Raw genomic sequence first — 69,935 nt, forward strand, 5'->3', positions numbered from 1 at the left:
ATACTTTAAAACTTAACAAAGAATGCAATAATTTCAAATGTAATCCCAGAAAAGCAAAAAGTAATAAGAGGCAAAGTAAAGGAAAATATATGGATAAATAGAAATTCTTCTATGTGAAATAAAACAATATTTTGTTGGGTTTTTAAATTTAATAGAATTTAAAATACATGACAAGGGAACACTTGGGTGGCTCAATCAGTTAAGTGGCTGCCTTTGGCTCAGGTCATGATCCTAGGGTCCTGGAATTGAGTCCCACATCAGGCTCCTTACTCAGCAGGGAGCCTGCTTCTCCCTCTGCCTGTTGCTCTCACTGCTTGTACTCTCGCTGACAAATAAATAAATAAAATCTTTAAAAAATAAAATAGATGACAAAAATTGCCCAAAAATCAGGAGTTGGGTAAATGAAATTAATGTTCTTTTTTTTTTTAAAGATTTTATTTATTTATATGACAGAGAGAGATCACAAGTAGGCAGAGAGGCAGGCAGAGAGAGGAAGGAAGCAGGCTCCCTGCTAAGCAGAGAGCTCGATATGGGGCTCGATCCCAGGACCCTGGGATCATGACCTGAGCCGAAGGCAGAGGCTTTAACCCACCGAGCCACCCAGGCACCCCAGAAATTAATGTTCTAAAGTCCTTGAATTTTCCAAAAATTAGAAAAAGTATTAATTGTAGTACATTCTAGTAAAATGAATATTTTATAATGATAAAGTAAGCTACAGAGTAATAAAATTTGCCAATACATATATCTGACATAGGAATCATATCTAAAATGTAGAAAAACCTGAAAATGACACAAATAGTCTACCTTTTAAATAATTAACATAATGTATTATTTGTTTCAGGGGTATAGGTCTGTGATTCATCAATCTTACACAATACACAGCACTCACCACAGCACATTGCCCAATTTTAAATTGGGTAAAAGACTTGAACAAGTGGCATATAGACATATGAAAAAGTGCTAAACTCTTTTTGTCATCCAGGAAATGCAAATTAAATCTACAATGTGATATCCCTACATATGCATCAGAATGTATAACATCACAAAAAGACTTTCATGTAGTTTTCCATAGTGGCTGTACCATTTTACATCCCCATGGTGTACACGAATTCTAATTTCTCCATATCCCATCAACACTTGTTATCTTTTGTTAATATCCATCCTAACTGGTGTGGAGTGTATATCTCATAGTGATTTTGTTTTGCATTTCTCTGACTAGTGATGTTAAGCACATTTTCATATATCTATTGGCTATTTGTATGTCTTCTATTGAGAAATGCCTACTCAAGTCTTTTGCCTTTTTTTTAATTGGGCTTTTTTCTTTAATTAAAGAGTTGTAGGAGTTTTGCAGGGAGGGGGACTATATAAAGAGTTCCTTATATATATTTTGCAGGGGGGAGGTTAACACCTTATAATATACATGGTTTTCAAATATTTTCTTCCATTTTTAGGTTGCCTTTCCATTGTGCTTTTCCCCCTTATTATGAAAAAGCTTTTGTTTAATGTAGTCTCACTTGTCTACTTTTGCTTTTGTTTTGTTTTATTTTTGCTGTCCAGTCCAAATAGCCATGAAATCATTGCCAAGACTAGCATCATGCAATTTTTCCCTAGAAGTTTTACAGTTCCAGGTCTTATATTTAAAGAATCAATCCATTTTGAGCTGGTTTTTGTGTTTGTTGTGAGATAGGACTTTATTTTTATACTTCTACATGAGGATATCTAATTTTTCCAATACTGTTTGTTGAAGACATTATGTTTTTCCCATTGTATATTCTTGACACCACTGTTGAAGATTATTTGCCTATATATGTGTGGGTTTATTTTCAGGCTCTCTAGTATGCTCTTTTAGTTTATGAGTCTTTTTATGCCAGTATCATATTAACTTCAGCTTCTTTGTATTATATTTTGAAATCAGGAAGTGTGATGCCTTCAGCTTTTTTCTTTTTCAAGGTTGGTTTGGCTATTCTGGGTCTTTTACTGTTCTACATAAATTTTAGGATTATTTTTCTATTTCTGTATAAAATGCCACTGTAGTTTGGATGAGAATAGCACTGAATATGTAGATTGCTTTGGTAGTATGGTCATTTTATTTATTTATTTATTTATTTATTTATTTTTAAAGATTTTATTTATTTATTTGACAGAGATCACAAGTAGGCAGAGAGGCAGGCAGAAGAGAGAGGGAGCTTGATCCCAGGACCCTAGGATCATGACCTGAGCCAAAGGCAGAGGCTTTAACCCATTGAGCCACCTAGGTGCCCAAGAATGGTCATTTTAATAATATTAAGCCTTCCAATCTATGAACACAAAGTGTCTTTTCACTTTTTTATGTTTTCTTTTTTTAAAAAACAGATTTTATTTATTCATTTGAGAGAGAAAGAGAGTGTGTGTGTGCATGTGCGAGAGAGCACAAGTGGTGGAATGGGAGAAGCAGGCTGCCCATCCAGCAGGGAGCCTGATGTGGGGCTTGATCCATGACCTGAGCTGAAGGCAAATGCTTAACCGACTGAGTCACCCAGGTGCCCATGTTTTCTTTAATTGGTTCCTTTAGTGTGTTATTTTCAGTATACAAATAATTCACCTCCTAAATATTTTATTGTTTTTGGTGCTAATGTAACTGAGAACATTTACCTAATTTCCTTTTTGGATAATACATTGGTAGTGTGTGGAAATGCAACTTATTTTTTAAACAGATTTTATTTATTTATTTGAGAGAGAGAGAAAGAGAGTGCAAGCAGAGGAAGAGGGAGAAGCAGGATACCCAATGAGCAGAGAGCCCAATGCAGGGCTCAATCTTAGGATCCCTGGATCATATCTGAGATGAAGGCAGATGCCTAACCAACTGAGCCACCCAGGTGCCCCTGCAAATAACTTTTATAAGGTGATTTTTAAATTTTTCTTTTTAAAGAATTATTTATTTGAGAGAGAAAGCATGTGCAGGAAGGACAGAGGAAAGGGGGAGAGAATCTCAAGCAGATTCCATGCTGAATGTGGAGCCTAACAGGGGTCTTGATCTCATAACGGTGAGATAATGACCTGAGCTCAAACCAAGAGTATATGGTGATTTTTATATCCTGCAACTTTCCTAGATGTATTTATTCGTTCCAACAAATATGTGTGTGCATGCATGTGTGTGTAATCATTAGGGTTTTATATATATGATCATATGTGATCATATAATCTGCCATGTTTATTGTAGCATGATTCACAAGAATCATGATTTAGAAATAGCCCAAATTACCATCAGCAGATGAATGAATAAATACAATGTGGAAGATGCATACAATACAATGTTATTCAGCCTTAAAAAAAAGAAGGATATACTACCATTTGTGACATCATGCATAGATGAGAAAACATGCATTTTTCAAGCATTTGATAAGAAGTGCGTATTATCTATACCTCTACATTTTTATCAAAATCCATTTCTCATTTTAAATGTCCTTTCATCTAAGTAACAATTGCTTTCAAGCAAAAGCTAAAGTGCCAGTTCATGCATTTCTGGGCTTACAAATTTAACTGGGTAAGAAATGATTGCATTATCTAGTTCTAATTGCTTATAAGTGGCCTATCATGTGATAGGCCAGTTGCACAACCAGAGGCATGTTCTTACTCTGATTTGTTTTACTCAGATCAATCATCACATTTTCTTTACAGCATCTGGCTTGCCTAGATAATTCCTAGGAATTTCTGGAATACAAAATCCAAGGTCAAAACTTGTCCCGGACATCCAGGCAAACATGGATCCCTGGAGCCTGAACCAGGAGGGAGCAGAGAAATTTTCAGGCTTAGGTGGTAGGTCTGGGGAAGTCTGAGGTGAGGGATAAGAGGGGCTGCAGATAGAAACGAGTGGAAGGTGACCGACCATCACCACAGCCCTCTTACCTGCAGTGGTCCCCTCACGATGATTATCCTCAGGGCAGACACCGAAGACAGCCCAGTTTGGGGCTTTCATGAGGTTCTATGTGAGGAACAGGAGATATCATATCACCATGGAAAACATTATGCCTGGAAATAAGCCAGTCACAGAAGAACAAATGCTGCATGATTCCACTTACATGAAAAAATCTATGTTAGCCCATCGTTAACAACAAGGTGCTATGCACTTAAAAACTTGTTAAGAAGGTAGATCTTATGCTATGTTCTCTTACCAACAAGAACAACAACCAAAGCAAGGGGACACAAGAAATATTTTAGTGGTGATGTATATGTTTATTATCCTGTTTGTGGTGATGGTATCATGTATATGCATACATCTAAACTCATTAAGATTTCTGTATTAAATATATGCAACTTTTTGTGTATTCAATTTGTCTCAATAAAATTGAAAACAAAAAAAGAGGATGAGCACAAAACAAAAATGAGAATATCAAATGTTGGCAAAGATGTAGAGCAACTGGAATTTTCGTTCACTGCTAGTGAGCTGTAAATTGGTAAACCAAAACAAAACACTATTTGGCAGGTTCTACTAATAGTGAATACAAGCATATCCTGTGGCACAGTAATACTATTTTTAGGGATATACCAAAATGAAATGTGTAACTATGTGCATCAACAGAGATCTACAAGAATATTCATAATACTATCACTTGTGGCCACCCCAACTTCAAACAACTTCACCTCAAGCAATATTAGAATAAATAGAGAAACTTTGGAAGTGTATACAAAAATGAAAACAAATAACTACATTCTTTAATATGAATCAATATTATAGACATAGTACTGAGCTAAAAGAGTCACACAAGAGCACATACTACCTCTGTCCATATACAAAGGTTCAGGCAGGCAAAACTAATTTTGGTAATAAAATTCAAAACAGTAACTATTTCTGTCTAGGAGTGCAATGACTAGAACAAGTATGAGGAGAGATTCTATGTTCCTGGTAAATTTTCAAAATCTTGATCTAGGAGATGCTTACACAAGTTCATTCACTTTCCTACCAAGACATACACTCATGATTGCTGCACTTCTTTTGCATACGTGTTAGCCCTCAAAAATTTTTTCACACTGATCAATTCATAAATTTTTTAAAATTATATATTTTTTTCCATTTTAGCAAGGGTGCATGTATTAAAGGTAGGAATGTAAATTGTAACAGCTACTCAAAGGAGCAAATGAAAGAATCTACTATGAAGATTTAAAATCTGCTATGAAGAATCTACTCTGAAAATTCTCTATCCAGCACATTGACTTGCTAGTATTTCTATCCTGGAGAACACTTGGATACAGGTACAAAAAGGAGTAGCATTTATATATGTATATATGTATGTATGTATGTATGTATGTATGTATGTATTTTCAGCATGCATTTATGTTCAATGTAGCAATGCTTCTGATAGAAAAACAAAAAAGAGATTTAGCACATATCCAATAGTAAGGAAATAATAAATTGTATCTATTGGTTCCGAGGACTGCCATGAAGTATCTTAAAAGAATGAGGTAGATCTATATAGAGATACGGAAAAATGTCAAGAATATAATGTTGATTGGAAAAAAAAAAGGCTACACATATGGAAATGCACAGGAACTAAAAGTCATCATATAGGGACTGGGTTTGTAATGAGTGCGTGAAAAGGATTTTAGCCTCTTTGTAACGTTTACATTTACTATTATGTATAATTTAAAATTAACCATAGCACTTAGAACGTCTACTTTGAAAGGCTATCCATCCAGAAAGTAACAGTGGTTCCCTCCAATAGGCGAACTGAATGCCTAAGAAACTGGAAGCGGAAGAATTTTCACTCTATGACTTTCTACACCTTTAAATATTTGATCTATATATCATCTATTGGTAAAAAGATCTATTAAAACTTAAGGGTAATTTGAATTAAAACAATCGTTAAAAGGCGCCCCATATCGTTGGAAAACAAATATATGTGACTACTATTATCAGAGTGTGTTAATTATGCGACAGGAGAACAGAGAAAGGGTCTCCTAAATAAGTCTGGGGGCTTTGAGGAGAATTCAAACTGGAGGTGACGCTTCAATAGAGAAATGGAAGGTCCTACTTTCTCATTCCTGGAGAGCACAGTGGGAGGTGCCAGGGGCCCTGAAATCCAGGCCATGACTATTTTCCACGAACTGGAACCTAAATCTCCACCACGAGACTGCAGGAAAGCGAAAGAAGCAAAATCTTCCACAAGAGGGAAGCGGCCCATTCAGGAAACACTGTGGGACAACACTCGGTCAAGCCCAACCCGCTCGAGGCTCTCAAAACGAATTCACACCCTCCCCTCGGGCCAAGCCAGCCCGCCCTCTCTCGGCTTCTCGTGTCGCTTACTGGGCAGCAAATGATCGACAGACCCTTGCACCAATCGCTGGCTCTGTTACGGGGGGCACGCAGGCCCCAGCCCAGTCTTTGGTCCCTCCGGCGAGATGAGCCTCTGTGCGTCGACGTCAGCGTGTTGACGTCACGGGCCGGGTACTCGAAGAGGGCAGGGGGTGGCTGGCTGCCGGCGGTGGGCTGCGCGTCCGCTGCGAGGCTTGGTGCCCGGGCCCGCCCCGCCAAGCCCCGCCCCTCCGCCCGCTTCGGGCGCAACCACGGAACTGCTGTCCCCGGGCCAGCCTGGGGCGGCCGGCCCGAAACCACCCGATAAGGTAGGCTGGGTTTCTCGTCACCCTATTTGATAGATGGGAAAACTGAGTCACCCGGGATCAAATGACTTGCCCGGGGCTCACGGTAGACCCGTGAATGGAGGCCAGAGCCGGAGCGTCGGGTGTTTGCGGAGCGCTGCGCGGTCCTTGGGGAGGAGGAGGGGCTAGGCAGGCTGTGTTTATAAAGGATGCAAAAGTGAAGTTGCAGAATGCTGAACCCCACCTCGTTCCAGCGCTTAGGCTGGGATGCTGGGACGGGATGCAGGTAGTGAGGTCTGCATTCCTTCCCCCGCGGACCTCGAGGAGCCCTCGGTGGGGTCCCGCCCCGTGCTGGCGCCATGGGCCCTCCGGAGTTAACCACTAGCGGTGACTAGGGTGATGCTGGGTTATACAGACAAGGTCGATTTGGGGCCTCTTTTACTCATTAAGAAAATCTGTGTTCAAAACAAAACAAAATTGAAAAATCAAAGCCCAAGTTATGAGTGTTGTGGCCCTAATTTCATTTCACTGCCTTGCCCACTCATAGTATCCGACCATATTTTGAAATCAAAGTAGCATGCTTATTTTTGTTTAGGATTTTCTAGAAAGAGGTTTTTCTTTTTTTTTTTTCCTCTTTTGTTCAAATATGGGTTAACATTGTGGAACTTTTCTTACCCTTCCATTAATGTGCCAGTTATTCACCATGTCATTTGTCTTCTATTTCACAGATGGAATCACTGAATTCATCACTTGACTCAGTAATAGTTTGGATAAGTTTAGCAAGGTAACAAAGTAACAGGTCTAATCTCTCAAATATACTGGAATTAGTTCAGTTTGTGTACCTCAGAATCTTTGTTGAGAAAGGTTCTGAAAGATAATTCCCATCTCTGTACCATCTACCCATCTACTCTTTCTAAAAGCAGGATCTCAAAAAATAAAACTTTTACTACCTTTGCTTTATGCATACATTCATGCCCTTAAAGTGAAAATGTGTGGTGTACAATATATACATACATATATAATGTTTTCTTTAAAAATTCATTCTCTATAAATCTTGGTAAAACATTGAACTTTTAAGTCTGCATGATTGCGTAAAACTGCATTAAAGAAGTGAAATTGAAGTCACTTTGGGGGACTTTTCCTTACTTATGTTCACAGGATGGCAATTTCAATCATTTCAGTTTATTCTTTGAGCAAATTTATCAGATGAGTACCTCATCTGTGCCACATTTTGGTTTGAGGTGTTGGAGATTGAAAAGTTTACTTAGGGTTCCATTTTGGTGGAGACAATAAACATGTAAAGAAAAATGACTATTTTAGATAATGATAAATGATAGAAAAAAATAGTTCAAGATAAGGGGATAGAGTGTGACTGGAATATGGGGGAGTAAGAGGGATTTTAGATATGGTGACAAGAGAAGGCTTCCTTGAGGAAGTGACAGTTTGATGAGACCTGTGTTTAGAATGAGTCAGCCATGGGAAGATCTGGTGGAAGTTTCCAGGCAGACACTGCAGTGCAAAGGAGCTAAAGGAAAAATGGGCTTAGCGTGTACCAGGGGTAGAAGAGAAGCCATGTGGAATGGATTGAACCTTGGAGAGAGTGAGGTGGGGGGAGATGACACTTGAGGTGGGCTTGAGCTGCGTCGTCTGAACCCAGTGCAGTCAGGCAAAAGGCATAGGATTTGTGTGTTGCCAAACCCCTCTTTATTTAATGATGCTCATAGACTCTAGCCAGCTCTCTGTTTTATTTTGGTTATGAAATCATTGCAGCAATTTGTTATATATATATTTTTCACCAGTAGTCTTCTCTCTTAATGAAAATATGTCGTCTTCCCTTGAGCACAGTGTCTCATGCTATTTTTTTCCCGTTCATTATTATGTGCAGGACTCTCAGCCTCTGCTTGTCTTCAGCTCCCTGCTTTAATCTTTCCTTCCTATGAGGCCTCCAGTCTTTATGTGGGGTCGCCCTTTGGAAAGGACTGGCCGTCACTCCCTGCTCTTGTCCAAGCTGAGTTCTAGGAAACTGCATGGTCAAGTGGATTACCATTTTTCATCAGAGCTTTTAACTAACCAGAGAGTTAATGTCTGCCTTTATTTAGTGCCTACACTGTGCCAGGAGCATTACATACATTCTTTCCTTCCAACATATTGCAAAGGTAAATATTAATCCTTCTTGATCAGAAGGGAAGCTTATACTTCAGCCATCCAGCTAGTACTGAATGAGCATAGATTAGAACGTTCCAGTTAGCCTAACCCCAAAGCCTAATCCATGTTACTCTACCTCACTGCTTACCTGAATACATAACTACAGCTCCATATCTCTATTATTTGAAGTTATATATTTTTTGAAGTTATATATATATTTTTAAAATTTATTTATTTATTTTCAGCGTAACAGTACTCATTGTTCTTGCACCACACCCAGTGCTCCATGCAATACGTGCCCTCCCTATTACCCTCTACCTGGTTCCCCAACCTCTCATACCCCGCCCCTTCAAAACCCTCAGGTTGTTTTTCAGAGTCCACAGTCTCTCATGGTTCATCTCCCCTTCCAATTTCCCTCAACTCCCTTCTCCTCTCCATCTCCCCATGTCCTCCATGTTCTTTGTTATGCTCCACAAATAAGTGAGACCATATGATACTTGACTCTCTCTGCTTGACTTATTTCACTCAGCATAATCTCTTCCAGTCCCGCCCATGTTGCTACAAATGTTGGGTATTTATCCTTTCTGATGGAGGCATAATACTCCATCGTGTATATGGACCACATTGAAGTTATATTTTTTGAAATGGCATTTTAGAGATCATGATTTAGTCCTCTCATTTTATAAAGATTTTACTTATTTATTTGAGAGAGAGACAGAGCGCTGGAGTAAGGGGCGGGGCAGAAAGAGAGGGAGAAACAGGCTTCCTGCTGAGCAGAGAGCCTGATGCTGGGCTTGATTCCAGGACCCTGAGAATCATCACCCCAGCCTAAGGCAGACGCATAACCGAATGAGCCACCCAAGTGCACCCAGTCCTTTCATTTTAAAGGTCAAGCTGTAGAAGCCCAGATTTTCAAGGCATAACTGGTACCAAATTCTCACCTTACTGATTCTCAGCCTAGTACTTTTTTCTATTATATGTCATAAAGGTTCCATCACAGTGGGTTTCTACGTATATGAAAATATAATCTCTCTCTCTCTCTCTGTTTTTCTTGGCTTTGATTCAGCAGAACCTCTTTCCTGTTTCAGTTAAGGGTCCGACTTCTGTGGTTACCAAGGGATTCCTTGAGAGGAACTCAAATCTTTGGGTTGTAAATGGTCACAAGTAAAAATCATTGTTGCCTGTGTTTATGGTGCTAGATAATATAATAGCAGTTCCAGCTTTTGAGTATTAAAGATTAGAAAAGGCCCAGAGAGCCTAGCCAGGGATGCATGTGGTACTGGGCTAAGAAACCTGGTCCGTATCCCCGACTGGAGACGGCGGAGGCTTGCACCAGATGTCATGGGTTCTACTGAGCTATTTTACTTGCTTTGCTTGTTCTGGATCTGGATCTTGCAGGTACCTGTTGTGATGACTCCCCATCACAGACCCCCTGCCAGCCTGCAGGATATTCCTGCGCAGGCACTGGGGTAGTACTGGGTTTGGTTGACTCTTTAGTTTATTTTACTTTATTTATTTTTTTGTTTGTTTGTTTATTTACAGCATAACAGTGTTCATTGTTTTGGCATCACACCCAGTGCTCCATGCAGTACGTGCCCTCCCTATTACCCACCACCTGGTTCCTCAACCTCCCACCCCCCCCCCCCCCGCCCCTTCGAAACCCTCTGGTTGTTTTTCAGAGTCCATAGTCTCTCATGGTTCATCTCCCCTTCCAGTTTCCCTCAACTCCCTCTCCTCTCCATCTCCCCATGTCCTCCATGTTATTTGTTATGCTCCACAAATAAGTGAGACCATATGATACTTGACTCTCTCTGCTTGACTTATTTCACTCAGCATAATTTCTTCCAGTCCCAACATGTTGCTACAAAAGTTGGGTATTCATCCTTTCTGATGGAGGCATAATACTCCATTGTGTATATGTACCACATCTTCCTTATCCATTCATCCGTTGAAGGGCATCTTGGTTCTTTCCACAGTTTGGCGACCGTAGCCATTGCTGCAATAAACGTTGGGGTACAGATGGCTCTTCTTTTCACTCCATCTGTATCTTTGGGGTAAATACCCAGCAGTGCAATTGCAGGGTCATAGGGAAGCTCTATTCTTAATTTCTTGAGGAATCTCCACACTGTTCTCCAAAGTGGCTGCACTAACTTGCATTCCCACCAACAGTGTAAGAGGATTCCCCTTTCTCCACATCCTCTCCAACACACGTTGTTTCCTGTCTTGCTAATTTTGGCCATTCTAACTGGTGTCAGGTGGTATCTCAATGTGGTTTTAATTTGAATCTCCCTGATGGCTAGTGATGATGAACATTTTTTCATGTGTCTGATAGCCATTTGTATGTCTTCGTTGGAGAAGTGTCTGTTCATATCTTCTGCCCATTTTTTGATATGATTATCTGTTTTGTGTGTGTTGAGTTTGAGAAGTTCTTGACTCTTTAGTTTAAAACCCTTCTCCTCTACTTCTCATCTTGTCACAGTTTTCCAAAAACTATCTTGGGACCAGTGGGCATCCTCAGTGTATAAAACTTGGAGTGGAGAGGAATTTGGCCTAGTATCTTCCAAGTTGCAGTAGTCACTGGTTTTCACCACCCATGTGTTTTAGGACAGTGTGCTTTTCAAATTCTGTGCATTATTGCTCACCCAGGTGTATTCTTGTTTGCTTTTTGTTTTAGGAAATTAGACTCTCATGTTTTTGTTTTTGTTCTCTTTAAATTAACCACTTGCTTGTTGAGCGAATATGTGGAACCAGGGAGTTTCAAGTACATTTTGCTATTTGTGTCGTACTTAAATTCATCAAGTAAGGAGCTCCTCAGCTATCAGAAATTTCTCCAGCTGAGATAGGAGCACTAGCCAGTCTTTGCTTTGGGCATTATTGATAAGAGCTCACACTTAAAAGAGGGCTTCCTCTGGGCCAGCTGCTGTTCTCATTGCTTTGTGTCTGGATTGCTCATCCTGTTGACATTTGGGGCTGGCTATTTGTTGTTGTTGTTGTTGTGGGAGCCATCCTACAGCATCGCTGGACTCTAACTAGATGTCAGGGACACCTCCCCCAGTTGTGACAACCAAAAACATCTCACGGGCCCCAATACCTGCACAACTGCTGCTTTATAGAAACTAATGTATTCCTCACAAAAGCCCTCTGAAGTACATTGCATCATAATTGTCCTCATTTTACAGAAGGAGAAGCTGAGGCACAGAGAGGTTAAAGTAGCTTTTCTAAGGTTACACAACTAGTAAGGAGAGGACTGACACTAGGCAGTGTTCTTTGTGAGCCCCGTCCTCCCACAGCCAGCTGAGGCTGGACCCCCCCCACTATTGAGGATCCAAAGAGCACGCAAACTAGAGCCCAAAAAATGCCAAGAAGGACCAGGCGGGCTGCATGTAAGTGAGGTGGCAGGGTGTCATCCTGGGGAGCTGGGAAGTATTGCCAGGATTGCCTATATTTGAAGAGAAACTAGAAATTTGGGTCTATGAGGGGGAAACTCTCATATTTTAATATTGGCAATTTGGTGTTTATAAAACATCATGTGAGCCAACAGTCAGATAAACACTGTCACCTATGTATGGACAAGGTTTGGTTCTGGGCTTTTTGGGAGTCTTTTTTTGTGTAAACTTTGCAGCAGTGCGACATTATAGAAAAGTATGCATGCATGTGATGAGGGAAATGTAGTTTCTGTGTGGAGGGCGGGTTTCCCTGTGAAGACTGGAAATGAGGGTAGGTGGGAAGGTGCTTCCAGACTAGAAGCGACTGTCTTGCTGTTTTTTTTAAGCCAGAAGAGTGTGAGAATTAAAGCTTGCCCTCCGACACCCTTTAAACTTTTAGTGCTCTGCTGCTCAGAGCTGACCATTTGAAAGTTCTGGACTCCTATGGCCTTCAGCAGCGTTTGTACCTGTTTCTCTTTTGTCCTCTGCCTGTACAGGTGGTAAAATACATATTTTTATAGGACATGACAAAGCATAAATTCTGGAATCCTGGAATGATTGTATCCTTGGAGAAGCAAACCACAACTAGACCTCACTTTGTTGGCAACCGGAAACCCGTTGAGTCTGGTTTAACGCTTTGAAGAGCATCTCTGCCTGCATTTCAGTAGCCAATGGACGGCTGTGGCCTTTGATGCATTTTCCTTGTCTTCAGACTCTGTCCCCCTTAGTCGAGCCTGTGTACCCTCATGTCCCGGCTCTAGGTGTGAAAAGCGAGCCCTCGCTCCCGTGCTGACCATCCATGGCCCTTGTCACCTGTCCTCCTTCCTGGCCCAGCTGCACCCTCTGAGGCGTGCTCACATGGGGTCCCTCCCAGACCATCCATGGCTCACTGGTCCTGGACATGCTCCTGCACCTCTGTTTTTAATTTACTCCAGTCTTCCCCTTATTCACAATATGCATTTCCTTTCCATTTCTTTCAAAGTCATACTACTCTTGGGCCAGCTTTTTCTTGAAGCCTGTTCTGGTCACCACAATCTAAAGTTCAGTCTTCTCTGTATTATAATTATTTTAGGCTTTGATTTCTAATTATTTGTATAACCATTTTACCTCCTTTATAAAACTATTCTACTCAAGGATCGGGGCGTGTCTTTCCCATCTTGGTTTTCCTCACAGCTTCTAGCATAGTGTTTTACTTGTGGTAGATTTTAATATCTGTCTACTTGGGTCCCCTTCCTATGGTGGTTTCTTTCTCTTTTTCCATATATTTGTATCAGTTTATGTAGTGTGTTGTTGGAATGACTTCAGTAAATAGCATTGAAAATACATTGGAATAAGAGATGACCAAATTAATTAATTTGGGACATTTTGATTCATTGTTTTGTCAGTTACAGTAATTAAAGAAAGTTCAGATATTCTTGGTTCATTTAATGTAATATACTAAAATCCCAGACATGTGTATAAACTTGCCTAATTTTAGTTAACAAGCACCCAGACCTCAGACTTTCATATGATGATATTTGTGATTCATGAATTAAACAAACAAATCAAATGCATAACCCATAGCTAGGCATTTCCCTAGGTGCGAAGGATTATATGTCTACATGTCTTGTAGGAACTGTTGGTCTAGCACTGGGAAAAGGACATGTGAACAAAGTGTGAAAGATCAGAGGTGCCATTAAAGATGCATGATCTGTGTGTCATCCAGTGAGGTTATGGAAGGTTTCTTTGAGGAAGTGGTACTTATGCTTCCTTAAATAGTGAACTGGCTTTTATTGCTGTTGTTTAAGTGCTCCGATGATAAGACTCTCCAGGAAGATGGAGCATTAGAGCAAAGGCATGGATGGTGAAATTTCCTCCTGCACAGGGAACTAAAAATAGGCCCCTATGGCTAGAGCCGTGGGTATGAGAGAAAGGGGATAAAATGGTTCGTTTGAGTTTTCATTTTTAAAAAAATACTAGCATGATACCAGCATAGAAGATGTTTCAGAGACGAGTGAGTCTGAATTATTGAGTACTGTGAATGAGTGATAATTGGGAAAACTGGAAAGGTTCAGCAAGAGATATTAGGGGAATGACATGGTCACCAGTTCCGAAGACGAAACTCACAGCAGAATCAAATTTAATGCTTATCTTCATAATAAAAGCTGTACACAAGAAATTATGGGTTATTATTTGTTAGTTTTTCCTTCCCTAAGCATTTTTTGAAGTATTTACAGGTAGTATATATGTTTTACACCAATATCTGTATTTTTAAGTCATTCTAACAGTTTTGTTTTTGACTTTGTAGTTACTTATCTCTTGTTACATTATTTGAGAGCAAATAATGGAGCTGGTTTCAAATCTTTGGGAGAACCTTGAGAGCTTAAAGAGATCCTACTACCTTTTTTTTTTTTTTTTAAGATTTTATTTATTTATTTGACAGACAGAGATTACAAGTAGGCAGAGAGGCAGGCAGAGAGAGAGAGAGAAGGAATCAGACTCTCCGCGGAACAGAGAGCCTGATGTGGGGCTCGATCCCAGGACCCTGGGATCATGACCTGAGCCTAAGGCAGAACCTTTAACCCGTTGAGCTGCCCAGGCACCCTGAGATCCTACTACTTTTGTGATGTCCTCTACCTCTGTAACATTCTCTGAATCCATTCTCATTATGAGGTTTTTTTTTTTTTTTTTTTTTTTATTTATTTTTTCAGCGTAACAGTATTCATTCTTTTTGCACAACACCCAGTGCTCCATGCAAAACGTGCCCTCCCCATCACCCACCACCTGTTCCCCCAACCTCCCACCCCTGACCCTTCAAAACCCTCAGGTTGTTTTTCAGAGTCCATAGTCTCTTATGGTTCGCCTCATTATGAGGTTTTAATTCTGTTTCCTGAGTATATTAGCCTATAGCTGCACTGAGTCTTATAATTAGTGGTCTTTGTTTTTGTGATTCTGTTTCTTGAAGCATAAGCTAAAGTCATCTGATGCTGATCTTCTGAAGGTCAGTTTCCTATATGACCACCTACGAAGTCTGATGAGAGAAGGAAAGGTTACAGTTTTTTTGTGTTTTTTTTCCCCCTTCAAATCCAGGCATCAAGATTTTGCCATTGATTTTCCTAATGTGTCATGTGCACCAAGCAGACCTTCACCCACGGTGAAGATTAGTAATTATGTTAGGAACTATGTGCCATTTTGTATACCAAAGAGTAGGAGATACATATGTAACTTCTGCCTGTTTGTAGATACTCCTGGGCAAAGATGTGAATGACCGTGCCTTCTCTTGGCTTGTCCTGGTTTGTGAATTAGGGAGTTGGCCTTGGATAACGCCAGGGGCAGTTGATACTCCGTCTTCCCTGGCATTGCTCTTGGTGTACTACTTCTCCCAGTGTTGGAGCCACTAAGGAGCAGTGAGGAGAGGATGGCTTTGTCAGCTAGAGTGACATTTGCAGGAATGCTTATATCTCCTCTTTCACAGAAGGAGTCTTGTGCCTTTGAAAGAAGAGAAACCCTGCTCACTTCTGAATAGCCACCTTAGCTTTGCTGTCTACTCATCAGCTGGCCAGGTACAGCTGGCTGCTCTACAGGTTTTCCCCTGTAGAGGAGATAAGTTTGGGGAGGGCTGCGGAGAATGTGTGATGAACATATTCTTAATTCTAGTCATTGAGATGAAGAGAGATGGTTACTAAAAGAAGTGTCCACTTGTAGCCACTTGCCTATGATCCGTGGGAGGTCATTGAGCTCACTGCCGTGGGACATTACTGATTTTCAGATAGAGATCAATAAGATCGCAGTTCTGTCCTGAGAACCAAAATCCTCTTTTTGAAAATTGCTTGCAGTGAGCACTGACGAAATGGCGGTACATGACGCAGAGATGTCTTCACATGCATTGGAAAATAGGTTGCATAACTGAGGGATTTGTTGGTTTACAGCTTTCTCTGGAGCTTCTGGGGTGTAATCTGAAACTGGCCGCTGTGTGTGCAGGGCAGGGACAGTGAAGAAAGAGGCAGACCATTTCACATTTGCCGTGGCAGTTGTAGGGATGAAGGAACTTACTTACAAGGCTTGTCTTGAGCAGTTGCGAGATGAGTAGTTTTCCTCACCCGGCTTCCAGAATCTTAAAAGTTTATGTCAAGGCCTCAAGTGAGTTCAGCCAGTCACACACACCCAGTCCAGATGGTCTCAGCACCACAGTTCTATTTCAAGGCTGTATCTTTGGAGCAGCTTCTGAGAATGAGGAAGACGAGCAGAATACACATTCCAAGGACGGGAAAGGGGGTGGGGAGTCTCCTGGTGGCCAGGTCCAGCTCACAGGTTGGCTGGTGGTCACATCTTGATGATCTCCTCCAAAGGAAGTAATATGATGGCTGACTCCATCCTTGCTAAAGCTGGCAGCACATCCTGAAGAGGAAGTTTTAAATATTCATGAGAATGTGTGCACTAAGGAGGAACATGGTTGCTCTGAATTCCCACCTACTGATGGTTGAGAGTACTAATGAATTCAAAATCGGGAGAAATAGTGCTAACTCCACAATAACCATAATAACTGATTTCCTGTGATTTTTTAAGAAAGCTAAAAGTAGATTTTGTTCTGTGGGAAGAAGAAAAAGTTCTGGAAAATGGTGGGTAGTCAGCAACCAAGAAAATCAGCAGTCTTTTATACCTGTGGAAATGACTTTGTTTGACTCATGAAGGGAAATGGGGTTATGTATAGCTTCTGTGACCTAGAAGATTAAAATAAAGTTGTTTCTAGGTGAGCTGTGAAGGCAGTATATGAGTATGGAAGTTAGAGCCAAAGCTGTGAAAGGGAGAAAAGCTGTAAAAATCTATTTGAGCACCAAAAGAGATCTACTGGGAGGAGACTCAGAGTTTGGAAAGAGACAGTAGAAGTTGGAGGGAAGTAGCTATAGAGACCACGTCGTTCCATTTATTCTGGGCCACCTGATAGCTGTTTCTGTGAATATTCTTGTTCGCCAGAGCCCATCTTGAGAGAGAATTTTTAATTTGGATGGTGATGAGATGTGGCTGTAACCTGCCAGCCATCTAACTCAGCCAGTGCTGGTGGCATAACTGTCTACCAAGTTGTCAACCCTTGCGGAGGTAGTGAGCGAACAACGTGACTGGCCATTCCATGGCATGCTGCCATTTTGCCAACCTGTGATCTGTGGAAGAACAAATCTACATTGTCAAGTGTCCTTCCTCTCTCCAGCTGGCTCATCTTTCCTTGGACCAGGCAACACCCAGGGGCATGGTTATTGTCAGGGGTACTCACTTGACTGACTTCCTTCCTTCTTCTCTTCCTTTTCCTTCCTCCCTCCCTCCCCTCCTTCCTTCCTTCCTCTTCGACTTTCCCTTCTATTATTTATCTATCTGTCTCCTCAAGTATATGGAAGTTCTGCTGAGAGCAGGGGAACACTTAACATTGCTTTTTGAAGCTTTTTAAATGTCCTTGGGGTTTTACATTTTGTAGGTGTTCAGTGCTTATTATTTAATAAAATGGGAACTTTTAGTGGACTTAGAGTGGGCCCCATCTTAATTATTTTCTGTTTTACAGATAAAGGAACTTTGTTTTTTTCTCATCTTTTATGGAAAGAAGGGAGAACATTCAAATTTCTGTTTTTATTGTATGGTTTTAACTTCCATCCCTAAGCTACTAACTCTAAAATTTCTCTCTCTAGTTCAGACCTCTTCCCTGAACTCCTGACTTCTTTCTGGCTATTTACTTTAAACGTAATTACTATCTACTTGGATATTAATAAGCATTTCATACTTTATGTGTCCAAACTGAACTGATGTTCTTCCTCGAAGTTGCCTTTCCACAGTCTTCTCCATTTCAGTAGATAGCAGCTCCATCCTTCAATTTCCCCAGGCTGTAAACCCAGCACTTCTCTTTTCATCCTTCCTTTATCCCATACCCCACACCCAGTCCATCAACAAATGCTTTTGGCTCTGTATTTAGAACCAGTCTGTTCTTACCACCTCCATGCTACCACGCTAGTCTACTAAGTCAGTGTTTTACCTCCTTCCTGAATTTGTTACCATATCTGCTGATTGGTCTTCCTGCTTCTATGGTTCTCTCAGCTGGAGAGCCTCTACGGAAAACCTTCAGTGTCTTCCTGTCTCATTAAAGTCTTTAGAGTGGGCTGTAAGTTCCTCTGTCCCTTGTCAACTTCTCTCTTATCCTCTCCTGCTGCTCTCCAGTGTGTTTTGTTTTGTTTTAATTTGACAGACAGAGATCACAAGTAGGCAGAAAGATAGGCAGAGAGAGAGGAGGAAGCAGGCTCCCTGCTGAGCAGAGAGCCTGATGTGGGCCTCAATCCCAGGACCCTGGAATCATGACCTGAGCCGAAGGCAGAGGCTTTAACCCACTTAGCCACCCAGGTGTCCCTGCTCTCCAGTTTTGTTACTTAGCTACAGCCAAGCTGAAAGCTAATGACCTGTCTGTACTCCAGGGTGGCCAGCTCCACCCACTTCAGGGCATTGCCCTTACTCTTCCCTCTCCCTGCAATGCTCTTTGTTGGTCTTTGCTCCACCTCGTCAGTGAGGTCATCCTAAACACGCAGTTTAAATGTACAGTGCTTTTTTATTTACCCCCTGCCCCGTTTAGAAAGTCTGCCTTCCAGAGGGAGAGAGAGAATCCCAAGCCAGTTCCCCACTGAGGGGGCAGCCAGATGTGGGGATGGATCCCACAACCCCGATATCATGACCCCAGCAGAAATCAAGTCAGACACCTAACCAGCTGAGCCACTCACGTGCCCCTGATGTAACTTTTTGTTATAAGCAGCTTCTTTTTTTTTTTTTTTAAAGATTTTATTTATTTATTTGACAGAGAGAGAGATCACAAGTAGGCAGAGAGGCAGGCAGAGAGAGAGGAGGAAGCAGGCTTCCCGCAGAGGAGAGAGCCCGATGTGGGGCTCGATCCCAGGACCCTGAGATCATGACCCGAGCCTTATAAGCAGCTTCTGATTCAGTAGCCTATTCACTTATTTCCGCTGATGAACAATCATGTTATTTCCAGTTTTTATGTGACTCTAACCCAATAAACATGCTTGTGAATAAATACTAAAAAAAAAAAAAAAAGTCTGCCTTCTGCCCAGGTCATGATCTCAGTCCTGGGATAGAGCCTCGAGTCAGCCTCCCTGCTCAGCAGCCAGTCTGCTTCTCCCTCTCCCTCTGTGATCTCTCTCTCTCTCTCGCTCACTCTCACATATTTGTGGAATAAATGAAGCAGACATGGTATATTCCTGGCAGACTTTGAATTTTGAAAAATTATCAAGTGCAATTTTAAAATTTTGTAGTACACATCTAGATTCAGTTTCTCAGCATATGTCTGAGTTCACCTCATAAATTATGCAAACTTCAATATGCATTTATCCAGCCATGTTTAAATCTTAATATTTCTATGTTAAGGGTCCAATAAAAGTTCACTAATGTTTTTACTATTGCTATAGAAATAGATTGCTTAGAAATTAAGTTTCTATAAAAACAGGTTTGGGTTTGGGAGATAAATTAGTGTTGTTAGAAGACTGACCTAAAAATAGTATAGCATATTTGTTTTTTGCTTTAATTTTTCCTGGTCATTGATATCAATTTCTAAATAAATCTTAGTCCTAAAACATATCATTGAAAGGTTAAGTCCTGTTTAACATATAAGTAACCACATATGGTTACTTTGATCTGCTGATATTAGCAGAAATTATTGAGTGATACAGGACTGCTAGAAATGACAGAGGTTTTTAATAGAAAGCCTTAAATGTGTGTGTTGGGGGAGGTGGGGAGGAGGAGGAGGGCGGAAAATAGCAGCAAAGAGAGAGCAGATTTTTCAGAATGGAATAAAAGCTTTCATTATATCCCAAGTGAGTAAACAACACTAGAAAAGACCTAGAAAATAAATATTTGGAATGAAACAATGGAAGGTATATAGAGAGATATTACTATGGAGTCAGACATTCTAAATTCTTAAAGAGAAGTAAGAGAAAGAACAGAAGGAAGTGGTGTTGAAGTGTAGCAATCAGTGGTCGTATAATAAATCAGCTGCATGAATTAAACAGCATCTGGTATGCCCAAGCCTCGGTGGATGGTGCCTTGTAAAAAATCTCTCTCCTCAAGTCTGGGAAGAGTTTGGGTACTAATATGCGGAACCAAATGAAGGACAGATTTGGCTTCTAAAAGCTTATAGAAAAGTGATTATCTTGTACACATGTTCATTAAAGACCTGAGCAGAGTTTAGAGTCCAGACTGTTGCTCAGTATACTCTCCAGTGTTCCATTTAGGCCTCAGGACAACAACCAGAAAGGCCATTAGTAGGGGTTTGACTGATACTGGCTGAACGTTCAGACAGAATGACTGCTATCTTCAGTCACAAGTACTTAGGAAGTCTTCAACCAGTTTTCATTTGTGAGGCGAACGTGATAACCACTACACTACGGAAACACCAGTTTTCATTTGTGTGGAGACAATTTGATAGTTACATAAAGGGCAAAATTATTTGCGTGCCTCTTCCAGAGGTTTTCCTTTTAGTCTGTCACTTAAACTGTCTTGTGCAGAAGAATTATGCAAATGTGTTCAAAATTCATGTGCATTCTGTTTTATAGAATAAGTGGTTTCTTAAGATGGTTCTGGTTCCTCTGTGCTTCGAAAGGTAGCTCACAGTGTGGCAGAGTTAATTTAATGATATTTTTTGTAATGAAAATTTACATTTACTCTCTTTAATAGCTGTGTGCTACTTGTTACATGTATGTACATCTACATGTATATATGTACATGCATATACATATTTAAATGTATATCATGTATGTTTATAGATGATGGATGGATAGATACATAGAGGCAACTCTATTACAAAACATCTTTCTGTCCTTCTGTTTTCTGAACTATTCATAAATTAAGCCGTGTACTTCATGACGCTTACGACTCAGTACTTTAGCATGCGTCTCCTAAGAATAGGGGCATTCTTCTACATAACCAGGAGACAGGACTATAATCAATTCTCCAATTGTTTTTTGTAACTTTTTCTCTTCTCTTTTCTCTCTTTCTTTTTTTTTTTTTTTTTTTTCCCTTTCAAATTCAAGATTCAATCTAGGCTTGTGTATTGCATTTGGTAGTTATGTCTCTTGATGTTAAGTTCAAAGAGTATCCACAACACTTTTCCTTCTTCCTGTTCTTTTTTTGTTTTAACCACCTTGACTTCTTTAAACAGTCTGCAATACCTGTCTTGGAGAACATCCCAAAAGCTGTGTCTGTCTGACTGTTTCTTTCTGACTAAAATCAGGTTAAACCTTTTTGCTAGGGTATGTCATGATAGATAAGTGGTGTTGTGTACTTCTTACTGCATCACATCAGGACATATATAATAATGTCAGCTTATTCCAGTATCGATGATGCTGTTTGATTGGGTACAGATGGTGGCTGCCAGATCTCTTCACTGTAAAGGTGTATTATCCCCAGTGGACTTATTGGATAATCTGAGGGATAATACTTTTGAGACTGTGAATATCCTATTTCTCAATAACCTCTTAATAGTTTTTAGCATCTGTTGAAGATTCTTACATGGCTCAGTTATTCCAACTGTGGGTTACAAATTGCTGATTTTTCTAATTTCATTATCTCTTCTATATGTGCTGCCGAAGCGAGCACTGGACTTCTGGAACTTTTAGATTTTTCCAGCACTACTGCCATTACTTATTTTCATGTTCAGGTTGTCCCACATTGGCCAGTGGGAGCCCCTCAAGACAGCCTATACAATTATTTTAAATGATTTTGGTTTTTTGTGTCTTCTGTAGGAAATCTTTGCTTACAGAAATGTTTAAAAATATTCTCCTATACATTCTTATTTTTTGCACAGTGTGAGTCAGGATTCAAAGTCCTTTTCTTTTTTTCATCTTCAGTTTTGATATCTGGTTCTCCTGGCATCATTTGTTGTCTTTTTACCGTTGGATTGCTCTGATATTTTTATCCAAAGTCAAGTGATCATATAAGTGCAGGTCTATTTCTAGGCTCTCTTTTGTGTTGCATTGATCTATTTGTTGACCTTTATGTTAGTACCATACTGTTTTCCTTAGTGAAGCTTTATAGAAAATATTTATGTTAGGTAGTGTGAGTCTTCCAATTTTGTTCTTTTTTCTCAAAATTGCTTTGGATATTCTCATTTCTTTGCATTTGTATATATGTATTTTAGAATTAGCTTGTCAATTTCTACCAAAAAAACTTGATGGGATTATTATTGGGATTGAGTTGTATCTATAGATTGATTTGGGGGAACTGAAATATTAACACTATGAGTTCTTCTACTCCATAAACATTATATATCTCTCCACTTATTTTCATCTCTATTTTCTAAGCAGAAATTTTCAGTGTTGAGATCTTGCATATATTTTGTTAAATTTATTTTAATGTTTTTGATGAAATTTTAAATAGTCTTTCTTTCGGTCTGTATTGTTTTTAAAGGTTTATTTGTTTAATTTTGAGAGAAAGAGAAAGTGCATGCAGAGGGAGGGGCAGAAGGAGACAAGCAGACTCCCCTCTCAGCGGAGAGCCTGATGCAGGGCTCAGTTCTAGGACCCTAAGATCATGACCAGAGTCTAAATCAAGAGTCAGACGCTTACCTAACTGAGCCACCCAGGTGCCCCATGTCTGCCTGTCTTTAATTTCTTCCCACTCTCACTGCCCAGAATGAAGGGACTGGTAAGTAGGTGAATCCCAAAATTTTAAGCAAACTTTTGCTTTAAAAAAAAAGAAAAGCAAAAATAATCTTGTTGCAGCATAATAAATGTCATTACAGACATCTGCGTATGCTTTTTTCTGCTCGGGCAGCAGCGTGTGGAAGAGTAGGAAGAGGCCAAGGCTTCCCTGAGAAAGTAACCTTTGAGTTACAGCTTACAGGTTGAGTAAGCCATAGAGATAAGGAGAGTAGCACTCCAGGTAGAGAGAAAAGTACAAGTAGAGCTTCCAGAGAATTTGATTCCTTTAGGGAAGTGCTTACAATTTCTAGCATGAAGTGGTTCTGAAGAGGAAGGCAGAAGTAGACCATGTGTCAGGTTAGGCAACATTAAAGAGTTTCAGATATGTCTACATGAAGGTCCCAGGAAACTTTAATAAATGATCATTTCTCAAATTTGCTTCTCTAAAAAATATACAGGTGTTTGATGAGAATTCTTTTTTTATTAGATTATCAATAAATTTCTTTATCTTGTGTGCCTTGTCTTTCTTTGCCCATTCTTCCAGTTGGATTTTAAGGTTTTCATTATGTCTTTAATCACCTTTAAGTTTCACTTTCTAACGTAATATAGGGAAGCTTTTGATTTTTATGTATTCAGATGTTTCTCTTTGTAGATGTTCTTTTAAATTCCTCATCCTAAAAACATTTATTTACCTGCAGTTTCTTCTACTGCATAACCCATTCAAATGGTTTTGTTTCATTAACTTTTTAAAATTTATTATTTTTTAAAAGATTTTTAAATTTATTTATTTGACAGAAAGAGAGGTAGCTTTGATAAAGAGAGAGAAGTAGTGAGAGCAGGAACACAGGCAGAGATAGTGGAAGAGGGAGAAGTAGGCTTCTCGGTGAGCAGGGAGCCCGATGTGGGGCTCAATCCAAGGACCCTGGGATCATGACCAGAGCCAAGGCAGACACTTAATGACTGAGCCATCCAGGTGCCCCTTGTTTTGTTAACTTTTAAATGGAACCTTCAGTGTATTTTGATGTATAGATTTCTTTCTCCATGAGCCAGAATGACTATTTAATAGTTTCTTTCTTTTGTAACTAAATTTAGATGGCATTTTTATCATCTGTAAATATTTTTCGCAGAAAAGCTTGGAAGTACAGGCCAGATGGCTTATAGGTAATAAGTTTTCCTTGATCTTTAGTGGTTTTTTTTTTTTTTAATATTTTATTTATTTGACAGAAATCACAGGCAGGCAGAAAGGTAGGCAGAGAGGCAGGCAGAGAGAGAGGAGGAAGCAGGCTCCCTGCGGAGCAGAGAGCCCGATGTGGGGCTCGATCCCAGGACCCTGAGATCATGACCTGAGCCGAAGGCAGAGGCTTTAACCCACTGAGCCACCCAGGCGCCCGATCTTTAGTGGTTTTATTTTTTTTTTAATTGAACTAATACTTGGTAGTTGGTTAATTTCCTTTCACAGTTAAAATTTCTGACTTCTGATAAATCAGCATTGTGGCCTCTCTATCCACTTTTGTGGCCCCTGAAGATCAGCACACACTCCTGTCTGTCTGTTGTTCCTTGTCTCTGGGCGCTAATTATACTTGCCACTTTTTTCTTTCAGTCCGCAGCTGTTTTTCTTATATCACTAGTATATTTCCCTATATCTCTCTCTCAAAACCTGGAGAATAAGAGACTTGAAAGGGCCACGCTTTAAAGAAAGTGGAAGACAGCAGGTCAATATGGAGATGAGTCCCACAAAATTTGAAATCATGCCAGTCCCCCCAAATTGAAAACCAGGCAAAATTTACATAATTTCAAAGCTTTTTGGCCCACATGAATCATAAGTTATGTTCATGCACGCTTTTGAAATGCAAAGAAACCGAAATATCTGCCTCCTTATTAGGTTTAGTTTTTATTTATATGAGTTTTCACTAATGTATGTGATGTTTCAGGAATACATTCAAATATGGGAGTCTTACTAAATGGGAGCTGTTGTGAGATGTAAATGACTCTAATGTAAATTAAGTACTCCGTAATATGCCCAACTCAGTTTGCACTAACAAAATTACTCATTTTGCTGTTAGGTTAATATGTTGTATATATAGTGTTATATACATGGTCATAGGTGGGATTAGTTAATACTTGTGTTCTTTGTTCTTGTGTGTTTTTGGACAGATAATGTCAGGATTATGCTAGTTTTATTTAATAATATGATAGCTCTTTTTTTTTTTTAACGTTCTAGAGTAGTTTACAAGATTTTATCTTTTTTTCCCCTCAAATTTTGAAATACTGAGCAAACTGTCTTGCTGTAGTTCCTTTGCTAGGTAATTCAACACTTCCATTTCATTTTCTTAGCTTTTACATTTTCTTCATTTTTAAGATGGGCTTTTTTCCTCTGTTCTTTCTGGTAGGGCATACATTATTGATACTGAGTGGTAAATCTTAAATCTGATTACAAATGTATTATACTTCTCAACTTTTAGAAATCCAAATATTAGCTATACTTGCTAAGTTGAGAGGATATATGTCAGAATCTATGTACTTATTAAGAACCTTTTGCTGAACTTTCCCTGCTTTTTAGTGGTTATAAATGAGTAATCGTACTTAAATACTTGTAGTTCAGATTTTTAAAAAAGCAGATGTACTATATTACCATTACAGAGTCAAGTTCAGTTATTCTAGCTCTGTTTTGAGCCTGATAACTGTGGTCCTCTTAATAATTTACTTGCAGTAAATTATTGGTAACTGCATGTAAGTTCTCAAATCAGTGCGATACACTACGTTAATAAAAGAAGAATAAAAATCATATGATCCTCTCAATAGGTACAGAAAAAGCGTTTGACAAAATACGTCATCCTTTCTTGATTAAAAAAAACCCTCCACCATGTAGAGATAAAGGGAACATACCTCAGCATCATGAAAGCCGTATATACGAAAGACCCACAGCGAATATCATCCATAGTGGGGAAAATCTGAGAGCTTTTCCCCTGGGGTCAGGAACGTGACAGGGATGTCCGCTTTCACCACTGTTGTTTATCATGTGAGTTGTTAAAGATATATTGGAAGAATACTGGAGTGAAAGTACAACTTCCTATAATTCTCTTTTGTTTTTGGAATGTCACCACTTGCCCATGATACATAAGATATGGTAATATTTAAAGGTGACTATCTCTAAGGTGGTATCTGAATGGTATCTCTAGGAGTTCTCAAAGAGTAGTGCTTTTGTGGGTCATCAGGAGACATCCAGACACCCACTTCCCCAAAAGTTTCTCAGTGGCATCACACTGACTTTGTTAATGTTATAGTCCAGCCCTCCGGTTGCCCAAGAAACCTGGTTTGTCACCATCTGTTGCCAGAGTCCTGTGGAGAGTGACTCTGCCTCATGTGGGTCAACTCACATCCTCAAATCTTCAGTGAACATTCGGTGTAGACTGAATGACTATCTCAAGCTGATCAATCTCTTGTTTCTCTACCTACACTGTGACATTTTAATAAGAAACAGAGTAACATGGAGGACTTTAGGAGAAGGAAAGGGAAAGTGAATTGGGGGAAATTGGAGGGGGTTCTCCAATCTCTCATGGTTCCATGAGAGACTGTGGACTCTGAGAAACAAACTGAGGGTTTTGGAAGGCAGGGGATCCTGGGGGGTGGGTGAGCCTGGTGGATATTAAGGAGGGCACGTATTGTATGGATTAGAAAAGAAAAAAAAAAAAAAACAGAATTTTAAAAAGATGGTAGGAGGCATGCCAGGAATTATTAAATCGTTCAGTGACAAAAAATAACAAAAGGCACTTGCACCATCATATCAGTCATAGGAATAATCTGGCCTGCGGACCTGAGATACTTAAAATCCAATGGGCAAGGTACTCCCCCTTGAAGATGCCAGCCTAGACATAGCTTCCATTTGCTGTGACACTCCTGTTCCTGTGCTTTCTGAACTGACCCATCCCCTTTCTGATGGGCACGTTTCCTCCTCTGCTCTTGAGAGCTGAATGCATGCCCTGTCAGTGTTCTCCTGTCTTGTCTTGCAAACGATTTTGCTCCTTCAGGGACACCGTACATCTACCCTGATTCATTATGTGTGACTTTAGAGTTGAACTCTCAGAGAGCAGTCTTAACTGTAATTGTTTCACACGTCTCCCCTCTGCTCCTCCGTTTTAGCCTTGATGATACGGGCAGATCTGTAAAAAGCCTTGCAGACCTTCATACATGCATGCACATTGTTTTTTTTTTCTTTTTTAAGTATTTCACTCAGTAGTCAAATTAATAGGGATCTACTGGCAAAATTTGACTCTGACCGAGGAGTTAATTTTTATTTGTACCAAACAATAGGGTGATGTTATTTAAATGCTTTATAGAGTTTTTATTTAATCCTTTGCAATAACTGATTTTTGCCCCCAGATTTCTCTATCCAGTAATCTGTATTTCTCTCTATCCAGTAATATCCTGTTATTTCAGCTGCTAATTTGAATGTGATAGGTAGGTATTTTAAAACTCACAGACCTGTACCCCTGGGGATAAAAATACATTATATGTTTATTAAAAAAAAAAAAAATTTGGAAGGGGAGGCGAACCATAAGAGACTATGGACTCTGAAAAACCACCTGAGGGTTTTGAAGGGTCAGGGGTGGGAGGTTGGGGGAACAGGTGGTGGGTAATGGGGAGGGCACGTTTTGCATGGAGCACTGGGTGTTGTGCAAAAACAATGAATACTGTTACGCTGAAAAAATAAAATGGAAAAAAAAAAACCTCAATCCAATATTCATCTGTTTTGTTTCTTAAATTCCACATATGAGTGAAATCATATGGTATTTGTCTTTCTCTGACTGACTTTGCTCATCATAATGCCCTGTAGCTCCATCCTGCAAATGGCAAGATCTCATTATTTTTGATGGCTGTACAGAACAAACTGAGGGCTGCTTGTGGGTATTGGGCTAGCTGGGTGATGGGCATTAAGGAGGGCACTTGTGATAAGCACTGCGTGTTATAAGTGATGAATCACTGAATTCTACTCCTGAAACCAATATTACACTGTATGTTAACTAACTAAAATTTAAATAAAAGCCTGAAACAAAACAAAAGATAATAAAAATCCAGTAGCCTAATTTTTAGAAACATGTTTCTAGACGTTATATTTAGTTTGAAGTATATATGGCATAAAGTAAGCCAAGACTTTTTTGAAATGTGAACATGGTGGTAGTGGGCAATTTGCCCAAAAAAGGTTGGTTTGATCTTGGATTTTATCTTAATGCTTTGATGCTGCTTCTCCAGCTCAGGAAGCTGAAGTGTTGCCCAAAGGTGTCTGCTCCTTAACTTTGTCCCCTGCTAGTCTTTCTGAAGCCACTTTCATCAGAGTTCTGCCTGACTTTTACTTTCCAGGGTAGAATAAACAACATAAGTATAGCACAATGAATTGTACTTTTTTCTTTGCTTAGAACATCTTATCTACAAACAACTTCGGAAGTTTAAAAAAATATATAAGCAGCCTCATTGAAGCAAACATTAAGTAGAATTTTTTATTTTAGGAAAGGTTAATAATTGATTTCATTTGACATGTAGGTTATCAATTTCTTTTTAGGCATGGCAGAACTTTTCTCATCTCATACTGATATCCTTAAAATACGAAGGTGGTTTTATGTTTTCTGATACTTCAAATTAGCTGTGGCTTCCTTCGCACCTCCTCTCTTTCTGTGTATATTTATTTTCTAAAGCCTCTATATTTCTTATACTGGCAAGATGTGTTTGTAAATGTCAGGTTATCCCCTCAGTATTCCTATTTCCCAGTTCTAGCTGTTTCATCTTGTTCTCTTTAGGCTCTAGATGGGACTTCTACCACAGCAAACCAGGTCTTATCCCACGTGGGCCTTGCAAGAGGCTAGCTAGCTCGGGCTGCTCCCTGCTCCCAAAGAAAGCCAGTGCTAGGATAGAGTGGGCATAGCTAAGGTGGCCCTGTCTTTAGGGACTCTCAAATTCGGTTCCTGCATCCCCAAGTCCATTTAAACACCTGCTGATGTACCTCCTATTTCCTTCTGGTAATCTGGGAGGAGGCTGAGTGATGGGGAGGAAGGAAGGAGAAGACCTCAGTTTTAATCCTAAAATATATCTTAAAATATCTCTTAGTTGGACACGTCCCTATAATCCACAGAAGCCTCAGATTCTTCCTTCTTCTTTTTTTTTTTAATCTTTAAGCATATGTTTGTTTTATAGACAAAAATAACTTTAATAACAAACATGAAGAAAGCTTTGAAACAATATGATGAGAGAGTTTTCAGGTGTTAATGTATCTTCTTGCCTTTTTTTTTTTTTTTAAAGATTTTTATTTATTTATTTGACAGAGAGAGAGATCACAAGTAGGCAGAGAGCCAGGCAGAGAGAGAGGAGGAAGCAGGCTCCCTGCGGAGCAGAGAGCCCGATGCGGGGCTCGATCCCAGGACCCTGAGATCATGACCTGAGCCGAAGGCAGCGGCTTAATCCACTGAGCCACCCAGACGCCCCATCTTCTTGACTTTAAAACATGAGAGTGGAACTAGATTAGAGTGAAAAACTTAAATGCCTCCAGGCTAGGTCAAAACTGAGTCCCAGGTGGAAAGGGCATCTTACTGCCTCTAAGGAGGTCAGCAGCTTCTTGGCCTTATTGTCATGGCAAGGAAATGCAGGCCTAGTGGTTCTATGTTTAACTTTTCAAGAGAAGCTAGAAATCTGGATTTTTACATGAAAATTCATTATTTAAAATGTCCGCAATTAGTTCAAAATCTTGAGCAACACTGTGCAAGACCAAGCAAAACATGTCTATAAGGCAACTCTGCTCCCTAGGCCTTTGGTTAAGATGATGACTAAAGTCTGTCTGAAAGAAATGGTTTTAGTGTCTGTTATTCTGACACTCTCTTCAAGGAGAAGATACAGTGTCCTGGCTGTTGCCAGAAGCAGTGCAGAGAAGGAGGCTGGGTAGTTTGGTTGAAAGATTTGGTTTGATGCCACCAGTGGGTGCCCAGAGGCTCTCTCTCCTCCTCTAGGAAGGTACAAGAAACTGTGGGACTCCTGTGTGATGCTCGTGGTGGTAGCCAGTGCCCAGAGCAGCTGCTCTTTACCATGGGATAGTATCAATTCTGTGCTGAAGCCCATGGAGTTGAAGTTGTGGCTCAGCTTTGCACCCAGCCTGGGGATGGGTGCCGTGGAAGAATCCTGGAGATGTAAGGAATTCCTCTTGGAAACAGAAAGGATCTGAGTTCTTTTTGTCTTGTTTTGTTTTTTCCACATGGGAAGGATGTCATCATTTAAGAAGCTACCAACATAGATGGGACAGAATTCTTCTCCAGTTCTGGTAGTATGGAATTAAGGAAAGAGAATTAAGTCAAAGAGCAGCATGTGGATGCTGTAAGCACTGCTGAAGCGGCCCCAAGGAGCCAACATACGGTCTGTCCCTAACCTGTGGTGTCACTAGAACAACCAGTGGAGAAATTAGAATGAATCGTGGGTTCTTGCCAGTCATACAATCAGAGCATGCATTGGAAAAATGAATATTCATCAATTAGCCTATTTTTGCTAATCCAACAACTCTAAATCTCACCTGGGTCTCCTTTGTGAAGCTAATGAAAGCAGTAATCCCTCTTTCTAGAAAAATGCTCATAGTAAAGTATGGTTTCTGTTGGGACAATTCAACTCTGCCATCTTCATGTGAAAGCATCAATAGACCGGAAGAATGGGTGTGGTGGTGTTCTGATAAAACCTGGTATTCAGAAACAGGCAGCAGGTCATATTTGACCTTCAGGCTATAGTTTGTCAACCCCGGGTTTAGAACATTGATAGCTGTGCTAGATTGGAGTATTAATCAGCAAATATGCACTTATATTCTCCTGCTCTCTGAGTGGAGTATACATGCTAGCTCTGCTGCCCTTGGGCATGGCCTTGAGGTATACTTTGGCTAATAGACTATGAACAGACAGCATGTATACAGAAATTTTAAATGTACTTACATGGTCTAGCTTGTTTCCTGTGCTCTTGCCGTGAAAAGAACATGACTCACACAGTCCTGGTCTAAGGAGGAAGATGAAGATCAGACCTAAATCCAACACACAGTTAGAAGCCAAGTTCTCCTGCCTCCGGAAGCAGTTTCCCAGCTGAGCCCCCACTAGAACAGCTGAACTTTAGGCAACCTGTAGACCCGTGTGCTTGAGAGTAAAGGTAGATTGTGTTAAACCACTGAATTTTGGGGAGGTGTCAGTACAGCGTGATTGTAGAAGTAGCTGGCTAATATTATAGTTATTTATCTAGAGAGGAAGACATGAATCTCATTTTCAATAACTGAAGCAACAAAAGGAGATTCTTATCTCCTCACACAAATCCCAGAAAAAGATGAGATGTTCTTCTTTTTTAAGAATAATTCTTCACCCTACTCCTCCTCCCTGATACTTTCCCCATGGTTGGATTAAATCTTGACTTACAGATATAGGTTCTGGTGCATACAGCTAATCAATGCTTAGCACCATCTTTAGAGAGGCTTAGTTTTCCTTAAGCCAACTCCAGAGAAGTTCTTGGTACCAAGAACTGAATATTTAATACTTCCAAAATTATATCTGGAAGACTGTCTGAGCTCTTCCTTAGGGGAAAAAAAATAGTTTTAGTCTCTTAGAGAATGTTGAAAGCTGACTCTGTGCTAATCTTTGTGATAGATGGTAGAATTAACTTAGTTGACCAGTTGTATTGTTCCTGTGTGCCCTATATTGTGGTAGTCCACGGGCACAGGAGCGTGCAAATCAAATTCAAGGCCTTCATGGAGCACAGTGACTAGCAGGAGAAACAGGCAAATAAATGGATAATCAGGGCACACTGTGGTAAACAGTAGCAGAAGTGGCGTATCCACAGTCCTAGGGGAACTTGGAGGAGATGTACTTGACCTTGCCTGGAGATTAGAATGTGGGGAGCATTTCAGTGAAGTCTTCCTAAAGGAATTCACACTTGAATCTTTGGGGATTCAAACAGTGTTAGCATGAAGTCCTATGACCGTAGAGTAGAAAGGGGCTTTATGTAGTATCCTTTTCTATACATTAAAAGGAAGCTCTCGGGGGGCATCTGGGTGGCTCAGTGGGTTAAGCCACTGCCTTCAGCTCAGGTCATGATCTCAGGGTCCTGGGATCGAGTCCCGCATCGGGCTCTCTGCTCAGCAGGGAGCCTGCTTCCCTTCCTCTCTCTGCCTGCCTCTCTGACTACTTGTGATCTCTCTCTCTCTCTCTGTCAAATAAATAAATAAATAAATCTTAAAAAAAAAAAAAAAAAAGAAGCTCTCTCCCTTTTAGAATTTCCCTCTGTCCTAAATCTGATAGGAAGCTGCTTACAACAGTCTATGCTTTGGGTAACTATTTTTGAAGGTATGCAAGTATCTGTAAATTCTAGCTAGTTAGCAGTTGTGTGCATGCCCCTGAAAAATAGTGTAATAATTCTCATTTCTCAGGGCAGGTGTATATCATTGCATGGTGTCAGTTTTTAGTTTGAAATAGCCTCAGATTTCTAGGGTTGGTGTTTTGCTTTGTTACCATTTTTTATTCATGAGGAGTGGATTCAGGGAAGGAGGACTGGATGAGATTGAGAAAATGATCTAATTACCTTAAAAGTGATTTTTTTCCCCAAGTACAGTCCTGAGTTTCAGTTGTGAATTTGTTGGATTGTCAGCTTAGTAGACCAAGAATTTAAATTAATTTTTAAATATACTTGCTAATAGAATATTAGATTGGCTTAAAAACTACTTGGATTGCTTTTTCTTATTTAGAATGTATGGCTACAGAAATATGTCTATATTTATCCAGGTTGAAATTTAGAGATCAACTGCGATATCTTTTTGAACTTTGAAATGTGTGTTTCATCACAGAAAACACAGTTACATTCCTTTTTACTTACTGTTCCAGAATTAACTCTTAGAAGCCTGGCAGATAAATTTAGTTTTTTGAGAACTTTGTTTTAAGAGCAACTGTACTGGGGAATATCCCACTGGTATTCCTTCCCCTAGAATGGTAATGATCTCATTGAGAAATAAATTATGTAGAAATGCTTTCAATTTTTGGAAATTTGTCTTTTATTTTACAAAGCACTGAATTGGACTCCTACTGAACTTTTCAAAATGTCCAAGGTGATGTTATCTACTGTCACCCAGATGTGTTGAGAAGGGAGGGAAGAGCCTTAATAGAGTCCTGGGACATCTGTCCAGGGCTATAACAATTTTACATTTTAATACAATCCTTAATAAATACAATACGTGCAAAATAGGGAATCTGAAAATATGGAAAAGGTAAAAGTGCGGGGGGATCTGGTATCAGGCAAAGATAATCAGTACCAAGATTTGGTACGTTTCATAGATACATTCTTGTAAAAATTTGGTTTTATTTTTACAAAGTTGTAAACATACTCTGTGTTCCGTTTAATATTCAGATTTTAGTCGAGTTACTATTAAAACAAACATTTTTCTAAGTTACACATACTTTCTAAGTATTTATTTTAATGACTACTGTGGCTGTACTATGATTTATCTAATCCCTTGTTAGATACTTAGATTGTTTTCTAGTTGGAACTGTTATAGACGTATAATGATAAAGTCTACTTAACAGAGACATGTAGACAATATATGTGTACGTACATAGGCGTACAGCATCTTGAATATTCACAAATCAATACACCGTGAAGCTACTACCGACGTCAGTAGATTATCACTAAGTGGGCAGAGCCATGCTAGCACTACTCAGGCCAGGAAATGGAATTTGACCAAACTTGTGAGCTCTAGTCGCTCTTCCCTCCCTCTTGCTCGAAGATAATCACTAAGTCAACCTCTGATGACATAGATTTGAAAATTCACTTCTTTATCTGGCCACTGCCAGTCACTGGCAAAAGCAAAGAGAACTAGTGCCTGGTTCCTGGATCTGGACAAGAGTGGCACATGAACTTCTGCTTGCATTCCACTGGCCAAAGAAAGGCACACGAGGTCAGTAGAGCCTGGGGTATAGAATCTCTGATGGGGAGAGGTGCTATAGGAGGGAAGCAGGAATGTTTGGCAAACAGTAATGCCATCCACCGTACTGCTTCATGACTTTGCATCATCCATGAGGAGATCAGACCACTTAGGTGACTAATCTTTTCGTTGTATTGTAGAAGCACACCTTGGTCTTGGAGAAGGGGGTTCCTGGATCTCTAGATAGAGCTGTAACTTGTGTAATTAGCACAGAGGTATTTGGAGAATGCTGAACTTTAGGGGTGTGTATGATTCTTTTCCAAGAAGAGACCTGGAAACATGCTTATTCATTACGAGGTGATGAGGAAATGCTAAAGTCAGTTTATTAGATACTTTCTTTGGTGGAAAGCAATCCTCTTTAGGAAACACATTTTTTCTTGTCTTGTTTACACATTCTGATTACGAATTCTCTGGGGAGCTTTCAGGAAATGGATTCCTGGTTCAGGAGTAATGACAAGAGTTGGAGAGGTTTTCTCCAGGGCCCAGCAAAGGAACTGACCTTCAGGTTATCACTGAGACCTTTCTTGATGTGGTTAGCATCCTGTCTTCTGTCTTTAATTCTGTAAATTGCATTCTTCTTTATTTCATTCATTTCTGAATGAAATAAAGCTCTTTTGTAATATTGATAATATCAAGAATTGCTTCTCATTTCACTTTCTCTTCATGTCTTCATCAGAAAAAACGTCTTCAGTTAAGACTCTGTTTCTCAGAGAAACAGTTGCCCAGTGGTGGGGGTGGCATGGTGGTCTTAGGTGAGCTTTGATTTAACACAAAACTCTCTTCTCTTTAGGGATGGTGAAGTTGGAGAAAGGCTCCTTTAACCCTCCTCCAGGATGAACCCCCTGCAAGAAGACATGGAGAACGCTCTCACAGGGAGCCAGAGCTCTCACGCTTCTTTGCGTGATGTTCATTCCATCAACCCCACACACCTAATGGCCAGGATCGAGTCTTATGAAGGAAGGGAAAAGAAAGGGATATCTGATGTCAGGAGGACTTTCTGTTTGTTTGTCACCTTTGACCTCTTATTTGTAACATTACTCTGGATAATAGAGTTAAATGTAAGTGGTTTTCCCCATGACTCTACATAAGAATTGTTTCCAGACACAAGAAACAATTTTCTTATTTTTCTCATCATTTCTTTCTTATTTAGTGAATACTGTCTTTTGTCCAGAGGGAGTAATATTGCTCTTTTCCAGCTGATTTTGACTTTTCTTGTTCTGTACTGTCATGTTTTAAAGCAGAGCTTATTCATTTAAAACTCACTTTGGAATTTGAATTCACGGTATTTTGCTCTATATCAGGAGTTAGCAAACTATAGCCTGGGGCCCAAATTCAGCTGGCCTGTTTTTATAAAGTTTTATTGGAACACAGGCCTGCCCTTACTGTTTGCCTATTGTTTATGGCTGGCTTTTGTGCTAAGTGGTTGAGTTGAATATTGGGCCACAAAGGCAAAAGTATTTATTTCCTGCCCCTTTTCTTGCCTCTGGAATATATTTTAGATGTTATATTTACTTTTCTAATCCCCATGTTTAAGATTTTCCATACATTTATTCTTCACTTTTTCACAAAGAGATTATTAATATTTTATTGAAAAAATGTTCTAGAACCATTCGGAGGTCTGTCCCCTTCTCCTCAAGTCTTTGCGGTTATATTGCCAAATAAAATTATCTAGATCAGTAAGTACTGTCCAATGGCAATACAGTGTAAGCCTTGTAGATGATTAAGTTCTCTAGTTGCTATATTAATAAATGTAAAAATAAACAGATAAAATACATTTTAATAATATATGTTATTTAACCCAATATGTCTGTTTCCCCCCAAAGCCTTGGCTCTGTTTACATTCCTTACCAACAAATAGGTAACTCTTCCAGAATGCTTCCCTCACAGGGAAGAATTGATTAAAATCAAACAAGCCAGTGATAGGACACAGTAATTTAGAGTATCTCTTTTTATTATTTGTTCCACATGTATACATTAAAGACAATATTTAAATTAATGTGTTTTTCAAAGGAGTAACATGTTTTCCAAAATTGAAAACCAGTTTTGAAACTAATCTATCATTTAATAGGAAAGCACAGTAACAGTTTTCAGGGAGCTCGTGTAAAGGTTATTTTAATAACAGCACAAAACCAAAGTATTTATTGATTTACCACTAATATCACTCCCTGCTTTTAAGTGATGGAAATCATGGGAGTAGAACTGTGGTGGGGTTCATGGATCACACTCTGACTTCCCTCCTTTCTTACTGCTTCAACGAAATTGAAATGGAAGCGAAGTGGACTGCACGCTGTTCTTGTTCATCAGAGGGGATCTGTGTTCATCTGTGTGCGACATGTTATAAATGAAAGATCACCAGACCTAGCAATTAAGAAATAAAAATTAATTTCTATTTAATTTTTTATTGAAGTATAATGAACAGTGTTATCACAGTTTCAGGTATACAACATGGGTCAACATTCCTCTGCATTACTCAGGGCCTGTAATCAGTGTGGTCATCATCTGTCTCCAAGGAACCTTACTGCTATCTTACTGACTGTATTTCCTGTGCTGTACTTTTTATCTCTATGATTTACATACTTCGTAACTGGAAGTTTGTACCTCTTAATCCCCTCTCTCTGTTGCACTCATCACCCTACTCATCCTCCCCTCTGGCAACTGTCAGTTTGTTCTCTGTATTTAAGAGTCTGCTTTTTGGTTGTCTCTTTTTACTTTTTGAAGATTTTATTTATTTATTTGAAAGAGAGAGACATAGAGAAAGAAGGAACACAAGCAGGGAGAGTAGGAGACAGAGAAGCAGGTCTCCTGCGGAGCAGGTAGCCCAGTATGGGGCTCGATCGATCCCAGGACTCTGGGATCATGACCTGAACAAAGGCAGAGGCTTAATGACTAAGCCACTCAGGTACCCCTGTTTGTCTCTTTTTTGTTTGTTCATTTGTCTCATTTCTTAAATTTCACATGTGAGTGAGATCACTTAGTATTTGTCTTTCTCTGAGTGACTTAATTTCACTTAGCATATGATAACCCCTAGGTCCATCCACATTGTTGCAGATGGTAGGATCACATTCTTTTCTATGGCTAATACTCCCATTTGTGGGCGCGTGCACGTGTGTGTGTGTATAACATATCCATTCATCTGCTGATAGACATATCCATATCTTGGCTATTGTACAATGCTGCAGTAAACACAGGGACACATATATCTTTTCAAATTGCCCCAGTTGTAAAATAAAAAGACCATACAAGAATATATGATCTTGAGGTGCCTGGGTGGCTCAGTGGGTTAAGACTCTGCCTTCGGCTCAGGTCATGATCTCAAGGTCCTAGGATCAAGCCCCATGTTGGGCTCTCTGCTCAAGGGGGAGCCTCCTTCCCCCCTCTCTCTGCCTACTTGTGATCTCTCTCTCTGTCAAATAAATAAAATCTTAAAAAAAAAAGAATATATGATCTTTAGGATAGCACGTCTTGTCTTTTTTTAACAAGCTTTTATTTTTTTATTTTTAATTTTTTATAAGCATTCAATTTCTAGTTCTGTTTGTTTTAGTTGTCAATCCTGACCTGGGTTTTTCACTACATACCATCCCCTTACTTTTGTGGTCCGTCTATAAATCTCTAATCACTCAAATCCATTGTTTTTTTTTCATATCTATACATTTACTGAGTCCCAGGGCATAGGCTTCAGATTCAGGTATGGCAAGTTTCCACAGAAAAATCATATGAGAGTTGAAGTTTAGCTGAGGAGATAGAACGCATATACTGCCTTGTGGCGTTGGTCTTGAAAAGAGAAAAGATATAGCACAAACAGTGTTTAGGTCTTCAGAAGAGTAATGGAACCCAACTGTACTATGCAATTATAACCGTAACCAAAATATTTTGTCTTCATTTATGACTTCCACATTAGCCGATTTTCCAAATCCTTGCTTCAAGGAAACAAGATGCCGAGGCCAAAAATGAAGACGCATCCTTGATTAATTTGGGTGTTTGTTTTGTATTTCTCACACTCCATATCCAGTTGAAAAGTAAGCCCTGTCAGATCTGCCTGCTAAATGTATCCCAAATGTGACCTCTCCTCTCCATTTCTACAGTTGCCCCCTCAACCCAGCCGGTGCTATAGCTCCTCCAAACTACTGTACCAGAGGCCCAACTGGTTTGCCTGCTTCCACCCTTGCCCTCCTAGTACCCATTCTCCTCATAGAAGCCAGAGGAATAGTTCTTTATTCATTTTAAAGATTGTATTTATTTATTTGACAGAGAGAGACACACAGCAAGAGAGGGAACACAAGCAGGGGGCGTGGGAGAGGGAGAAGCAGGCTTCCCACTGAGCAGGGATCCCTGTGTCAGGCTTGATCCTAGGACCCTGGGATCATGACCTGAGCCAAAGGCAGACACTAAATGAATGAGCCACCCTGGCTCCCTCTAGAGGGACTTTTAAAAGTAAAAACAAATCAGGTAGTGCTACTTTCTTTTTATAACCCTTCACTGCCCTAGCAGGGCACTTTGAATAAAAATTGCCTAACTTGTCTTGTATAGCTCCAAGAAGCCTGTCCAGACTTCCTTCCCCACTCTCCATTCCCAGCCCACCCAGATCATCCCAGACTTGCCTCCTGGTCTCACAATGGAACAAGCTCCCTTCAGTCTTGGACCTTCATATGAGTTGTTCCTTCTACACGAAATGGTTCATTTCCTTTATCTTGATGCAGAGTCTGACTGCTTATCATGCTGGTGTCCGTCAGTTTAAATATCACCACAGGGAAGGCTTCCATTTACCACCGGACCCAGAGCCGTCAACCGTTACTCATTCTGTCTGTCCCGCTGTCCTGCTTTGTTCTCTGTAGAGCACTTATTTTCTTATTTGTCATCTCTCCTTGCTAGAATGTAAGTTCCAGAAAGACAGAGATATGGTTTTGTTTACTAAAGAATTTATTGTATTTAGGATCATACTTGACCGTAAGTGTTCAGCAAATACTTAGTGAACTGATAAAGATCTTGTGGCAGTGGTTTACCAGTTGGATTCCGTTAGGAACAGATTGGCTCTGAAGCTATGAAAGGAATCCCATGTAAGGCAGTGGGAACAGAAAGGAAAAAACCGATTTGAGAGACATACTCATAAAAAATAAGTATGCTGATAGACTTATGGATATGCTGATTTTATTATCCCTCGTGTCCAGAAACGACTCTTGAGATTTCTAATGATGGAAGGTAGAAGAATGGGCGAGCTCTGTCAGAACTGTGAGAAGCGGTTCCATATGAAACTAAAGAGGCGTCTATGGGGGACGTTTTGAGACAAAGATTTTGAAATAAGGAATTTAGAGTACAAGTTGGAGCTAGAGATGTAGATTTTAGGTTTCTCTATTTAAAGGTAACACAAAATCAGGGTCTTTTATTTTATTATTATTTTTTGAAGATTTATTTATTTTAGAGAGGGAAAGAGTGGGAGAGCACGAGTGGGAGGAGGGGCAGAATGAGAGGGAGAATCCCAAGCAGACTCCCATGCTGGGGGTGGAGCCCGATGTGGGGAGCCGAAACCAAGAGTTGGTTGCTTAACTGACTGAGCCCCCAGGTGACCCTGCCCCCAGTCAGGATCTTTTAAAGTACGGATGTCATAGAAACCCTTTTTCTACTGGCTGTTTATTAAAGACTGTATCATCAGGTTCATTGCTGTTCTTTCTGCTAGGAGGGTAGTCTCTGTGCCTTAGAGAACCCCTCTTTGCTGTAAGTCACTTGGAATAATCATTTTTTTTAAGATTTTTATTTATTTATTTGAGAGAGAGACAGTGAGAGAGAGAGCATGAGAGGGGAGGTCAGCAGGAGAAGCTGACTCCCCTTGGAGATGGAAGCCCGATGCGTGACCCAATCCTAGGACTCTGGGATCATGACCTGAGCTGAAGGCAGCCGCCCAGCCAACTGAGCTACCCAGACGCCCTGGAATAATCATTCTTTTAATATTTTAGATAGTGCTAAGTTTTCTTAGTCTGGAGAGACACAGTGAGAAGACTACATTGGTTTTCTCTTTGCTCCCAAGTTTTCCATTCTATTCTCTTGTAAAGATCTGTGTTCAACCAGGTCAGTAGGCAATCTGCAGAAATTACGCAGAAATCTAAACCTCCTTAAGGGAGTTTTAAGGTACCCAATGGTGTTTATGGCACACTTTCATTTGAATAGCAAATGCAATACTTTTAAAGTTTTCCAAGCCAAGAGGGTCCTTTTTCTTTGTTGGAACTTTAACTCCAGTTTGACCAGTTAGCAAACCTTGCAAAGATGTTCCCTATTAATTTTCTCCCCCTTTATCCAGCTCTTGGGTCCACTGCCCTTCACTTTGTCCTTTTTCAGATCTTGCCCATCAGTTTGCCAGGACAATGTCTGTACTCCAGACTGGAAATGGGAATTTACGTCATGTTTCCTAATCCACGGGCCCTAACAATTCTAGTGTCTGTTTGGGGGCTGCCTTAGCTGTCAGACACACATTCCATTACTCGATTTTAAAAAAAAAAAAAAAAATGTTTTTTTTAAGTGTAATATGTAGAGTTCTGAACTTGCTCACTTAAAAGTCATCTTGATAGGAGAATTGGGAGAGGACAGAAAGTTTGTCTTCTTAGGTCCGATTTTCATCATTTAACTGTAACTTCTGCACATATGATTATATGTGCAGGTCTAGTCTGTCCCTTATTTCATTATCTATCAAATTAAATATCTGTATGAAAGTTGATGAGAGTGCAGGATTTTCAAATGCCAGGAGCAAATAAAAAAGAAAAACCAGGGAGAATATCTATACTTCTATCTCATGTCATTGACCTTTGCTAAATCAGAGGAGCTGTTGGCCTTCCAGGAGCTGAAACAGTGGAGTGTGGTCAGAGAGGGCAGAACTGGATGAATGTGAATTGTCTTCCTTAAAATTACACATTGGTAAATAAATTAAAAAAAAAAAAAAAAAAGGCGCCTGGGTGGCTCAGTGGGTTAAGCCGCTGCCTTCGGCTCAGGTCATGATCTCAGGGTCCTGGGATCGAGCCCCGCATCGGGCTCTCTGCTCGGCAGGGAGCCTGCTTCCCTCTCTCTCTCTCTCTCTCTCTGCCTGCCTCTTTATTTACTTGTGATCTCTCTCTGTCAAATAAATAAATAAAATATAAAAAAAAAATTACACATTGGTTTGATTGAAGACTTTATCTTAGAAGAGGAAAAGGATCATTTTTTTAACATTTTTAGTTTGCCAAAATAGGAATGAAGGCATTGTTTCTCATTAAGCATATGCATTTGTTGAATGAATGAATGAAGAAGTGGGAAATGCTCTGTCTGAGTTTGGAGTGAGTCTGAGTTTGGAGTGTTCTGTCTGAGTTTGGAGAGTTCTGTTCCTCCTATTTCAACATTCCAGGGTTCTGAGAAGGTAGGCAGAAAAGTGCTTATAATGCCTTACTTGTATGTTTTCTTGTATTGTTTTGCCACATGAGTCTCATTTTTACTTCTCACTCTGCTTCCCAGGTGAATGGAGGCATTGAGAACACATTAGAGAAGGAGGTGGTGCAGTATGACTACTACTCCTCTTACTTTGATATATTCGTAAGTATTTCCTGTTTCACTTTTCATTTCAGATACGATTCATCTGTAACCAGCAGGCAAATTTCCTCTGAATAAATTGCACATTCTATGCCATTCTCTTTCCCTCACTGGAACACTGGCCTTCATTTCCCCTCAGTTTCTGGCCCAGTCATGCACTTGCGCTCTCTTTATAAGAAATTGTCTGGTCACAGGAAAGAAGGACATGATTAATGAGATAAGAAAAGGCAGCAGAAGGAGCCATTCTGCTTTTCTTGGAGGAGAGCCTTCATTCTTTTCATAGAAGCCAGTGACATACCCTAATCACTAACAGGACAATTCCCCTTTTTATATAATAACACGAAGAAAATGCCATTCCTTTTCTGCCTTGAGATAGATTTGTGAGTGTACTTTTGATAATAGTGATACTCTGTTACATTTTTCTGTAATTGGAGTTCTTGAGGAAAGTGAGCTGTTGGTAATCCTGGGCAACACCAGCCAGTTGTAGAATTGCAAAGATTCAATTCTCTGTCGATGAGGCCTTCATTTCATTCAAAGGAATGCTTACAGTCTTTCTAGGACATACTGTGACTCTCACTGGGCTTGGTACACCTCCTTGGTATTTCTTTAGAGTTGATGGTGTAAGTAAATCAGATCCTAACGTTGTGTAAGATGCAGTGTGGGCAATATTCACAGTGAATTCTTCCAAATTCATTTTACCTACTTGTTTTATTACTTTTAGAATCGTTATGCGTAATGGTTAGGAAGAGCAGGACACTTAAAGTCAGAAAACCCTGGGTTTGATTCACAACACTGTCAATGTTTGTATGTCTTTTAATATATTGGGCCTAAACTTCAGTTTTTTTGCATGTAAAATGTGATCACCCTAGTTCTGAAAAGTAAATGAAATAATGCATGGAAAACATTTGCCCAGTGAGCATACATCCTAGAAGCTCAGAGAACCATCCTCAATCACTACCATCATCATTATTTTTGGTTGAGAATTTTAATAATTGAGTAATTATATTTTTGGTGGTTTTCAAACTACACTAGTAAGGCTTTTTTGTTGTTTTACTTCTGAAGGGACCTGCAGAAGTGTGTATGGAGAAGGAGGTAAGACTCCTAATAAGTAGAGGTTAGGGTTCCCTTTCATCAGCTTTGTGTAACCCAGGTAGTTCTGTTTTAATCTATACGGTCTATTTCCAATAAGATTGTGTTGAACAGGTGTTTGGTTGCTACAGAATATTTAGAGAACCGCTAATATAATTTAATCCCCTCATTTTTCCAGATGAGGAAGTTGAGTTTCTTTGGTGCAGTGTCTCAACCCACCTCAGGTCATTGAAGTTGGGGGCAGAGCATGTTAGATCCCATTTCTTTCTTCTAAAACTATTGACATATAATAGCAAGATTGATTTCTCTTTTTTTCTCTTCTTTCTCTTGCTGAGTTTATCTTAAAATAGCCTCAGTCAGGAAACCAGGCTAATCTACCAGCCAGATCTCTTGAGGGTTGTCTGTCCTTTATGCTTGAGAAGTCAGTGGTAATGGCCAAATAGGCAGGGCCCATTAGTTTAGACTGGAAGGACTGGTATGTCTGGCCTGGGAAATAGACACAGCCTCCAGGAAACCTTGGGGCCTGGGAGACTTTGAGATAGAGGGCTGATGAAGACTTCCCTTTTTGCCAAACCCAGAATGCAGGGATAGAGCTGGAATGAATAGAGAGGCCAAACAGTTTGCAGACTGTTGGAAAACACATTTTTAATGAAAACAGAAAATTAAAAACAAAATATAACTTGTGACCTTCATTTACGTAAAAGAATTGTAGTGTAGTTCTCTGGTCAGTGGCCTTGAAAAGACTGTCAGCCTCCAGCCTTTCTGCAGAGTTGATTAGTGAGGAACTTTTGGCAGACCCCTGCCCACATGCACTGCTCAAGAGTCACCTGACTTCTCTCTACCCACAGTAGGCATGTCTTCCAAAGGGAAAATGGGTAAAATCTTATTCTGTTTGTATTTCTTACTTGAGAATTATGAAGACAGCTGTGACATAGTGGTCCAGTAGAGTCTGGCTGCTGGGGTTCAAGTCCCGGCTTCCCCTCTAAGGACTTGTGTGACCTTGTACAATTTTTCTACCACCTTATGTGAATAATGGGATTAAGATAACTGATGCATGGGATTGTTAAGGAAGGGATTACATGGGATAATAATACACATAAAGGGTTTCACAAAAGTCCCAGAGCCACCCTGAATAACCAGGTGGTAGCTACTTGGATAGAACTGTCCCAATACCCCCATAACCCAGAGCGTTACAGTGGACTTTGCTAAGAACCTGGTATCCTCCAAAGGTGTTTATACCAGGAGTGGAAAAGTCAACTTTCAGAACATTTTCTCCAGTCCTTATTTATTTTTATTTATTTTTTTATTTTTAGCGTAACAGTATTCATTGTTTTTGCACCACACCCAGTGCTCCATGCAACACGTGCCCTCCCTATTACCCACCACCTGGTTCCCCAACCTCCCACCCCCCGCCCCTTCAAAACCCTCAGGTTGTTTTTCAGAGTCCATAGTCTCTCATGGTTCATCTCCCCTTCCAGTTTCCCTCAACTCCCTTCTCCTGTCCATCTCCCCATGTCCTCCATGTTCTTTGTTATGCTCCACAAATAAGTGAAACCATATGATACTTGACTCTCTCTGCTTGACTTATTTCACTCAGCATAATCTCCTCCAGTCCAGTCTATGTTGCTACAAAAGTTGGGTATTCATCCTTTCATTTTCTCCAGTCTTAAAAGGATATCAGAAATATGTGTGCACTCAAACAGAAAGGAAAAATAAAACATGTAATTATATATTCTTGTGTTGATAATGGGACATAATTTGAATTCTCACTTGGGCAGTACTGCATAGATTCTAAAGCAGAGATCCAAATACAGGTCTACAACCCAGTGCCCATCTTCAGTTAAATCAGAATAACAAAGACGCTCTGGTGAGTTCTTCATAAAACTCAAGTATTTGATATTTGTATCTCTTTTTTAAAACTTAACTTGTCTTTTTTTTTTTTTTTTAATGTAGCTCTTGGCAGTTTTTCGATTTAAAGTGTTAATACTTGCATATGCTGTATGCAGACTGCGCCACTGGTGGGCCATAGCGGTGAGTATGTCTGTGTGACTGGTTCATCTCGTCCAGTGCTGGTGGCCCAAGCCTGCTCACAACAGGGATAGGCTGGGAGAAAATGTGCTTTTCCTCTGGGTTGAACTCTGCTAGCTTTTCCTGAGTCCCCTTCCTCCACCCTTCAGGAGGTTCAATGCGCTGGGGCTTCCTTCCAGTGGTGATGAGTAACTAGCTTCGTCTCAGTGGACACTGAGCCAGATGAGGAGCATAAAGCCCCAGCAGTGATTCTTGGCCAAGCACCAACGCACCCTCTGCCTCATTTTGCAAATGAATGGTGAAATCAGTGCTGGTGCACAAAGATACTTAGAAAATTTCCCTTTTGGTTGAAACTGCTTGATAATTTTTCATGACTTGCTCTCTGCTTATTTTGATAATTGGCTTTCTTGCTATTTTATCCCCTCCCTTCAATATTAAAGGGAAGAGTTCCATGCTCCTTTTTGTTGTTGCCTTCAGGCTTCTTGAAGGCAGTAACGTTTTTATTTTATTTTTTTTTAATATTTTATTTATTTTTTTGACACAGAGAGACAGATCACGAGGCAGGCAGAGGGAGAAGAAGAAGGAGGCTCCCTGCTGAGCAGAGAGCCTGATGCAGGGCTTGATCCCAGGACCCTGAGACTGTGACCTGAGCCGAAAGCAGAGGCTCAATCCACTGAGCCACCCAGGGCCCGGGCAGTGGCATTTTTAAAGATTTATTTACTTTAGAGACAGAGAGAGAGAATGCAGGGACAGGGGGAGAGGGAGAGAGAGAGAACCTGAAGCAGATTCCCAGCCAAGTGCTGAGCTGGACATGGGTCTTGATCTCTCAACCCTGAGATCAGGACCTAAGCTGAAACCAAGGGTTGGACACTTAACTGACTGAGCCACCCATGTGCCCCAAAGGCAGTGGTGTTTTTGCTCATCTCTGTTTCTTGCATCTGGTATGGAGCTTGGCACCTGCTCTTCACTGTCAGTAAATATTAACTGGTTAAAAAAAGAATTATAAGCCATTCTGCCTCAGTGATTTTTGCCATTTCCACAGATGTCTGAACACTCACCCTTTGGAGTGCTCTGATAAGGCAGGTGTATGCGGGGGAATGTTGAATTCCCCCAGCTGGAGAGAGCTGCTTAGGAGTGCCTGTAGTCCTGCTCCTGGAGTGAGGCCTCGGGGTGTGTGTGGGGCCCTGCATGGCTTGTCCAGCTGGGGACAGACTCCCTTCTAAGACACAGTCCACCAGGAGCTGCACTGGCCTGGGACGTCTCTCCTGAGCATCCACAGTATCATAGGACCGACATCAGACCATCAGCTGAGCCCATGCTAATGTGTCTCAGCTGTAGGTTGACAGTATTAGCCAGACTTGATTCCCTTTCCTGAGTACATTTTTGCTGATAACAAACTGCTGTGATTGTCCGTTCTCAGTTTTCTACAGCCGTCCCATTTAAGACGTTCTACTCCAGATCTCCTTAATGTACACTAGTGTTTGTCAGACTGTCCATCTCAGTATTTGTTTCAGAGGAGTGACTTTCAGTGAAAGTCTGAACTTTTTAGGAAGTATGTTCAATATCTATTTTTTTTTTAAGATTTTATATATTTATTTGACAGAGAGAGATCACAAGCAGGCAGAGAGGCAGGCAGAGAGAGAGGGAGGGGGAGGCAGGCTCCCTGCCGAGCAGAGAGCCCGATGCGGGGCTTGATCCCAGGACCCTGAGATTATGACCTGAGCCGAAGGCAGAGGCCCAACCCACTGAGCCACCCAGGCGCCCCGTGTTCAATATCTATTTTAAATTTTTAAAATTTTTTTGGAGATTTTATTTATCAGAGAGGAAGAGAGAGAGAACACACAGCAGGAGGAGCTGCAGGCAGAGGGAGAGGGAGAAGCAGACTCCCCACTGAGCAGGGAGCCCGATACGGGGCTTGATCCTAGGACCCTGGGATATAACTGAGCCGAAGGCAGACATTTAACTGACTGAGCCACCCAGGCATCCCAAGTATCTTCAATATCTAAACCAAGTTATGAAGCGATGAATTATGATTAGCACATCTATTTGATTATTTTTGATTTTTTGTTTTAAAAACATTCGCAGTGAGGGATCAGGCAGCTGGAAGGAACACTTACCAAGTACCCAAAAAGGTACTAAATGTCAGCCTATAAAGCTAATGAGTGTCGGAATGTAAAATGCCTCCTCTTCCGGATAGCTTACTTTGACTGGGGTGTGTGTGTGTGTGTGTGCGTGTGTGTGTGTGTACACACACTGAATTGCTAACAAATACTGACTCTGCAGCTGTGTTAATACGTACAGAGCTTCACATCCGATGTCCCCCAACCCCCATGCTGTAAGTCGGGCTACTGTTGGCATCACTCTGGGCAGCTCTCCTGTTACTAGGAATCCTAGTTGGTGGATGGAGGGACAAGGCCCAGGTCCTGTGTTATGATCTCTGGGTCCCCAACCAGTAGGGGGAGTGCCGCCTCTGCATTTCAGGGCTCCCTTCTATGGGGAGACTGCCTCTGCCTGTTGCACCTTGTCGGGGACAAAACTTAGGTTGCCAACACTCTAGCCAGCTAGACCCTGGGAGGAGGGAGAACACCAGCAGCCAGGGAAGGATGGAGTGCCACGGAGAAGCCCACGTAGGACCAGTGCATGTTCAGGAGCTGGAGACAGAGTGATGTGGGCAGGAGCTGGGCCTGGCAGGGCTTTTCCAGGCATTAGAAGCTTCTTGCTCAGACAGGTGTCTTGGGAGCAGCTGCCTTCCCAACGTCAAATGTCTAATTCAAATGGTGCTGGATTATGTGTCTTTCAGTTGACAACAGCAGTGACCAGTGCCTTTTTACTCGCAAAAGTGATCCTCTCAAAGGTACAGCCTCCCACGTTTTCTTACAATTATCATCTATAATGGCGAAGCCTCGTTTTCCAGTGTGAGCTCCTGGTAACTGCATTTCCCTCTCCTGGTCACGTCTGTCCTTCCAGCTTTTCTCCCAAGGGGCTTTCGGCTACGTGCTGCCCATCATTTCATTTCTCCTTGCCTGGATCGAGACGTGGTTCCTGGATTTCAAAGTTTTACCTCAAGAGGCAGAAGAGGAAAACAGTAAGTGTTTCCCCAAGTTAGTCTCCTGAGAGTGGTTAGGGAGCAGGCTAGAAGGAAGATTCTGGTAGTCATGATTTGAACAGAGCTTAGCTTTTTGCTAAGACTTTTTAATGTAATGATAATAGCATTTTATTGTGGTTAACCTTGCCAAGAAGCTCCTAGAATTGTGCCATCATCCCCAGCATCTGAATTTCTTCTCTTCCAGGACTCCTGATAGTTCAGGATGCTTCAGAGAGGGCAGCACTTATACCGGGTGGTCTTTCAGATGGTCAGTTTTATTCTCCTCCTGAATCTGAAGCAGGTAAAATAATGTGATAATCATTGGTGTTTTCATCCATCACTCAGTAGCTCGGCCCTCCTTTTCCTCCCCCACCCTCTACTCTTAGAACCTGAGCAGACATTGAACACAGCAGGCGTTGAGACATGGACTTGCTGTGGGACCCGTGGTGAGACCCAGAGTGTAAAATAAATGTAACTGAGGGCCACAGACCCTGTGACGTGCGATCTGCATCTCAGAAGACAGAACAGGGGAAGGGGGTCTTGATGCTCTCCTACTCCCTGTCATCCCCTCACCTGTCCATCCTCCAGGACCCCCCGTGTGAAGAGAGAGAGCTGTCCTCCTGGTTGCCCGTGACAGACCAGAGCCTCCCTGGGGAGCCGCCCTTTCTCAGGGCCCCCATCCCATCAGTCACCTGCCATTTCCATCCTCTGTGTTCCTGCCTCCTGTGTCTCCTGCTTTGTACCAAGTCCTGTCTCCCCCACCTTCCATTCAGCACTTCCTGCTGCGGTTCCTGCACCAGCTCCTGTCTCCCTGCCTCAGTCAGCCTCTCCCTGCCCCACCAGAGCGCCATGGGACATAAAACACGGCATTGTTCCACGGGATCCTCAATCCCTTCTAGGAGCCTATTTCAGAGATGAGCAGATTGAGGCACAGGGAAGGGAATAATTGTGCAAGGCCATATAAAAAGTGAGAAGGGGAGCTCAGATTTGAACCCTGGCTCAGTGCTGGAGTCCATGCTCACAGCTAATCTCAGTATTTATGTAAATGCTTCATTGATCCCATCTTCTTCTGTTCAAAATCCTTCAGTGGCAAAAAGGATAAAGGAAGTGATGGGTCCTTGGTCTGGCAGCAAGCACCATTTGACCTCACTTACAGTTTCCAACCTCCCCGTAGCATCTCCTTGTGTTCTCTTCTGAACTTCGCTGAAGACCTTGTGTACCTAAACCTTCATTCGGCAGCTTGCTTTCTCTGTCCTTCACACTGTTGCTCTGCAATCCTACTCTCCACTCCCAGGAGAGAAGCCTTCTCCCACCCAACCCCACCCTCTGATTGCTGGGAGGGTGTTCTCTGCATTTCCGGAGGAACTCTCCCCCAGCCTTGTCCTGTGTGCTGGCTGCACTGCCCTCAGCACTGACCTGGCCTGTTTCCACCACTGGACTAGAAACCTGAGTTAAAGACTGCATTATTTTATTCCCAGCAGTGAGCCTAAGTAAGTAATGAAACACAAACACACACGCACACACACACACATGATAGTAAAGCAGATTCCAGGCAGAAAGACTCAAAGATCAGAGGCATGGCAATGAGACGGACAGTGAGTCGGGGGAACTCTAAGTAACTTGGTATTCTGGGCTCTTGCTATTGGATCTAAAAGCAGATTAAACCATGAAAGCACAGAGTTAGATAAGATACAGATATGAGCTAGCAGAAGATCTCTTTTTCAGCCAACAGGAACTGAAATAAGTGTTAAACTTCTGCTCACCTCTTAAGAGAATTATTTCCTTGAGGTTTTTTTTTTTTGTCATAGGACTCCTTTTGAAAAAAGGAAGTTTAGGGGCGCCTGGGTGGCTCAGTGGGTTAAAGCCTCTGCCTTCAGCTCAGGTCATGGTCCCAGGGTCCTGGGATCGAGCCCCGCATCGGGCTCTCTGCTTGGCAGGGAGCCTGCTTCCTCCTCTCTCTCTGCCTGCCTCTCTGCCTAGTTGTGATTTCTCTCTGTCAAAGAAATAAAAATTAAAAAAGAAAGAAAAAAGGAAGTTTACATTGTTGTTCATGCTTTCATATAGATTTTCTTTTTTAAAGAGTAATAAACGTTCTTAGTAGTAATGTATTAAGTTAGAAGTTCAGAGGACCAGAATAATAACAGGAGGAATACCACTTAGACATTCTTCATCAAGCTTTCTAGTTCTGAATCTATGCTTGTCTTCCTGCCTCTGCCTTTTACCCCCACCTAGTGGTGGTTGGCAGCATTACCATTTCGTTGGATCAAGGAGCTGAGCTAGAACAAATGTCAGGGCGTTGTGCTTTGTTCAAGACAAAATGCAGGTGAGTAGCAGGTAGAGAAGGAGTGTTCAAGCTCATTCAACTGACTTTACTGTATTATATTTTCATTGTCTGACCATCAAGTTAGGAAGTTATTAAAATTGAAACTATTATTGGAATAAGGTTCCTAGAACGTAAGATTCGACTCTAAAGCACTGTGGGCTCTTTTGGCCAGTGGCTACAAATGAAACAGGACATCTGGGCTCCTGCTGCTCTGGGACGGATCCAGCGCTGATGGGCCCCTGGTAGAGGAGAGAGGGCGTCTGGGGGCTGCTGGCTTTCTCCTGACTTTCTTTCTCCCGCACCTAGTGAGGCAACGGCACAGGGTAGATGGATAGCTGTGGAACGAATGGATGAGAAGACAAATAAATAAAAGTCACCAAAAATTAAAATGTTAGCACTTTTCTTTGTAAAGGGATGGGGTGAGTTTTATTATCATAGAGATTTGGAAAATTAGCACCTTTTGTTAGATGTACTTTGAAGGGTTATAACTGCGGTGTGTTTGCCGGTTTGCGTATTGGTCTGTGTCCTGCTTCCCCGTGTATTCAGTGGAAGGAACAAAGAACCACAATCCTCTGTCAGACAGTTGGGCTGAAGGTATTATATGGGGTCAGACAGCTGACCGGCTGTGATGCTGAGAAAAAGTTAGCCACCTCGTAAATTATCAAAAGACTTAGTTTGAAGAATAGTTCAGTTGCATAATACAATCTGTGGTAAGCAAATCTAGAGAAAGACATTGTAATTATAATTTTACACTTTCTAATAGCAACCAGCCATACATGCTGGTTTGCCCTGGACAGTCTTGGCTGACTCCTGTGGTTCCATGTAGTTATTATTAGAACTCCTTTGACTATAGGAAATGTTCTCGTTTAGATGATCAATTCTATAGTCACTCGATGTGTAATCAACAGATTTGAAACATAATTTTCTACTTTTTATTAAAAAGTTTGAAGTGTATTAAAACATCACCGCTGAAGGTACCGTCTAACCTTGATTTAAAAAAAGAGTAGCTTTAATGAGTTATAATTTGGAAAACATAAAATTGATCCATTGTAAATATGTAATTGCATGATTTTTAGTAAATTTATACTTTTAAGCCAACATCACAGTATAATTTTAGAGCACTATTATCATCCAAAAATATTTTTTAACTAACCCTCACTCCTACTTCCAGTCCTAGATAAACCACTGATCTACTTTGTCTTGAAAATATGCCCTTTTTGGACAATTAATGTCAACATCATAGAATATGTGATTTTTGCATGTGGCTTCTTTTACTTAGTATAATGTTCTTGACAGCCATTCATGGTGTGGCATATATAAGTAATTCATTCCTTTATGTGACTTGATACTATTCAATTTTAGGGACGTACAGTCTTTTCTTTATCGGTTAGACATTGGAATTGTCTATCAGTTAGACATCTTTATTAGTTAGACATTGGAATTTTTGGCTATGTTTGCTATCATGACTAATCCTGCTACGAACTTTTATGTGCGTGTCTTTATGGGGACATTTGCTTTTATTTTTCTTAGAGTCCTAGGAGAGGACTCACTGGGTATTAGGGCGAGTTTCTTTTCCTTTTTTTTTTTTTTTAATTTTTATTTATTTTTTAAATTTCTTTTCAGTGTTCCAGAATTCATTGTTTATGCACCACACCCAGTGTTCCATGCAATACGTGCCCTCCCCACAATACCCACCACCAGGCTCACTCAACTTCCTAACCTCCTCCCCTCCAGAGCTCTCAGTTAGTTCCTCAGAGTCCATAGTCTCTCATGGTTCGTCTCCCCCTCCAGTTTCCTCCAACTCCCTTCTCCTCTCCATCTTCCCATGTTCTCCGTGATATTCCTTATGCTCCACAAATAATAAGCAAAACCATATGATAATTGACTCTCTCTGCTTGACTTATTTCTCTCAGCATAATCTCTTCCAGTCCCATCCATGTTGATACAAAAGTTGAATATTCATCCTTTCTGATGGAGGCATAATACTCCATAGTGCATATGGACCATATCTTCTTTATCCATTCATCCGTTGAAGGGCATCTTGGTTCTTTCCACAGTTTGGCGACCGTGGCCATTGATGCTATGAACATTGGGGTACAGATGGCCCTTCTTTTCACTACATCTGTATCTTTGGGGTAAATACCCAGCAGTGCAATTGCAGGGTCATAGGGAAGCTCTATTTTTAATTTCTTAAGGAATCTCCACCCTGTTTTCCAAAGTGACTGCACCAACTTGCATTCCCACCAACAGTGTAAGAGGGTTCCCCTTTCTCCAAATCCTCTCCAACACATATTGTTTACTGTCTTGTTAATTTTGGCCATTCTAACTGGTGTAAGGTGGTATCTCAGTGTGGTTTTGATTTGAATCTTAGGGTGAGTTTCTGTTGAACTTTTCAAGTGATTTCTAAAGTGTTCTCCAAAGTGCTGTACCATGTCACATTCCCTTCAGCAGTGTGTAAGGATTTGTTTTTCCATTTACTCTTCCATACCTGGCAGGGGCTTTTTGATTATGGTTATTGTAGCAGGTCTGAAGTGCTCTTTGCTTGTGGTTTTCATTTGCCCCTAAGGACAGATGGATGACCTTGAGAACCTTTTTATGAGCTTATTAATTAGTCGTATGTCTTTGGAGAAATGTCTATTTTACTACCTTTATTTATTTTTCTTAAGTTATGTTCTGTGTCTTCTTATTGAATTGTAAAAGTTCCTTAGAAATTCTAGGTAAAATAGATAAAAGTCCTTTCTCAGATAAAAGTCCTTTAAATGATGTACAAGTATTTCTTTCGCCGGCTGTAGACTTTTCATCTTTTTCTTGGAACCTTTTGAAGCACATGTTTTGATTTTGATGAAGTCCAGTTTATCAGAATGTATTCTTTTACGGATAATGTGTTTGCAGCCATATCTAAGGACTCCTTGCCTTAGTCTTGTATCCTTCCTATGTTTTCTTCTAGAATATTTTATAGTGTTAGCTCTTCCACTAAGTTTATGTCCATTGTGAATTAATTTTCATGTATGGAGAAGGTAGGGAATTAAGTTTATTCTTCTGCCTTTCGAATATCTGGCTGTTGTAGTACAATTTGTTGAACAGACTTTCCCTTCCTGCACCAAATTAACTCAGCACATCTGTCAAAAACCATTTAACCATCAATGTAAGGGTTTGTTTCTGGACTCTCAGTTCTCTTTCACTGACCTGTATGCTCTCTTTGCACCAGTACCACACTGGCCTTACTCTGTAACTTAATCTTTCTGTAGTTTTGAAATCAGGTCCTGCAAGCCTGTGCTTGAAAGGCCTGCCCTGCGGTCCCTAGGACCTCATGTGTCAGTGACGGAGTTTTCCACACCCTCTGTGTGTGCGGCATCATCAGTCTCAACATCCAAATCAAATTTTGGGTGCGTGCCTCCCCCAACTTTTTCTGTAGGGTGACCACATCAGTTCTCCAGCATTGTTCTTTTTCAGCATTATTTTGTCTATTCTAGGTCTTTTGGGTCTTCATGTCAATTTTGGGTTGAGCTTGTTAATTTTTGTGAGTAAAGCTTATTACATTGGATTTATAGATGAATTTGGGAAGAATTGGCATCACAATATTGAATCTTATAATCCATGAACATAGACCCTCTCTGGATTTATTTATTCTTTAATTTTTCTCTGCATTGTTTTGTAATTTTCAGCATATAAGTTTTGCTTTTCTTTTGTTAATGTAATTCCTAAGCGTTTTATACCTTTTCGTTCTATAGTAAATGGAATTGTTTCCTTAATTTCACTTTCAGTTTTCCATGCTAGTGTATAAAAATCTAACTGATATTTTGTATATGGAATGTGTACCTTGTGACAATGCTAAGCTTGTTCATGAGTTCTAATTCTGGCTTTGTGTATATGTAGATTCCATGGCGTTATCTACATACAAGATCATGTCATCTGTCGTTAAAGACTTTTTTAATTTTAATTTCCTTCTATTAAATATATTTTATTTTTTTTTTCTAGCCTCACTGTCTAGAACCGTAGTACCATGTTAAGTAGAAATCAAGAGGGGCACCTGGGTAGCTCAGTTGGTTAAGCGGCTGTCTTTGGCTCAGGTCATGATCCCAGAGTCCTGGGATCGAGCCCCACATCGGGCTCCCTGCTCAGTGGAGAGCCTGCTTCTCCCTCTTCCTCTGCCTGCTGCTCTGCCTACTTGTGGTCTCTCTCTGTCTCTCTAATAAGTAAATAAAATCTTTAAAAAAAAAAAAGAAAAAAAGAGAAATATCAAGAGCACACATCCTTGTCTTGTTCCTGGTCTCAGGAGGGACGTGGTCAATCTTTCAGCTTTAAGTATGATGTCAGCTGTGGGTTTTCACAGATGCCCTTGGGGCGCCTGGGTGGCTCAGTGGTTTAAGCCTCTGCCTTTGGCTCGGGTTGTGATCTCGGGGTCCTGGGATCGAGCCCCACATCGGGCTCTCTCCTCAGTAGGGAGCCTGTTTCTCCCTCTCTCTCTGCCTGCCTCTCTGCCTACTTGTGGCCTCTCTCTCTGTCAAATAAATAAAAAAATATTTAAAAAAAAATTTGCTACTTGCAGTATTTGCAGTAGCAAATTTTTTTTTAAATATTTTTTTATTTATTTGACAGAGAGAGAGGCCACAAGTAGGCAGAGAGGCAGGCAGAGAGAGAGGGAGAAACAGGCTCCCTACTGAGGAGAGAGCCCGATGCGGGGCTCGATCCCATGGTCTCACTTATTTGTGGAGCATAACAAATAACATGGAGGACATGGGGAGATGGAGAGGAGAGGGAGTTGAGGGAAACTGGAAGGGGAGATGAACCATGAGAGACTATGGACTCTGAAAAACAACTAGAGGGTTATGAAGGGGCGGTGGGGGAGTGGGGGGGTTGGGAGGTTGAGGGACCAGGTGGTGGGTAATGAGGAGGGCACGTACTGCATGGAGCACTGGGTGTGATGCCAAAACAATGAACACTGTTATGCTGTAAATAAATAAAAAAAAAATTTGCTTTTATTCTTAGTGTGAGAGTTTTTATCATGAATAAACATTAAATGTTTCACCTGCTTTACATGCATCTGTTGAATGATAGTATGGTTTTTATTCTATATTCAGTTGATATGATGATGCACATTAAGTACTATCTGTATATCACATCAACTGTTTATATATAAAGGATAAATCTGACTTGGTCGTGTTGTATAATCCAGTAGTGGTTTTCTGGATTTGATTTGCTAATATTTTCCTGGTAATGTTTGTACATATGTGTAGATATAAAACATATGCTCATGATATTTTACCTTTTGGTCTGTAATTCTCTTATTATGTCCTTACCTTCAATATGCTGACCTCATAGAATACATTAGAAAGTCTTTCCAAACATACTATTTCTGAATGAATTCTTCTTATGAATGATTAATATTATTTCTCCTTTAAATGTTTGATAGATTCATCAATGAAACCATCTGGAACAAGAGTTACCTTTGTGAGAAGACTTCTAATTACTCATTCAGTTTCTTTACCTATTATATATAGATGTATTCAGATTTTTTATTTCTTCCTGAGTCTTTGACAATTTGTGAATTTATAGGAATTCATAATTTTTTCTAAATTACTTATTTGTTGACATAAATTATTCTTAATATTTTAATTCCTAATTATTTAATTATTCCTAATTAATCATTCCTAATCTTTAATCTTTAATTAGTAATTTAATTAATATTCCTAATATTTTAATTTCTGCAGAATTGGTAGTGATGTTCTTTTTTCCTAGTTTTGGTAATTTGTGTCTTCTCTCCTTCCCTCTTTGTAACTCTAGGTTAAGGTTTATCAAATTATTGATATTTTCAAGTATTTTCAAAAAACCAGCTGGTTTACATTGGTATTTCTCTCTTGTTTTTCTGCATTCTACTTCAGTTATTTCTGTTCCAGTTTTTATTTCCCTTATTGTGTTTGGAAGGGTTTAGCTTGCTCTTCTTTTCCATGTTGGAGTTTACATTTTTCTTCTTTTCTGATGTAGGTATTTGAAGCTATTAATTTTCTTCTAGATAATGCTTTAGCAACCTCTTATGAGATTTGATGTATTATGTGTTTATTTTCATGCACTCTTGGCTTTCAGAAGGTTGCCTATTAGGTGAATATATTTGTATATATAGTAATTGATATTCCTTTGCTTTATTAGACTTACAGATTAATATTTCTCAAGAGTATTGGGCGCGTTTAGCCATAAGGAAGTTTGAGCCATTGTTTCTTCAAACATTTTTCCTGTTCTTTTTTTTCTTCTGCTCTATCTGGGAGTCCCATTCCATTAATGCTATCTCATTGGCCTCTGAGCTCTGTTCAGTATTTCTTCAGTCTTTTCCTCTGTTACTCAGCTTGGATAACATACAGTGCTATCTTCAGGTTCACAGATTATTTCTTCTGCCAATTTGAATATTTTCATAAACTCCTCTAGAGAATACTTAAGTTAGTATATTTTTCTATTCACTTAAGTTAGTATATTTTTCTATTCTACATTTTACTTCTAAAGAATCTTTTCTTTTTTATAATTTATTGCATCCTTTAGAATATCTGTGTGTTCATTTATTGTTGCCATACTTTACTTCTTTAAACATGGCTTTCCATATTTTCTTGAACATATTTATAATAGCTGCTTTGAAGTCTTTGCTAAATAAAAAACCTGGACACACTCAGAGACAGTTTCTATTGAATTGTCAGGGTTTCCGCCACCCAGTTGTTGATTCTTTGTCTTTCTTTTTATTTTATTTTTTTTTAATTGAAAGGTATTTTGTGGAAAAAACATTGTAGCAACTCTAGAGTCTGACTTTTTTCCCCAAAAGGTTGCTTTTATTGTTCTTCTTTTGCTTAAAAAATTGCTTAGGCTAAATCTGTGAAATTATGTCCCCTGCAGTTTGTGTCTCTCAGTGGCTCTACTCCATTATTTTTAAGCCTAGTTCGCCAGGGACCACCTCTGTGTCTACGTGGTTTAGTCATAGCCAGTGACTGGATGGAAGTTGTGCTCAGGCACCTTGATAAGATAAGACTTCTAGGCTCTGTTACGTGAAATAAATTGAGAAAGACAAATACCATATGGTTTCACTCATTTGTAGAACATAAGAAAGAAAAAAAGACAGAAAAACAGACTTTTAAATATAGAAAACAAACTTTTTACCAGAGTGAGAGGTAGGTAGGCAGATAGGGGGAATAGGTGAACGGGCTTAAGAGTTCATTTATTGCGATAAACACTGAGTAATGTTTGGGATTGGTGAATCACTATATTGTACATTTGAAACGAATACAGCAGTATACATTAATCATACTGGAAATTTAAATAAAGACCTCCATCCTCTGACAGATAGTTATGTGTTTATATTGAGTAACATATTCAGATTTTAGGGAATTTCAAGTTTTCCTCTGCTTGTACTATTTACCGAGTCTTTTCACATCTCCTCTGCAATATATCCAAAGCCTCAGGGTCAAGCAGGAAGTGTGCGGCTAGTTTGGGCTCTTTTAGTCTCTCTAAGCATGCACACAGCTTCAGCTGAGCACATGCTCGCTGCAGTCATGACCCCAACCGCAGACCAGCGGAGCCCCCGGCCTTCCTGCTTGCACACCACACAGTTGTCAGCGCACCTTCGCATCGCCCCCATCCCAGATTGACCCAGCTCCTTACACTGTGTGACTGTACCGCTAGTCCTCGTGGGCTATCCTGTCTTAGAAGAACCTTCATGCCTGTGGAGCTGGGTATTGGGAGGTGGTGAGGAATGGGCTCAGCTCCAGGCAGGAGCACTACTGTTGTTTCTGATCTGCAGTTTTTCAAGAAAATCACTTCTGATTGTTGTGTATTTTGGACACTGCCCAACTGCTGAAATGGTTAATTTTATTCATCTAGTCCAGTTTTATAGTTGCTTTTCAAGGAGATTTGTTAATTTCACTTGACCATATGGTGATGGCCTTGCTAGCATTTATTTTTAAAATTATGAAAACATACATATTCCTATGTTTTAATTAAAAGTTTGGCTTTATTTAGGACTCCCAAATAATTACAAGACATGTCAGCTCTTGGGGCTCAAGTGCCATTTGTCTGACAGGTGGACAGTTAAATCCAGAAGCAGGAAGACTTGGCATGGCAATCTGCCTTAGACTCATTTCAAAGTGAGAAGGCATTTAGTCTGCCCCAGGGTGACTATGATTTATAGCAATTTAATAGGATGAAAAGTAAAGCCTTCCAACCCCTATACCTTCATCTATATATGTTACCATAAGCTTAACCTGAGCTGTGTGACATTTATGAAGTTAAGACATGGGGTACAATCTTTTCTTAAGATTCTCTGCTAACTCTTCTCTTGTACCAAATTAGTTCTTGGCTATAATGAGGTAGACATTCTCAGAAGCAGAAATGTGCTGTTTGAGGTGTGGTATCTGACCAGAGGAAAGCAACAGTGAAGCAGGCTGCTCCTTTGTGTGTGAGTCGGCTCTATCCCTCACCCGCTACCTTGTCTTTCCATGGATCCCTTTTTGCGTTCCTTCCTTGACTGTGAGAGTAAGACATGCTTTTATAAAAATGTGCACAGAATAGCAATCACAGAACCTGTCCTTTAGACTTTGTGCCACATCAATGTAGACAGCAGTTTGTCCTCCTGCTGGTTTTGTGTTTGTAATTCCACATACTTTATTATTATGAGTATAAAGGGTATAAATAAAGGTATTTATTTAGACGCTTTTTTAAAAAGTTATAATTTAAAAATTACAAAGTCAGTTTGTTTTACACGTTTTGGAATATCCAGAAATGATTCTGTCCTCTGGTTATTTTCTTGTAGGCTTTCTGATTGGCACATATGTACTTAGGTTTTTATTTTTGTAATTATGATCCTATTGGATATAGTTCTTTTCATTATGTATTTGCTCTTACTTTATAAAATGTGCATTTTCTATGCTGTAATGAACTACATAAATGCAAGCAGATATGAAATATTTTCTGGAAATAAAATAATTTTTAAACTTTTCTTCTAGCCTCAGACATCTACATTTTTTCCCTAATTTTTAGCAAAATATATTTAATGAAAAACAAATATCATTTCATTAGACATACTTCCTAAACAAATAATTCCAGAGTGAAATGGTGGGCTCGAATGTATGAACGATATAAGGTTCACCATTTTTTTCTCTCCTTCCCTTTTCCCTACCTTTTAGGATCTGAAGAAGAAGCTGAAGAAAAACAGGACAGCGAAAAACCACTTTTGGAACTATGAGTACTACTTTTGGTAAAGTAAGTGTTTGAAAGTAACAGTGTAACAAAAAACTGGATCATTTCTTTGGGTACTTTCAAGATCAAATTCAATAATATGAGTACAAATATATAGTCAGATTTATCCTAGTCACATGAATTTATAATTATATTTTATTCATATAAAATTTAACATTCTTTTGCATAGATGTGAATTTGTAAAGTAAGAAAAATACCTCAGAGTTCAAATTTTTTTTTTTTGAGGTAAAATTGGCATATAACAGGTAAGTTTCAGGTGTATAACATTAGAGTTTGGTATTTGTATACAGTACAAATCACTACAGTGTGATTGCCATCCTAAGTCTAGTTACCATCTACATTTCTACAGAATAAGGACGAGTTCATTATTGTTTACTTAGCCAGCACGTCTCCGTGTCAGATGCTGTTCAGTTACAGGCCCTAATAACTGTGTGAGGGTAGCAGTGGGATAGGATGTGGGGACCGAGTGTCTGTCTACACCTGGGCCCGTGGGCCTAGAATGGTGAGTGACCATCCCAGGCAGCACAGCAGGCAAGGGGCAGAGCTGGGACTCAGGCCCGCCCAGTCTGGTACCAGGGTCCGCCTGGGCCCTGCACCCCAGTGTCCCCCACATGCTGTGGAGCTTCTGAGATGAAAACATGTGGTCCAGTCGGAGCAGGAGGTGATGGGCCTCAAGGTGAGGCCTGTTGTTCAGATCATCAAAGGGAATCACTTCAGCCTCAGAAATGCCAGCAAATAGACACAAAGTGAACTGTAGTAGCAGCAGCTCTGCCTAATTGTATGAGGACAGAAGGAAAGTGGTGGCTGACTCGGAACTGCCGAGCAGCAGGGACAGGTGGGGACTGGCTGCAGAGCAGCCTGGGCCAGTGAGTGGACCCTGTTTCTCCACGCCCAGGGCCCCCATATGCTTGAGACACGCTTTCTGCATCGGTGGTTGAGACGCAGCAGAGATGGGGCCCTGTAAATAGTAAAGCTTTAATATGCCTTACGATAAATTCTTGCATGGCCACACCCAGGTCTTTTTGTATCTGTAACAGCCCGTCTTCAGCACACAGACTTTCTCATAAAAACGTAAGGCAAAGCGTAGCGCTTTACTTTGTAACAGTGCTGCTTAAATATTTTTATGTTCTCTTTTTTTCCAAGTGTGAAAGTTCATCACTGAAAGTCACTGGAGGAAGAAAAAAGGACCAGAGCTGGGGTCTTGCTATCGAAAGTTGAAGGTGACATCCACTGCTGACTTTAATGAACAGTTAATAAAGAATTTATTTATTGTAATACCTCATAGACATTGTACCAGATCACATACATTAGGACCTGCCTGTGGCTGGTAAGATAATGTGACGATCCATCCCGTGTTCAGTGAGACGAGTCTGATCTGTTCATGAATAGTGGGAGCAAAGTCTTGTGCTATATTCCTGATCAAAAGACTTCTGAATATATTGGAATAACACTTTTTTAGTAAGCAAAATATCTTTTTATTTGATCCGCAGTTTGGAATTTTTTGTTTCATGTCTCAGATTTCTTTTGTATTTCTTTTTTAACATCCAACATTTCCCTTGTGTTTTTTAACTCACGCTTATGCGCTCTTTGTACAGTTTTAAAAAGTAATAAATACCAACATATCAAAATGGTTCATTTTATTTTTCTTGTTTTTCATTATGTATTTGGCTTGCAGTATTGGAATTACCAGAGGGGACCAGGAGGGAATGTGAGTACATATAGAGCATAACCAGACATTTTTGTATTATTTTCATTATGAAATAGCATCTTTCTTTTCAAAATAGTGTGAGACTCTTATTTTGAATCCACAGTCTGAAATCATTGCCATCATTTCTCCTTGTGTGGCTAATTTGAATTAAAATAAACTAAATTATATTGTGAACTCTTTCTTTCCAGCATGAATATTTCCCTTAATGCTTCATGCGAAGACACTGTGTCTCTTAGTTTTTTTTCCTTATTCATTGTGTTCTTCAAGAAAAACTCAGTTGTGAGTACTGACTGGGGCTGGTTTGGCTGGAAAGTGACCTTTGTGCAGGTCGGATCAGGTCTGGTCCCCCCACCCCACCCACCCCCGCGCACTTACCTGATGTGCATGTCTTCTGTGGAGCCTGGCTCAGCCTGACTCTACTGAACTCACTGAGATGACTCAGCCCGTGACATCCAGTGACACAGGTGAACTCAGAGCCTCCATATGTCCATGTGTTCTTGTGAGGAAAGACGCACCTGCCGTTGTGTCGACTACAGTCACCCTGTGCTAGTAGCCTCACGGCTAGGGTCTCGTGTCACCCTGCCTACACCGACTAAATGAGACTGAAAATCGAAGCCTCAGTAAATCACCTGCCACGGAAAAGCGCATATCTCGGTGGAATGTCAGGAATCACTTAGTGCTACAAGGAGTGTGCATGCTCTTTCCTTCAGAACAGTGTCTTTGGAGTGGACTGAGGGAGCAGCATCTCGACAGTCCTGGTCATACGATCCCAACTCACATAGCAGCTACTTGGAATGAACTCAGTATAAAATAGGGGACCCTCACCCACAGCCTGAGAGTATGTTTGACAGCAGGAGCATGCGTGTGTGATGGATATGTTTTTTTTTCTATTAGCTGTGGCCTTTAGGAAGTGAGCTAGTTGGCTGTGGTTTAACTGTCCTTATTTGATCTTACAACACCCAAAGCCAATGCTTGCAGAGCCCCAACCAGCAGGGACCGGTTTGACTTCAAGCATTTTCCACGAATCAACCACATTAGACAGAGCACATAGATAAAACAAGCCCGAGAAAATAGAGCACCATCGCCACACCAGGGTCCTCCTGCCACCCACAGGATCTCCAGCATCACCACCCTCCTGCTCTCCGCACCTCCCAGTCCGGGGCAGCTCAGGGCCAGTTGGGGAAGGGAGTTGGAAGCCACTGGAGACACTGCCTAGGAGCCCCAGCAGTGACATCAGCCCACAGAGCTGCCGGTCATTTGTTAGTTTCCCCTCTGTGTCTCTGTGCTTTCCACGTGTGGAAACAGGTTCAGATCTCTAAGTAGAGGCCAGGCATTTGTCCTAAAGAAGTCTGATCACATTCTTGAGAATCAGTGAATAGAACAAAATTAAATTTCCACTTTCTTGTATCTGGTGGATCTTAACATTGTTTCCACATGGGAAACATGTGGTTTCCAACAGAACCTGTTTCATAGAAAATAAAGCTGATTTTAAATACAAAAAAAAAAAAAAAAATCCTTCCCAATTTTAAATGAGGTCTTGTTTTATTCTAATATATAAAAACTTCTACTTTAAAAAGATTCATTAGAAAAGAAGAAAAACAACCACTTATTTGTTCATCTGAATATACATTGAACATTTTTATACTCATGTTTGAAGAGATATACACACATATAAATGAGTGTCATACTTGTTAGTATTATTACTCAATAGAAATTGTGGTCAAGGGACTGAATGAATATTGCACACACCAATATAAAAAACTCAGAAAATGAAAAGATGCTTATCCTCATCAGAGACAAATTCAAAACATGGTGGAATACTGTTTTTCATGTGTCAGATTAGCAAAATCCTGATGTTTGGCAGCAGTCTCCTGACATTCGCCTACATGGTGGTAGAAATGCATGGTGGTGCTATCTCTATCGGGTCAGCTGACAGTACCTAGTAAAATGACCAGTCCACATGTCCATAGTGACACAAAGCGTATATTGACATAAGGCAATATTATAATTTCAACATATTTTATAATAGTAAAAGATTGGACATAATCCATTGGTCTATCACAAGGAACTGACCTTATAATGTCTCTTAGAAAGTTTAGAGTCACCTGTGAAATACCTTGGAGCTAAGTGTCCCTGTATACTGACATATAAAGAGCTCAAGGACACATACATGAGAAGTGCAGAATAATGTATGTTGTATACTCCCTTTGTGTTAGAAGGAAGAAAATCAGTTTATGTGGATTTGTTTTTTATATGTACATTAATATTGCATAAATAAAAAATTGGAAGGATGCATAAGAAACTAAAGTGTGACTTCTAAGTGCTGGGGAGGTCGATGCAGTGGTTGAAGGAAGATTTCACAGTTTCATTTTTAGAGTGTTTTGATTTTGGAACCATGCGAAGTTGTACTCTTAAGAATTTTAGAAGGGGGGCGCCTGGGTGGCTCAGTGGGTTAAAGCCTCTGCCTTCGGCTCAGGTCATGATCCCAGGGTCCTGGGATCGAGCCCTGTATTGGGCTCTCTGCTCAGTGGGGAGCCTGCTTCCTCCTCTCTGCCTATTTACCTACTTGTGATCTCTGTCTGTCAAATAAATAAATAAAATCTTAAAAAAAAAAGAATTTTGAAAGGGTCCTGGCATGCATAGTTCTTCAGCAATACTTTCTGATTAACTTTACATTTCTTTGACAACCTATATTTTTTGTAGATGTATACTACTCCATCATATAATATCATTTAACTATTTTTTTAGTTTCTTACTGGGCATTTGAGTGAATTTGGGACCTTCGTGAATGGTACTATGGTATCACACATAAATCTCAGTGCATACGTTTTGTATGTGTGGGAGGTGGGTGGGTGTGTTAGCTATCATTTCTAAAGTAGCGCTGCCAACAGTAGATGCTAATGCTGCTGAGGACTCCCCTGTATCCCCAAAATTAACTCTTCTCATCCACACAACCCCAGGAGACAGGACACATTGTAACTCCATTTGACAGATGAGAAAATAATGGCACAGAGAGTTCAAATAGCTGTAGACCAAAAATTTCAATCCTGGCACTTGGGGTTCAGAGTCCAAGCACTTAACCCCTCCCCCACCTTACCTTTTCAGTGTTAGTGCCGCTCTCGTGGGGCTTCTTGTGAGATCAGGAACGTGGTGCCCGTGACACACTGGGACAGGTCTGAGCACACCCACCAGTCATGCGACAGGTTATACACTGTCACCACTGGAGCGTCTTTAACCAAATGAGTGAATCTGCTGACCTTTGAAGGAGAAATACCAGGCCACCTTTACTGGCTGTGGCTCTCTTGCAGCTGGTGCCCCCAAAGAAGGCATCGTAAGGACTACCTCAGAGAAAAAATCAGAAATGTGGAATTGACCATTATTACAATCAGTGCTGAATTGGAAGGCTCAGTTGTCATGCTGTCCCTCACCTTGGACTCTCAGATTGCACCAAGTGAAAGTACACAGAGGCCAAAGTAGACATTTGTTTTTATTGTGCCTATTTTGTAAAACAGTACAAAATTCAGGTAGCAAAGATTGCAGCTTATGTGTAGAATAACAGGCTTCTTTTATTCTTTTGATGTGCAGAATAAAAGGCTTCCTGGCAATTATCTGGTTAAAGAGCCCCAGGGGACAGAAGCTGCGTGCTGGCTGTACTCAGAGGCACGTGGACTGGGTGGCTGAGGAGCTGGACATTAAGGAGAGAGTGGTGTTGAAGACACTGGATGCCCCATGGCCCCGCCTCTGCATATGGCAGAATTTGTTCTTGCTGCAGACTGAAAATTTCTGTTTGCCCAGTGGTTTGTAAACCCATTCTGCCCAAATGACACAACTGAAAAATGCTTGTATGAACTGAAGTAACGCAAACCAAGAAAGCAAGATTTTTAATGACAATAGCCAATGGAGAAAAGTGGATCCTTGGTGCCACCATGTGCTAGGAACTCTTCCCATTGCCAACGAGTGCTGGTCTCCCAAACAGATAGATGGTGATGATGGTGGAGTGGATCAGGCTCTTGAAGTAGAGGAGGGGGTAGGTGTAGCAGGCAGAGGTGGTCTTGAGCTGTAGCTGCAGGGTGGCTAAAAGAGGTCATTTATTAGTTTCACATTTTTTTTGAAAGACCAGGTCTTATTAATGGGGGGGGGGGTCACATTACACATTTCTGAATATCTAGGTTGAAGGGACACCCCCACCACAAAACAACCAGAGAGTAAACATCTATCCACCATTGCCACCAAGACAACTCAGAATCCAGCTTGTACATCAAGTCAAACAACAACCTCTGGGAAATTCACTTAGAACACTCTCAAGTATTAAAAAGTAATATTAGGTCTTAGATGAATGAGTCAACCTGAAAAAAGCACTGGTGGTAGGCAGCTTTTATCATTTCTTTACTCCTACCATGTCTGTAAGTAATAATAATAGCACATACGCTTTAACCACTAACTAAATGGCAGATATTTAATTGTAGAGGTTTGTGTGCAAAGCTGTAATCTTATTTACGTTCTCAGTATTGATGAGATTATTTTCATTTCCATTTCACAAATAAATTGAGAACAGAGAACTAATTTGTCTGATGTCAATCAGTAAGTACCAAAAGCCAGATTTTATCCCAGCAACGTAATATTCAAGAACACATTTACCTACTCTGTAATTCTGAACCTCCACATTCAATAAACAGCCCTGACAACAAAGAGTTAAGCATAAATATAAAGATATGAATTGCTGATTTATTTTTTAAAAGATTTTATTTATTTATTTGACAGAAAAACCACAAGCAGACAGCGAGGCAGCCAGAGAAAGAGAGGGGGAAGCAGGTTCCCTGCTGAGCAGAGAGCCCGATGCGGGGCTCGATCCCAGGACCTGGGATCATGACCTGAGCAGAAAGCAGAGGCTTTAACCCACTGAGCCACCCAGGCACCCCTGAATTGCTGATTTAGAATCATCTCAGCCATTACATATTGTGCATCAATGAGATTCCTATCAAGGGTACAATCAATGGAAATTTGATAGTGTTCATAGTAGGTTCATGGTTGATGATGTTCATGGAGGGTAGATGAGTAGGGCTAGAGTCAATGGTCCTAGTCACATTTGTACATATGCAGGAAGAAAGGGCTAGAAACCAGTACTTACAATGTATCAGCTAAATGAAATACCCTATGCTAGACATTCCACATATGTGACATCGTATCTTCAGTAACAGTAAAGTGTTATTCATGTTATTCCTCGTTGGCTCAGAAAATGTTAACTACTATACCATATTCATGCAACAGATATTTAAAAGGCTGTTGTTAATGTTTAGTCTGTGGTGCTTGAAGCCCTGCACTCACTGCCGCCCCCCCCCCCATCCCATGTGTACACCTGTCTCAGGGCCTTAGCTTTGGGATTTCTTTCTCTATGATTACATCACAGAAGAAGACTAGAAAACTGAATAAGTGTTTGGATTGTTGCTTCAGAAGGTCTGGGTTGAGGCTCCAGATCTCGCTGTGTGGCACGGTTCAAGGGACTTAATTAATTTCAGTTCCTTGCCCTCATGTGTAAAATGGGAATAAAATCCTTCACAGTGAGTGTTAAGAGAATTAAACAAAATGCACTCATGGTGCAGCACAACACCTTCTGTACGAGAACCTCTTGGTGTTCATGTTATTAATCATCAGCAAGAACAAAGATTTAAAAAAGCACTAGAAGCAACTTAATACCAGGTTTCCTTAATCAGTAGAAACAAAGGCCCCAGAAATGAAGTCCATTGTTGAAAGAATTAAGATCACATCATTGTACCCCTAACTTATAGTCCTCTCACACCCAAATAGCATTTGCTGTGTGAAGATGACTTCATATATCACTCAGTCTCTTTTGCAAGATCCAGCTATTCTGAGGTTTCTACCTGAAGCCAGGGGAGTTCAAAAGTTAAGATGATCAGAAAGAGAAAATGCTACAGCATAACATAAAGGCAAACATAGGCAAAAACTTACCATCTTCGGGGCACCTGGGTGGCTCAGTTGGTTAAAGCCTCTGCCTCAGGTCATGATCCCAGGGTCCTGGAATCGAGCCCCGCATCGGGCTCTCTGCTCAGCAGGGAGCCTGCACTCCCCCGCCACCTGCCTCTCTGCCTACTCGTGATCTCTGTCTGTCAAATAAATAAATAAATAAAATATTTTAAAAAATCTTACCATCTTCAATTTTTGTAGAATCAATAGAGTGAGCTCTAAAATAAATGAGAGCAATTATTATTCAAATGTTCATATCTACTATTAGACAAGTGTCTGTGTTGTAGATAGATGGATAGGTAGATGATAAATAGATAACAATTAGTAAACAGAGAGGAGACATCCATTGCAAATATGAGCCCCACAATTCCTGAAATGTTTGGTCCGATTCTTTGTAATTCAATAGATCAATTCATATATTGTATTTCTGCACATGAAGTTCTGCTGATCTACCCTCCATGTCCAAACTCAAGGGGCCTGTGGACCTTAGCTAACATATTACCAGGCCAAGGGCAAGGAGTTATGAGTACAGCACCACTCAAGGTCCCTTTCCAGGCTAAGGGCTAATGATTCTGAATTTCTGATTCTTTGGAGATAAACACATAAAAGAAATTTCCGTGTGAACAGACACAGCTTGATCATTCATTGAGTAGCCAACTTGTCCCACCATTGTTAGCATTATTTCTTTACATCACATATTTCCTAAAAAAGTTCAAAGGATAATAAATGCAAGTTATCATATAACATCATGGCTAAAATGAGGGTATTCAGGAAAGACAAGGGAGTGAGTTTGAGCTCCTAAAGTTGCAGAAATTTGGTATCGGCCCTTTCTTGCACTTTATTTTATTACCTTTAAAATTCTTATTTAAATTCCAGTTGGTTAACATATAGTGTAATATTAGTTTGAGGTGTACAACATAGTGATTCAACACTTCCATACATCAAACAGTGCTCATCACAACTAATGTCCTTTTTACTAAAATCTCCCACCCAAGAAAGAATACTTCTTTCTCAATCAAGCTTGGTTGAAAGCTTGGACCAGATAGTTTTACCTCCTCAAAATCACTTCATCGATTTGGGCTTCCATGTTCTATATATTTTTAGTTTTCATCAAAAACAAAAAGAACAGGGGCGCCTGGGTGGCTCAGTGGATTAAGCCGCTGCCTTCGGCTCAGGTCATGATCTCGGGGTCCAGGGATCGAGCCCCGCATCAGGTTCTCTGCTCCGCAGGGAGCCTGCTTCCTCCTCTCTCTCTGCCTGCCTCTCTGCCTACTTGTGATCTCTCTCTGTCAAATAAATAAATAAAATCTTTAAAAAAAAAAAACAAAAAGAACAAACAAAAAAACTTACAGGAAACAGCATTAGAAATTTGTTGAGGAAAGACATTAACAAAATGGCCTCACTGCTTTTTTGCTATGAGAAGACCTTGGGGAGACATTCCTTTCATAATTTAATTCCCAAGTAAAACACATCATAAATAAGAACTTCTCCCTTTGTTATAATCATCACCATGGAATGTTACTATAGTATATTTTTACATTGATCAGTATAAAAATCAATACCTAAGGGACTTCAGCCCAGTGGTTTCATTAAACTTATGTTTAGCTCATTTGCCTCCTCTCTGTTTCTTAGTTGTAGAAATAAAAAGAATTCAGACTGTTTTCAGTCTTACTTCAGTTATTTTAGGGAAGAATATATATAAATACAATAAACATATGAATAAATGTATACATGTTATGTCTTCAAAAACAAGCATTTTCACTGACATGATTGCGCTTCTTCTTCATCACATGCCAGGAAAAAGGTACGATAACTGTTCCACCCCAATTTGATTGTTAGAAAAACTAAGGATCCAAGAAGATAAAGAATCACCTCAGCAATTCAGAGTGGTACGCTTCAAAGGTCTTTGCACATCTTGTTATGTGTTTGTTCCCTGCTGCTTCCCAAGGGCTTGTGAACCACAGCGAAAAGTACAAACTGGTTCCTTCTTATGGGCCCTCTGGGTCTTGGTCTGTGATGTTAATGCCAGCACTTCATTGAGTCTAGTGGGTTACTGGATCACTGCAGGGCCACGACGCATTCAGGGCATCTGCCCACACTGTCTAAATATACCCAGTATCCGCACCAATGAGGTTCATTTGGGACACCATGCCTGAATCACAAGTGACCCAGAGTAATTAGGAAAAGCATGTTCTCTCTACTGTAGTGATCCTCCTAGGGACAGTAGTACATCCTGCATCCCTCCCTGGCCTGGCACACACTAGGACTGCAATAATGTTGCTGAACAGCTTTACCAATGGTAAGAAATACATTCATTGTGTTGAATGAAGAATGTATGTACATGTTAGCCTCATTCAACCTTTAATTACGGTGGTATATAAAATTCAAATCTAAAAAACCCAAGACCCTCCCCAATGTCCATAGCCCCCTATTGGGGAGGGTAAGTGCTATCGTGAGTGCTGTGAAGTGTGTAAACCTGGCGATTCACAGACCTGTACCCCTGGGGATAAAAATACATTATATGTTTATTAAAAAAAAAAAAAATTGGAAGGGGAGGCGAACCATAAGAGACTATGGACTCTGAGAAACAACCTGAGGGTTTTGAAGGGTCAGGGGTGGGAGGTTGGGGGAACAGGTGGTGGGTAATGGGGAGGGCACGTTTTGCATGGAGCACTGGGTGTTGTGCAAAAAGAATGAATACTGTTACGCTGAAAAAATAAATAAAATGGAAAAAAAATAAGTAATAATAAAAACATAAAATAAAAAAAAAAACCCAAGACCGTAATAAAACTTCAGCACCCACATTATTCTGTTTGTTTGTTTTGTTTTGTTTTTTTGTTGAGTTGGGATCTGGTTCTATCAAATGAATAGCATCTTGTCACCAACTCATTGTTGATAGGTTATACTTTAGTAGACCAGGTTGGGGGACTTTGACTTCTAAGTAGAACATTCTTGAAAGATGTATAATTGTTTTTATTTCCTGACTAAGTATGATCATCAAAAGTGGACTCTCAGGGCGCCTGGGTGGCTCAGTGGGTTAAAGCCTCTACCTTCGGTTGAGGTCATGATCCCAGAGTCCTGGGATCGAGTCCCACATCGGACTCCCTGCTCAGTGGGGAGCCTGCTTCCCTTCTCTCTCTCTGCCTACCTCTCTGCCTACTTGTGATCTCTCTG

At 40.4% G+C, this 69,935-nt stretch overlaps 1 protein-coding gene across 3 annotated transcripts; it reads left to right on the forward strand.

Annotated features, from left to right (window-relative positions):
* The first annotated feature begins 6,402 nt into the window (after positions 1 to 6,402).
* Positions 6,403 to 60,454, forward strand: STARD3NL (STARD3 N-terminal like). Of its 3 annotated transcripts, XM_046020860.1 has the most exons (10): positions 6,403 to 6,597; positions 7,302 to 7,357; positions 34,561 to 34,828; positions 41,241 to 41,318; positions 44,358 to 44,435; positions 47,233 to 47,286; positions 47,400 to 47,517; positions 47,723 to 47,818; positions 58,999 to 59,074; positions 60,215 to 60,454. In XM_046020860.1, exons 3-9 carry the CDS (start codon positions 34,604 to 34,606, stop codon positions 59,055 to 59,057), a joined length of 708 nt encoding a protein of 235 aa, XP_045876816.1. In that variant the 5' UTR covers positions 6,403 to 6,597; positions 7,302 to 7,357; positions 34,561 to 34,603; the 3' UTR covers positions 59,058 to 59,074; positions 60,215 to 60,454. The 3 variants fall into 3 exon arrangements, with proteins under 3 accessions (XP_045876816.1, XP_045876815.1, XP_045876818.1); XM_046020859.1 differs by lacking the exon at positions 7,302 to 7,357 and having other exon boundaries at positions 6,405 to 6,597; XM_046020862.1 differs by lacking the exons at positions 6,403 to 6,597; positions 7,302 to 7,357 and adding an exon at positions 30,051 to 30,190.
* The last annotated feature ends 9,481 nt before the right edge of the window (positions 60,455 to 69,935 follow it).

Source organism: Meles meles, chromosome 10 (genome assembly GCF_922984935.1).
Source record: "Meles meles chromosome 10, mMelMel3.1 paternal haplotype, whole genome shotgun sequence".
Lineage (NCBI taxonomy): Eukaryota > Metazoa > Chordata > Mammalia > Carnivora > Mustelidae > Meles > Meles meles.

Bases quoted from the DNA above. Each gene is read 5' to 3' on its own strand.
- STARD3NL (XM_046020860.1), top strand. From the start codon at position 34,604: ATGAACCCCCTGCAAGAAGACATGGAGAACGCTCTCACAGGGAGCCAG. The intron at 41,319-44,357 runs GTAAGTATTTCC...TTTTTAATGTAG, and splicing joins CCTCTTACTTTGATATATTC to CTCTTGGCAGTTTTTCGATT. The intron at 47,819-58,998 runs GTAAAATAATGT...CCTACCTTTTAG, and splicing joins TCCTCCTGAATCTGAAGCAG to GATCTGAAGAAGAAGCTGAA.